Raw genomic sequence first — 72,089 nt, forward strand, 5'->3', positions numbered from 1 at the left:
ACAACTTTTTTTAGTAAAATCTATTAACTATTTTTATTTAGTACCAGGAAGAGTAAGTACTCAAACTTAAAAAAAAATGGTACTTTACAAAATTGCTGTAAAACAAGTTGTGGATTAGGCTGTCTTGCTAGTAAATCTAAAATTGATTCTATTATTTTTACATCTGTAGAGACTCAAAGTATTTATCAGAGCACTATTACATAATTTCAGAATTCTTAGCCTCAGGGGTTTCAATGGCAGCGGCAGGAGACTGTTATCTGTGTGCTGGTATTTCAGTGTCCTGGGACTCGGGCTGACTAGTCCTCCATCCACGTTTTCTGTGAGGAAGCAGGTAACTTAAGCTAGTTCTTTTGTTAACCTTGTTCTGAAGATGACATTGAATTCAATTGAATAAACTGTCTGAGGCCTCTTTTCCCAGAATGTCCCAGCACTCAGTTCTCAGTGCTGGATATTGGCTAAATGCCCACCTGTACCCCTGGTTATGGGGTGTGTTCACACCCTGGGCAGGTTTTGCTCTGCAGGAAAACATACTGAAGTTTGAGGCACAACTCTAGCAGTCTCAGCTTTGGGAAGGTGGGGTCCTGTTTGCCCTGGTCATCCTTGTATCTTGAAAGCCTAAGAGACCAATAAAGTTTGTTGAAGGAAAGAATGAATGAGTAAAGGAACTCAACTCACTACTGGTCTCTGGGAAATTCCAAACAGATTATAGAGACACAAATGGTTTTTATTGACTTGTATTCTCCTTTGTTCTGCCAGACAGCAATTTAAAATATATACTCTGTTTTGCTTAATGTGGAAGCTCTTGAAGGAAGGAGATCCTATCTTTAAAAGTACTATATTCTGCATTGAGTGACTTGTGAAATAGTTCTAAGAGAATATGATACAAGGTTTTCAGTGGATAAGCTAAATGTCAGGATTGGTCAGACCACACTGTGAGGTTTTCCACCCTATGAGCTTTATGTAACTTATGGTACATTATCGATATCAACTTAGAAGCTCATAAAGTACCTTTTATTAAAATCGCATTTTCAAAGAAACCAAGTTATGGGACATAAAAAGCATTGTAAATAAATGATAAATGTGTGAGATACACAACGAAAAAACTGATTAGAACAGATATCTCTTACTTAAACTTGAAGCTTTAAATACTTCATTGCTTTTTATTACATAATACTTTTGTAGTATTTGCTTTGGCCAATGTTACCTGAAAATAAATCTATGACTATTTCCTAAAGTCTAGAGCTCACCTAAATTTCTGAATAAAAAGGGATACATTGTTGTTTGGTGGTAGTTATTTTAATTACAAAGATGACACATTTTTGGCATTTTCCCCAATGGGTATGGACCCTCACCCATGCTTCTAACTGAACCCTTTGGCTAGAGAAGGCAGAGGGGCTTAGAGAAACCCGCTGTCTCCTGGGTACTGTGTATATGGCCTATGCCTGCGCCAACCCCTGTACTTCGGGGGTTGAGAGATGCAGGGATTCTAGGGTCTAGTGGCAGGATCTATGGTCTAATTCACTGTGTCCAATTCCACTTTTCCTGGAACATTGGGAACTATATTTTGGGTCATATGAGAATAAAGAAACCACCATTTATGAAAGAACCCAGAGAAGAAACAATACCCAGAGGTTTTCAACTTCTCAACTGTGTGTGTGGCTGGCTGCATATTCCACTGACTTGGGGGGCTTTAAAAAAATGATATGTTGGCCCTGCCCCTGACTGGCTGAATCACAATTTGTATTCACTGAAAAATGCATTGTTATAAAAAGAACTTTTTAAAACAGGTGTATCTCAAATAATCATAATGGGGATGATGCAGTTTGCTAATGAAAGGGGCCAGGCTTTCATTCATTTGTTTCCTGGTGATGCAAAGGTCAGGGCAGCAACTTTTATCTGTTTGTTCACCAATGTGCTCCTAGTCACAAAACAGAGCCTGATACACAGTAGATACTAAATAAATACTTACTGAACAAATAAGTGGCAAAGTATAAAGACCTGTTTCCTCCCCATGGTATGGATGTGCATTCCAGGCTCTTCCTTCAAAAGTTCAGCAGACTTCTCCCCAACCACTCCGCTAATCAACTGCCCTCTGTGTGACAGGCCATGTCCTGAAGTCTTTCGGTGCTGAATGCTATGTTATTATGTTGTTTTTTATTTTGGAAGGAGTAGATAGTGAGTGATGTATGTTTTATCTGACACAAATGAAAAGAACAGTGTTAAAAAAAGGGGTTTGTGAATAACCCATAAATTGAATAGATAAATTAGCCACAGAATAGAAATCCTCACATTTTTGTTTATCTCTTATGCCCCCATCCAAAAAATAAACAGATGATTCAAAATGTTGTGGCCACAATCTTCTTGATACAAGAATGAAGAATGATCTTGGACAAAGTAGGTTCCCTGTGAAGATACACATACACGATATATAAAAATCACATTTAATATATGGCACTTATCTAATTAAAAAATTCTAGAACACTGACTAAACAATATGATTTTCCAGGGACCCACTTTTCAGATACAGGAAAAATGTGCCATCTGACAGAGTCCAATGGACATATGTTGGCTGATGTGCCCCCAATAGAAAGAAATGCATGATGTTTTAAGAACTGATTGAACATTATTAATGACCAATGCTTTAGACATGAATAATATTATAATACTGTAATCTCTGGATCTACAAAAATTATTTTATAACTTACAATAGGTATACCATATAAATATATTTCACTTATTTGTGATTTGTTAGGAATAATTTTAGCAGGTACTACACAAAAATTGAAAAGTATTAGAAGTAACAAATTTATGTATTCATGAGTCTTTTATATAGTTTGTACATAAGGCACTAGAGATAGCTTTTATTTACCATTAAACTAAAAAAATTTTTTTCTAAATGGAGGAAATAAGACTTAAAAAAAATGATCAGGAGTATGTGAGTCATTTCAGGGATAGTTTATTGTCTATATTAATTGAAGAATGGGAACCTGAACCTTAAGACAATTTTAAGTGATGAATTTTCATTGGAATTAGGGACATATTTATTTATAATGCCTCTAGGAAAAAATGCAAGCATAGCCATGTATTGGATACTACTAAAATGAATAAATAAAAGGAAACATACATTACATACACATAAACCAAACTATTCTCTACTGACATTCTGGGAAGACTACAATATTCCAGTGTTGAGAGTCTCTGTCTTAAACCCACTTACTACCCTCCACACCTGACGAAGCCTCGCATGCGTCTGACTGCATTTTCCTGGGCCCCTGGCTCCTTCAGGTAAGTGTCTGGGACAGACGTCTACGACTGCAGCAGCCAGGATGGAGCCCCAGTGCACTGCTTGTCTGGGCCTGCCAGGAAGGCTCCTGCCAACAGGGTGTTCAGGAGGCTTGAAGCAGATGACATTTACATGGACTTAAAAAGTGGGTATTTGAGGGAGGGTCACAGATGAAAATGCTACAGGAGTTGTGACACTACCTTTTGCGTCCATCACTGACTGTGAGAAGTAAACAACAGTGAGCATGATGCTGTCATTCTCAACAATCAGATATTTGGAAGGCTTTAAATGGATCAGTGGAGAGAACTGACAGGCTTTCCCCTCCCATAGCCACCGAGCAGGGGCCAGGACAGAGCCCAGGGCTCCTTACTGGGCCTTACACTGCTCTTCAACTCAATAGACATTTATTGAGCACCCACTGTGTGCAAGGCTGTGCTGACAACTTGGTACAGCAGAGGGAGTAGTCACAGACACGGTGCTCACATCCAGTGCATTCTGCATTGAAATGGGTCAAGTTCTTGCATAATACTTGGACTTGGAGGAAGAAAGGCATCATATGAATCTGAACAGATATGAAAGGTAAAACAAATGCCAACATCTGAGGATTTCTAAGGCCACACATACACAAAATTCTCCTGGAATAGGCTTGATGGTGGCAATCAGAATGCCACTAACAGCACAGCGGACATAACAATAACACTGACAGGCATGTCAATTATCAGTGCGCCCCAGAGCATAGGTTTGTGACTTATGTTTTTAGACAGTCTATGCAAGAAATCCCTGAAGTTTGAGGAATTTTGACAGTTCACTAATCTGACTTTAAAGGACTCTCTTCCTCTGTAACTGTTTATTGAGTGTATTAGTTTCCTATCGCTGCTGTAACAAATTACCACAAACCTAGCAACTTTGAACAGCACACATTTATTATTTTAGAGTTCCAGAGGTCAGAAGCCCAAAATGAGTTTCTAAAATCAAGCTGTCAGCAGGGCCTGTCCCTCCTGGAGGCTTTAGAGAGAATGTGTTTCCTTGCTTCTTCCATCTAGAGGCTGTCCACATTCCTCGGATTGTAGTTACATGCCCACTACAACCTTTGCTTCCATTGCCACTTACCCTCCTTGAACTCTGACCCTCTTGCTTTCCTCTTATAAGGACCCCTGTGATTACACTGGACCCCCCTGGATAATGCAGGACAATCTCCCCATTTCAACATCCTTAGCTTAATTGCATCTACAAAGTCTCCTTTGCCACAAAAGGTAACATCTTTACAGGTTCTGGGGATTAGAAAGTGGGCACCTTTGAGGAACCATTATTCAGCCTGCAACTTCCAGCATTTCTTTTTTTGGGGAAGGTGTGGTAGGAAAATTCTGATAGACTACTATGCTCTGAATGACGGAAGGCAGCACTCTGATAAATATATCACAGAACTGCTGACAACTGCTTCCAGAAACCATTTATTCAGGTTTTGCTATCGTTTTAGAGACTCTGATATTCTTTTAATATTCTATTCTGACTTTATTTTGATCTAAAAATATGAAAAATTCAGGTATGATTCTCTTAGATGAAGCTTATCTATATCTAGAGTCTGTATCAAATTTGATTTTTACAAGTTTAATTTTAAATTAAGAACAAATGATGGCTAAAGGAATCCTACAATGATTTCTTAAAAAGTAAGTCTACCATCCTATTCTCCCATCCTGTTTCTTTGGTTGTCCTCCCGTTTTTCTTCCTGTCATCTGTTCCCTGTTTCCCCTCCCTTCCTCCTGTCTATGAACCGCACACTCTACAACTACCTGCCCATGGATTTCTCTCATCCTTCAACCTCTGAGGCTTTGTTCATGTTTTTGCTTTCAGTTCTCCCCTTTATGAGCTGGTGCCCCCAAACCACCCAGTTTCTCTGGCCCAGACTTTGTCACCTCAATAGCTTTTTTGCTTCTCTGAGGGTATTTCCCCACAACTCCACTGAACAGCTTCCAGACCGTAGCCGCCCTGTGCCTTCCGCAAACCAGCAGCCCCACTTTTTGCCTGTTCCTGTCACAAGTGCCATCATTCTTCCAGTCTCCCGTGACTCTACCCAGAAACGGTAGGTTCCCAAAGGCTGTCCCTGTGTCTCTCAATACTTACTACGTGAGGGCAGGGCTCTGGTCTGTTTTGACACTGCTGTATCTAGTAAGAGCAAGATGACTAGAAATAGCTCTTTGAAGATAAATATTGAGAACTCTCTTATCTAAATTAATCCACTTCAGCATTTTGCAAAATGCTATGGATTTCTGTCATTTTGGGAAGCTTGTAAACTTCTAAGGACACTTTCTAAAAGATATCAGAATAAAAGATGTGAAGTCACTACCTTGTATTTTCTATCCATTACAGTAGTTTCACTTGCAGTTCAGGGATCTGCTGAGACCCTGCTGGCTGCCAAAGTACTAAAATTACCATGGCAAGGTGGCAACTGGGTCTGTCTGTCCAGAAACTCAATGTTCTATAAACGTGTATGTTTGCATTCCTTTTGTGTTATGTTTAGAGAAAGATAAACAACTGTGAAATGGAAAAGAAACTATACAGGATGGCATGTCTGAGAAGTTCACACATCTGAGAAGTTCACCTTCATAGCATTTCATGAATACGGTTTCCCCCTGCACAGCAGAACCTGATTACTGAGCAGGCTGGACTGGAGCCGGGGCAGGAAGAACACAACTTCATACTTCCTCCACCGAGGACTGGTTTCTCCTTGCTTTGTGGATGAACTCTTGGGCAGACTCAATAGCTTTTCTCATCATTCTTAAGGAAATTAAACCTGCAATCTAATAATTGAGTGAGTCTAATGCAATGCAAGAGTCAGAACCCCAGACTTGCACGCACTGGAAGCTTCGCCCCTTTGTGGCTCGGCCAGCTTCAGCTGTGGTGGTCTGCGGTGGGATGGCAGAGGGCTGTGTGTGTGTGTGATGGTACGTGTGTGCGTGAGAGAGACTGGCTCCTCCTCTTTTCTCTCAATTTCCCCACTGCTGCAAACACCTGTTTCTGGCCCCTTGGAGGCCGGGCCTGGGAGAGGGAGAATCCGTGAAGGCCTGCGTTGTGGTCTGCCATCAAGACCCTCTGATCGTGGGTGTAAGTCTCGGCTGTTCCTCTCAAAGAGAACTTTAGGAGCTCCTCACAGACCCAAGAAGGGACTGACTGCGGTGGTCCCTCTGAAGCCACACAATGACTAAAGACACATACTCAGACATTTGTGGCCAGGTGCTCTTGGGGCCGCTGGACACGTACTTGGTGCTGTGCCTCTGCGGGCTGCTCGGCGCACCAACTGGCTTTCATCTGCTGGCGCCCCAAGTCTCCGGGCTGCCGGTGGGTGGGGTCAGTGGGAGCAGGGGAAATGGTAGGTCTTGTCCTGGAATGTCCTGATGGGAGTCCAGATGCTCTTGTTACGTGTCTTGTCACGGATGACCTGGTATCACTAAGCTACTTCTTCAAGGCTGCCTTTGAAGGCAATTAACTCTACTCCAGGGAACACAGGTCAACCCCCTGGAAGCCTCTTTCCTGCCTAGACACTGCACAGCACCCCAGTAACTCCCAGACAAGCCCCCAGTAGAACACTGCAGCCCCGGCGCTTGGAGGGCGAGGGCTGGCAGCCTCCCTCGGGCCTGCTTGTGAGCACCTTTCCGCGCAGGGCACTACTGTGCTCTTCTCAGCTGTGCAGCCTTGGCCTGACCTCTGAGAATGGACTCCTGTTTACCATCCTGCCAGACTCTACACAAAATAAAGGAACTAACCCAAGTAGCAGTTTATAAATCTACCTGTAAAGCACTGGGTAACTTCATTTTATCTAACAAGATAACTAATGAAGGAGGCACTGGTTAACTTAATTGATATAATTACCTTTGAAAGAAACCTTTTTAGTTAATGTTAGCAACAGCATCTGAAATAATTTATCTTATGAATTCATTGTATAAAAACAAGTGACTGAATACTAGAAATTCAGGAAAAAACAAAATTATGGGAAAAGCATGGGAACCAGTGTTGACTGGCCACCAACCACGTGATCCCTGTGACTATGCATGGCACTGTCCACATAGCCATCCCCTGACCTCTGCATGAATGAGCAACCTTCCGGCATGGAATATGGTGGACTATTCTGGTGGAACATAGGAGACAACGGCAATTTCTCAAGTGCCTTCATTCCTGGACGGGAGTCTCATGGAGCTGTTGCTGTTATGAGTCTGTTAGCTACATCTGGCCAAAGGGCCAGAGACCTCTCATGTTGTGGAGATCCCCCAGGTTGGCCTGCCTCCTTGACCAGGGTGGTTCTAGATAACAGGATCACTCCCGGCTTTATGTTGGCCAGCTAAGGGTGCAACTGCCTGCTGGCCAATATATTGCGTTGAATATGGATCAACACCAGTAATGAGGTACAAAATCAGTCTCCCACGTACCAGAATGAGGGCTTCAAAAGCCCTTGTTGAAAACATATTAAAAATTTCAAGATGGTGAATGCTCAGCAGAGCATTAAGTCCAGCTCAGAGGCCCTGTAAGGAGTGGAACCTGTGTGGCTGCACAGGCTCCACAACCACAATGCCAGCTCTGAGCTTGAGGCCTCTTTTTTTGGCTGGATCTGGATCCTATGGCCTTTGGTCAGTTCTGCAAAGCCTCTTGAGCTATGTGAGGACTGGCCTCTTAATCCTTGTAGTTGACATGGATGAGATGCTGATGGAACAAATGGATGAGGCACCCTTGAATTCAGGGAGGTGAACTGAGAGGTAAAGGCCAACTTGTCCAGGGCTTATCCTCCCAGGTTGGCCTTCCAGAGATGGAGGTAGCCTCCTGTGGACAGCATCACTCAGATCTGGACTCTACCCATGGAAACTGGCTGTGGCCGAATGCTTAAGGCAGCACAGTCAGACCTGACAGCACACTGAGTGGCAGATCAGGGCAGGAAGTCACTGGTACACACATCTGATGGCTGCAACTACAAGGCTTGGGTCTAAGACCCTAAGCATGCCAGGGGAGGACCTGGTACTTATCCTACTAAGGCTTGGATACAGGACTAATGTAGGGCTGAGGATCCCCCCCTGAACTCTCATGTCAGCTCTGCTCCATCTGTCAGCCACCCCAGGCGGTGATGGGGAATGGGGAAACTGCACTGGTAACTACCCTATCTCTAAGTTTTCCTCCCACAGGTACTACTCGGGTCTGGCACGTGTGCTGCTAGAACCCTGGAGCCCTGAAGAAGGGCTCATAAAGTGTGGACACTTAAGCTGAGAATTAAGGATGAGAAGTTTGCCAAAGAGACAAATATTGTGTGTGTGTATGCGTGTGTGTGTGTGTGTGTGAGTGGATAGGAGAAGACTATAGGCAAGAAGAATATCAGGTGTAAAAGCGGGAAAATAAAATAAAAATCAGGAAACTGTTGGGAATTTGATATGGTAGGAATAAAGGGTATGTGTGGGACAGTCAAAGCAGATGAGGCTCAGAAGATGAGAAGGGACCAGATCATAGAGGGCCTCCATTTTATTAAGGAGTTTGGACTTTCTACTTTGTGTATAATGGTAAGACAATGAAGGACTTTGAGGGGAATGTGACACAATCAGATTTAAAGATCTGGATTGTTGGCAGAGGTAAGAGGATGTAAGACTGGGGGCAGGTGGTGCAATGGTCTAGAGGAAGATGGTGAGAGGAACCCTGTCAAGCTGAATGACTGCACACGGGGTTATGCCAGAGAGACCCTGAAGCCACAGGCTGGGGGAGCCACCAGGCAGTGGTGGCCTGGCTACTTGATTTATTTTTCAGCAGGGAGCTGCTCAGGAGGGTCACCCTCCCAGGAACATCTGAGCTGGGTTTTGCACAAGAGTAATATAAAGTTCTGTCATGTTTAAGCCATTGAGATTTTGGGATTTATCTTGTAAGTATTTCTTCAGCCTTTAGCCTATACTGATATATAGAAGTAAGGAAATCAGTGGTAGTACCATTAATCCAATACAGTGAAGACAGAAAGGAACAAACTCAGAAGATGATGATAAATTTGGTTTATGTACTGAATTTAAGAAGCTAGTGGCATAGCAAAATGGAACTTATTGAGAAACTGTTTTCCACAAGGCTTTTGAGTTTCTGCACATCTTGAGAGCGAGGCACTAACAGCCCTGTGTTCTGAACTATCTTTTCAGGGATATATGTATAGCAAACCACCTTTGAAAGAAACATGAACAACTTTTGAAGAAAAAGATAGTGTCTCCCTCTGGGGCAAAAAGCAGGTATGCTTGCTGTCTACTATAAGAGATGTGAGTCTTCTAAGCTCAGGGTTCTTCCCCTATAAGGCAACCCATAGCATGTGCGTTTCATCTGGGCTTCTTCATTTTGCCTGGTGGGAGTTAGAGCTCTAAGAACCAGCACAAGAATGCTGCCTTCCAGGGACCGCCAGGGACTCACTGCTGTGAGTAATGAGCTGGTCTTCAATCTCTGACCCAGGAGTTTCATGTCTTTTATTAGCATCTGTGAAACTCTGGCAGGCTGACTTGTGAACCTGGAAGGAGATAACATCTCAGATTCTTCACAGTTCTGGCCAGAGCTGTGCAGAGATGGTTAGAGATTTAGGTTTGGAACTCAGGACTGAGGTCCCTCGGGGTGCAGGTGGGTTGGAGTCATGGAGCTGATGAGGTTAGCTAGGGCTGGAGGAGCGGTCAAGCTGAGTGAGGCGAGGAAGCAGAGATCCTGAGACACCCTGCCTGCTGAGAGAGAGAGAGGAAGAGGAGCGTACAAGGCAGAGCAAGACAGGGCATCTGAGAAATAAGAACTCCAGCTTCAGACAGTAGTTAGGAATGTTAATTACTGTGGAAGTCAATCACTCTGTTTTCCACAGATATTTTGTTGTTTTAAACTTATCCTGAGTTAGAAATGTTTTAAGGAGCAATGATTGAAAAGACTGAGAATATGGTGCTCTTTTTTTGTGGAATAGCAAAAACTGGTTTATTCATATAGAAGTGTCAGTGAATGAATGTTGGAACATTCTTTGGGCAGGAAAATAGTGACATTTCGTCTATCTAGAAAGACTGAAGAATGAATTATTGTGGATGGCAAAAATTGTCCAGATGTTTGACCCACTTTTACATATTTTTCTATGGAGCATTAAACAAAATGCACTGAACATAATTTCACTAATTTCTTGATAATTCAAGGTCATCTTTACAAACATGACTTTTTTTTTTTTTGTGTGAGGGCATCTCTCCTATTTATTGATCAAATGGTTGTTAACAACAATAAAATTCTGTATAGGGGACTCAATGCTCAATGGATAATCATTAATCCACCCCAAGCCTAATTTTCGTCAGTCTCCAATCTTCTGAAGCATAATGAACAAGTTCTTACATGGAGAACAAATTCTTACATAGTGAATAAGTTACATGGTGAACAGTACAAGGGCATTCATCACAGAAACTTTCGGTTTTGATCATGCATTATGAACTATAAACAATCAGTCCAAATATGAATATTCATTTGATTTTTATACTTGATTTATATGTGGATACCACATTTCTCTTTATTATTATTATTTTTAATAAAATGCTGAAGTGGTAGGTAGATGCAAGATAAAGGTAGAAAACATAATTTAGTGTTGTAAGAGAGCAATTGTAGATGATCAGGTGTGTGCCTGTAGACTACGTGCTAATCCGAGCTAGACAAGGGCAATAAAACATCCACGGATGCAGCAGATTTCTCTCAGAACAAGGGGGGAGAGGTTGACCCCAATTTCTCCTCTGTTGGTAAGTGTTCAATATCATTTGTCATCTAGGAAATGCAAATCAAAATCACATTGATCCCCAATTTCTCACCTGATGGTCCCCCTGCAACTGTGCCTGTCTTAGGTTGTTCCTCCCTTGAGGAATCTTACCCGTCCCTGGCTAACCAGTCATCTTCCGGGGCCATACAGGGAAATGTAAAGTTGGTAAGTGAGAGAGAAGCCTTATTGTTTGAAAAGGTTAGTTTTTTACTTCTTTGCATATTTATGCCCTGTGGCTTCTATGCCCAGCATTTGTCTTGAGGTGTCTTTACCACTTGGAAGAATTATGATATACAGTAAATTCGATATGAGGCACGAATTCTATTTAAGGGTTGTACTTAGGAAGGAAGAAGAAAAGCTATAGAAGTAGCAGGCGGAATAAAACATGGGAAGATTGATTATTTCTTTTGACATATCTTCTGGTAGAGTAACATAAGCATGTATAGGTTTTAAACTACTAATTACATTGCGCACACACATTAACATAATAAGAGTACAGTTACATAACCAAAGCATACCTATAATTACCAGCCATCTCCAGTGAAACCAAGAAGACCAGTTAGGCACCTTAGGCATTTGTGAAAACTTATCTATGATATGGTGGATATTGTCCAACTGAACTTGAACAGTCTGAGAGAAATCAGACAAATTAGAACAGCCCATTCCTGGGGACTGTTCACATCCCATATGTTCTTTTAACAGTAAATAGTCTGTAGTTGTAAGATTTTAGAGTGCTACAATTTGCACTTCTCCTAATTCTTGGTTGAGTTCCAACAGTATAGATCCAGTCAAATTTGTTATTTTACTGTATGCACAGGCCAGATTAGATATCTCCTTCTTCATTCCCATGGCAAGTCCAGGAACCAGTGGGATGAGTGCATCTACACCTGTAGCAGCGCGTGGATCTTTGTTGGGGTTTTTTGATGATCATCTTCTGGCATGAGTCTTCCAGAGAGTGCTGATGTTGGAAGTTCTTTTTCATATCGTATCTTAGTTCATTTTCGGGGTAGCCAACTTAGGCTTTGATCCTCTGTATAACCAGGTCCCCCCTATAAACCCCTTTACAGTCACTGTCCATCAGCATAGCAAAATGTTGTAGAATCACTACTTGTCTCCTCTGTGTTCAAACATGACTTTTTTATGACAGCTTTATGAAGACATAATCTATAATAAAATTCCCCCTTTTAAAGTGTACAGTTTAGTGGTTTTTAGTGTATTTTCAGAGTTGTGCAATTATTACTATTTAATTTTAGGACATTACTTAAAATATTAATTCTGCACCCATTAGCAGCATTCCCAGTTATAACATGACCTTTATAACTGGCTTCTTTTACATAGTACAGTTTTCAAGGTTCATCCATGACAGAATATAGTACCTCATTCTTTTTATTGCCAAATAATACTTCACTGCTTGGATATACTACATTTAGTTTATCCATTCATCAGTCAATAGACAGTTCATTTGTTTCCATTTTTTGGCTTTTATGAATAATGTTGTTATGGACATTCATGTACAAGTTTTTGTATGGACATGTTTTCATTTCTCTTGTGTATGAATTGCAGGGTCATAACTGGGTTTAACATTTTAAGAAACGGTCCAACTATTTTCCACAGTGGTTATACCATTTCACAATCCCCATCAGCATTGGATGAGCTTTCCAGTACTTCCTCATCCTCATCAACTCTTGCTATTCTCTCTTTGATTTTAGCCATCTTAGTGGGTATGATACAGTATAATAATGTGATTTTGATTTGCATTTCCTAGATGACAAATGATATTGAACACTTACCATGTGCTTATTGGTAATTTGTTTAAATTCTTTGGAGAAATGTCTATTCAAATCCTCTGCCCATTTTTAAATTGTGTTGTAATTTTATTGTTGAGTGTGAGTTCTTTGTATACTCTGGATATACATGGTTTGAAAATATTTTCTCCCACTCTCTGGTTTGTCTTTTCACCTTCTTGATGGTATCCTTTGAAGCGCACTTAAAATTTTTTGTTAAATCCAATTTATTTTCCCATTTGTCATTTGTGCTTTTGGTATCATCCCAAAGAAACCATTTTTCTAACCCATGGTCACAGTTATACTCTTACATTTTCTTAAAGGAGTTTTAAAGTTTTAGCTCTTACATTTAGGTTTATGATTTAAATCCAAATGAGCAAATCCATTTTGACCTAATATTTGTATATGATATGAAGTGGTGTCCAACTTCATTCTTTTGCATGTGGATATCCAGTTGTCCCAGCACCATTTGTTGAAAACATTGTTCTTTCCCTATTGAAGTCTGGAAAACTTGTTAAAATCAACTGGCTATGGATGTATGAGTTTATTTCCAGACTCTCAATTCTAGTCCATTGATCTCTACATCTATCCTTATCCAATACCACAGTTTTGATTACTGTTAGCTCTGTAGTAAGTTTTGAAATTTTAAGTGTGTGTCCTATAACTTTTTTCTTCTTTTTCAAGATTGTTTAACTTTTCAGGTTCTCCTGCAATTCCATATAAACTGTAGGATTGGCTTTTTCATTTCTGCAAAAGATTGTTGGGATTTTGACTGGTATTATATTGAATATGTAGATCACTTTTGAAGAATATTACCTTCTGCCCAATATTAAGTCTTCAAACATGAACATGCTATGTCTATTTATTTAGGTCTTTAATCTCTTTCATCAGAGTTTTATAGTTTTCAGTGTGTTAAGTTTTGCAACCCTTTGGTTACATTTATACTTCAGTATTTTTTTCCCTTGATGCTATTATAAATGAATTGTTCTCTTAATTTCCTTTCAGATCATTCATTGCTAGATCACAGAAATATGATTTTTGTATACTATTAATTTTTTTGCCTGAAAACTTGCCGAACTCCTTAGTTCTAATAATCTTTTTGTAGATTCCTTAAAGTTTCTGTATACAAGAGCACATGTTCTGCAATTAGAGATAGTTTTACTTTCCCTTTCCAATCTGGATGCCTTGCCTGTCTTTGCCCTTTCCCTTCCTTTTTTCCTTCATTGCATGACTACAGCTTCTGGTACAATGTTGAATAGATGTGGCAAGAGTGCACATTTCTGTCATATTTCTGATCTTAGGGGGATATAGTCAATTTTTTTTGCATTAAGTATGACATTAGCTGTGGGGTTTTCCTAAGTGCTTATTATAGGGCTAAGGAACTCCCCTTCTATTCCTAGTATTGTTGACTGTTTTAATTATGAATGTGTATTGAATTTTGTCAAATGCTGTCTCTGCATCTGTTGAGATGATCTTGTGGTTTTGTCCTTTATTCTATTAATATGGTATGTTACACTGAGTGATTTTCAGTTTTTACAACCTTGCATCCTGGGATAAATCCCATTTGGTCTTGATATATAATCCTTTTTATATGTTGCTGGATTCAACTTTCTAGTATTTGTTGTGGATTTTTGCATCTGTTTTTAAGGGCTGTTGGGGTGTGGTTTTCTTCTGATGTCTTTGGTTTGGTATCAAGATAAACTAGTCTCATACAATGAATAGGGAAGTGTCCTCTCTTCTCTGTTTTGAAGAGTTTATGGTTTGGTATGATTTTTCTTTAAGTGTTTGTTAGAATTCACTAGTGAAGCCATCTGGGTCTCGGGTTTCCTTGCGGTAAATTTTTAAAAATTAATAATACAATTTCTCTATTTGTTGTAGGTCTGTTTAGGTTTTCTTTCTTCTTGAGTCAGTTTTGGTAATATGTGCCTTTTAAGAATTTGTTCATCTAATCTAGTTTACTTAATTTGGTGGTATAGAGTTGTTCATAATATTCCCACAGTAATCCTTTTTGTTACTATAATGTTGGTAGTGATAGCCTCTCTTTCATTCCTAATTTTAGTAATTTGAGTCTTCTTTCTTTTTTTTCTTGGTCAGTCTAGCTTAGGGTTTGTCAATTTTGTTGATCTTTGCAAAGAACCAACTTGTGGTTTCATTGATTCTATTGTTTTCTGTTCTCTTTTCCATTTATTTCTGCTCTCACCTTTATTATTTTCTTCTTTCTGTTTGCTTTGGGCTTATTTACTCTTCAGCTAGTTTCTTAGGGTGGAAGTTTATCGATTAAAGAGCCCTCTTCTTTTTAAATATAGATGCATCCCATAAATCTGTGTAGTTACATTTTTGTTATCATTCATCTCAAATCACTAATTTCTCTGTAATTTCTTCTTTGACCTATTTATATAGGAGTGTGTTTAATTTCTACATCTTTGTGAATTTCTCAAAGTTCCTTCTGTTGTTGATTTCTAATTTAAGTGTATTATGGTTTAGAGAACACACTTTACATGGCTTTAATATTTTAAATTCATTAATGCTTTATGGTCTAACATCATCTATCCTTCAGAATGTTCCATGCACACTTAAGAAATGAGTATTGTGTTGCTGGGTGGAATGTTCTATAGATGTGCACGGCTAGTTAGTTCCTAATGTAGTTCACATCTATTTTTTTTGTTGATCTGCTGCCTAACTGTTCTATATGTAATTGAAAGTGGGGTTTTGAAGTCTCCAACCATTGTTTTTGAACTGTCTATTTCTCCCTTCAGTTCTGTCAGTTTTTGCTTCATGTATTTTGGGGCCCTGTTGTTAAATTCACATGTGTTTATAGTCTTCCTGATGACTAATTTTTGTCATCATAAAATACACATTTTTTACCTCCTGGAATTATTTCTGTCTTAAATTGTATTTGTCTGATAGTAGTGTAGCCACTTCAGCTCTCCTTTGGTTACTGTTTGTGTGTCATATCTTTTTCTGTCCTGTTACTTTCCACTCACTTGTGTCTTTGAATCTCAGTTATGTCCCTTGTAGATCATATAGTTGGATTATGTTTTTTTTAAGTCCATTTGGCTTCCTTGCCTTTTGATTGCACTGTTTAAACCATTTAATCTGATGTAATGACTGACCAGTTAGTATTTCCTTGTGCTATTTCATCCTTTGTTTTACATGTCTTATGTCTTTTTGTGCCTGTGTTCCTGTTAGTGCTTTATTTTGCATTAAATGGATACATTTTAGTGTATCATTTTGATTTCCTCTTGTTTCTTCTACTATTTTTAAAAAAGTTATTTTCTTAGTGGTTGTTCTGGGGATTATAACTAAAATCGTCATGTAACACAGTCTAGTACAGACTAATACTGTTTAATTTCAAAAGTATATAAACTTTTTCAATAATATAATTCTGTTCCCTAACTCTCCTTTGTATTATTATTGTCCTATAATTTGCACCTTCATACATTAGAAGCCTATCAACAGTTTTATAATGATTGCTTTATGCAGTTGACGATTAAATGATAAAAGAATAACAAAGAAACATACATTTGTACTGTCTTTTATATACATATGTACCATCTTTATTGCTGTTCATTATTTCTTCATGTGGATTTAAGTTACTGTCTAGTGTCTTATTTCAGCCTGAAGAACTCCCTTAATATTTCTTGAAAGGCAGGTCTGCTAGTAACAAGTTCTCAGAGTTTTTGTTTATCTGGGGATGTCTTCTCAATTTTTTGATGTCAAAAAACTATAAAAAGTAGATTTTTTGAGTTTTACATTCTCAGCAAAATTGAGGGGAAGGTACAGGGACTTCCTGCACATCTACCCTGCCACCACACAAGCAGAGCCTCCCCCATTAACAACTTTCCCCACCACAGCATTACATTTGTTACAACTGATGAATTTACTTTGACACATCATCACCCAAAGTCCACAGTTTACATAATGGTTTACTTTTGGTGTCATATATTTTATGGATTCAGACAAATGTATGATGACATGTATCCATCATTATTATATCATATAGAGTGTTTTCCAAAAATCCCTAAAAATCCCTAAAATGCCCTAAAATCCACTGTGCTTCCTACTCACTCCTCCCCTCCAGCCCGTGGTAACCAGTTTTTTTACTCCAGTCTCCATAGTTTTGCCTTTTCCAGAATGTCACAGTTAGAATCATACAGTATGTAGCCTTTTCAGATTGGTTTTTCACTTAGTAATAATCACTTAAGATTCCTCCATGTCTATTCATGGCTTCACAGCTCATTTCTTTTTAGCACTGAATAGTATTCCATTATCTTGATGCACCACAGTTTATATAACCATTCGCCACCCCAAGGAGTGTGATTACTGTGTCATATGGTAACAGTATGTTTAGTTTTTGAAATAAGCTGCCAAACTGTTTCCCAGAGTTGCTGTACCAGTTGCATTCCCCCCAGCAATGAATGAGAATTCTTGTTGCTCCACATCGTCTTCAGCATTTGCTGTTGTTGGAGTTTTGGATTTGGCCATTTCTGTTAGGTTGTAGTGGTGTCTCCTTGTTTAGTTTCCATTTCCCTGATGACATATGATGTGGAGCATCTCTTCAGATGTTTGTTTGCCATCTGTATGTCTTCCTTGGTGAGGTATCTATTAAGGTCTTTAGCCCATGTTTTAATTGGACTATTTTCATATTGTTGAATTTTAAGAGTTCTTTGTATATTTTGGATAACAGTTCTTTATCAGATGTGTCTTTTGCAAATCTTTCTCCCAGCCTGTGGCTTGTTTTCTCATTTTCTTGATACTGCCTTTTATAGGGCAGAAATGTTTAACTCCAAAGAAGTCCAGCTTATCAATTCTTTCTTTCATGGATTGTGCCTTTGTTGTTGTATTAAAAAGTTATCACCAAACTAAGGTCAAATACATTTTTTCATGTTATAGGGAAGTTTTATAGTTTTGCATTTTATGTTTAGATCTGGATCCATTTTGAGTTTGTTCTGTGAAGGGCGTAAAGCCTATATGTAGATTCATCTTTTGCATGTGGGTGCTCGGTTGTTTCAGTACCATTTGCAAATAGGGCTATACTTTCTCCATTATATTTTACTGCCTTTGTTCTTTCTGTCAGCATCAGTTAACCATATTCACATGGGTTTATTTCTGGGCTCTCTATTCTGCTCCACTGAACTATTAGTCTATTCTGTCATCAGTACCACATTATTTTGATTATTGTAGCTTTTTAAGTCTTGAAGTTGGGAAGTGTCAACTTTGTTCTCAGCCTTCAATATTTTGCTGGCTCTTCTCGGTTTTTGGTCTGTCCCCTTTAGAGTCAGTTTGTGGATATTGGGAATTGGGATTACACTGACTCTATAGATCAAGTTGGGAAGAACTGACATTTTGACAATATTGAGTCTTCCTATCCATTAACATGAATGTTTCCCCATTTATTTAGTTCTTTGAGTTCATTTATGAGAGTTTTGTAGTTTTCCTCATGTAGCTCTTGTACCTATTTTGTTAGATTTATATCTAAGTGTTACATTTTTGGGGTGCTAACGTAAATGGTGTTATGTTTTTAATTTCAAATTCTACTTGTTAATTGCTGGCATAGATGAAAGTGATCGACTTTTCTTGCTAACCTTGAATCCTGCAACCTTACTCTAAACACATTAGATTCAGATTTTATACATAGATGATCATTGGCCTCCATGGTGTTTGATGAGAAGTGAGCTGTTTATCTTATTGAGGAGTCCCTTGTACATGATGAGTTATTTTTGTCTTGCTCCTCTCAAGATTCTTTTTGTCTCTACTGACAGTTTGGCTATGATGTGTGCAGTTGTGGATCTCTTCAGTTTAACCTACAGCATTCACTGAGGTTCTTAGATGTAAATACTAACATTTTTTACCAAAGTAAAGAAGTTTTCAGTCACGGTTTCTTTGAACGTTTTTTCTGCTCTTTCTTTCCTCTCCTGAGATTTCCATTATTTGTCTGTTGGTATCCTTATAGTGTCTCACATGTCTCTGAGGCTCTGCTCATTTTTCTTCAAATTCATTTTTCTTTCTGATCCTGAATGGATAATCTCAATTGACTCAACTTCAATTTCATGGATTCTTTTTTCTACCAGCTGAAATCTGCTATGGAATCCCTGTAGTGAATTTTTAATTTTGGTTATTATACTTTTCAACACCAGAGTTTCTATGTGGTTCTTTTTTGTGATTTCTATATCTTGATCACTATTTAGAGAGACATTATTCTCATACTTTAATTCTTTAGACACGGTTTCCTTTAGTTCTCTGAATATATTTATAATAGCTGACTAATATCTTTGTTAAGCTCAAGAACAGTTTCTGTTGACTGCTTTTTTCTTCTGCATGGTCCATACTTTCTATTTTTTTTGCATGTTTTACTTTTTTTTTTTTTTTGGCTGACAATTGGACATTAAAGAATAAAAATTGTAACTCTGGCCATCAGATTCTTGCTCTGTTCCCCCAACCTGGGTTTTTGTTGCTTTTGCTGTTTGTCTGCTTAATGATCTTCCTGAAAAAATTCTGTAAAGTCTGTATTCTCTGTTGCATGCTGCCACTTCAGTCTCTGCTCAAGCAGCTTGGTGGTCAGCTGACTACACGATTTCCTTAAATGTCCTGAACCACTAAGTTTTTCAGCCTTTGCTGAGGGGCTCCATGTGTCCTGGGACATGCCTTCAGTACTTCAGCAGTTCACAACTCTGACTTAGCTTTGAATTACTGTTTGTGCGGATCTTCAAGGTCGGCCAGAGGTGAGAGATTATGGCCTTTTCAGTTCTCTCCTGGGCATGCACAGAGCCCTACAAAGCATTCTACGTATAGATTCCTAGGAATATGTTGAAGCTTTTCAAAGCCCCTTATGAACATCTCATTCCCCAGATTTCCCTTTCAAATTTTAGCCAACATCCTGTTTGCTCCAACTGGTATTTCTGCCTCAGGCAGTTCTGATGTTAAACAACTGCTACTGAATATTTTCTTCTCTTTTTTTTCAAAATGCCCTGGTGTTAGGACTTTCCTCACTGAGCCAGCTCTGAGTCAGGTCAAAAAAGATAAGCCCTGCAAATCAACTTTTCAAGGGAGCTGCCAGGTAGGTCAAATAGTGACAATTTTCTTGGGATGTGGCTTTTTGGGGAGATCTAAGCCTGATTTGCTTGCTTCAGTGGCTGATAGGCTGCTGGTTTTCTAGTTACTGCAGTCCTGAGCCTGCTGGTTTTCAAGGCTGCTGAGCTGGGAAGAATGAGATGGTAACAGGGCAAGTTAAAGTGCCATTAAGCTCACTGTTCTAAGATTCAGTCATTTTTCTTGACTAACTGCTCTTCATTGTTGCAAGCCTTTGGTTTATTTCCTGAGTTCTGAAATTGTTGGTTTTGACACTTTTTGTGTGTGTTCTCATTGCTTTTATGGAGAAACAGATTTTCAGAGGTCCTTACTCCATAATTCTAGAAGTGCTTCCTCATAAACATTAATTTCTATACTAAGCTGTAATACAATGATGTATTCAGGACTTGCTGAGGAATATTCAATTTTGTTCCAGACTGCTGTCTGTCCTCTTTGAGTTATTTATTTTTTTGTCCTGCCTTTTTTATGCCTTTCTTACAAATGTTAGCCTATGGGTTTTTGCACAGCAGTCTCTCTCTTCTTGTTAATATGCTACATCTACTATCCTGCAGAATTAATAATCAAATAGCCAAACTGGTTAGCAGTCTGCTGGAATAGCTTTGGATGGTCCACTGCAAAGTGGGTGCTCTCTGAGACACTGTGACCGCTCAGAAGTCATTTTGGCTTTTTCTCTCTTATGTTCTAAAAGTGAAGTTTCCAGATATCTGAATTTAGAGGAAGTGGGTTGGTAATATTCAAATCATGGGAAATAATAATCCCATAATACTCCTTGCTGAGTCAGATTGTATCTATAGTAGTATACCTAATTCTGGGGAACATGTTTTAAGATGACTCTGAACAAATAGGAGTTTTAAGGTAACAGTAACCAGGATGGAAAGTAAAGAAGTTCTGAAACTATGTCCTATGAAGAATAATTAGGAAGAGTGGTGATACTTCATTGAGAGAAAGAAAAACTTATTGAAGTATAGGATAGAACTGATGTGATAATAAAATTATTCTGTCTCCGTGATTATGACCAAAAGGGCTAGGTTGTAGTGTGACAGATTTTGGCTCAGTATAAAAGAAATTTCTAATGATGAGAAATGTTCAATGATGTAATTGACTAAGCATTTAACACAGCCTGGACTTGGGGAGACAAAACGAAGTAAGCAGAGTTGCTATTCTAGAGCAGCCCATAAAGTGAAAACCCTGTCCTTAGTGATTAAACACAGACTGACGGATCACCTGTTAAGGATACCGTACTGGACAGAACACTGGAGTATATGACTGCTAAGGTCCACCTAAAACTATCATTTTAAGGGTCTGAGACAGAGGTTGAACTTCATTGGTACCCTACTGGCAGATGATTTTAGAGCAAGTTAAAATATTCAGTGTGAATCTAGAGTCCCCAAGGAGTGTAACATATTTTTGAATTCTTTGTCTACCAAGATGAAGATGAGTTAACTTTACCTCAGGGTTTTAGTGACACCTACTGGCAAATATGGATATCAATACAGTCTAAAATGTTAGAAGATAATATGCACAACTACTATCACAAATAAAAATGTTTAATGTTTGCAAAAAAACTTTAAGATTTATAAACACTATAAATGCATATAGTCATAAAACTTTATTAATCTCGATTTCTATTTTCAAAAAGGATTTTAAATTGTGTAAACATTTTTTAAGCTATTTTTATCCTGAAATTTCAAACTCTTCAATATCTTGATGGTATTATTTATAATCAAACCTATAATGCCATTACTGTATCTTTTAACTCACATATATGTTATTCTATTTTCATTATTTATGAAAAACAGAGAAGTGTCATCTAAACTATCAACTTACTACATTTTAGTTTGTATGTTGATATCACTAAAACACAAAGATAAATACACTCCAATTCAAAGGGAGAATTATAGACACCAACCCAATACCATTAAAAGCACTTTTTCACAATAATGACATCTGATTTTTAACATTCTTGTTCAGGTTTCTCAGTGCAACATCAAGCTTGGAAATGGTTGGTTCTGGTCAGAACTAGGATAGACAACACTAGACCTGGTTAGACCTGGGAAGAGACCTGGATAGGCCTAGTTAGACCTAGGAACTATGGCTAAGAAACAACAGGTGTCAACTGGTCTGTGGGGAAATTAAACCCATGTTTGGGCTTCTTCAGAATGCCTTTATGCTAAATAAATTGAGATACATGGCCATGGCCATTGAGCTATAGAATACATATGAAAACTTTCTGTGATTTACCTATAAACCAGAGAAAAGCAGAATGTGTAAAATTTTCCATAGTCAATAAAGCATATGAAAATTAAGATTAAAGATGAATAATTACATGGTTGATAGGTTTAATCAACATGATAAGAAAAGTTTTCTAGGATAGAAGAAGTGGAATGGGTACCATTAACATTTTGATGGTCATGGTACCATAATATTTTGATATGATATATAAAATGTCATTTCTCCCATTCCCATTATAATAGGATTATAATCTCCAAATATTTTTTTCTATGTTGGTCCTCTACCTTTCCATGTTTTAAAAATAAAACACAAGACCTGATAAGCCAGCTCATTTTACTAATTAAAAAGTCAAACTACCTAATATGTGGTGAAGACTATATCCTTGCAGATGAACACTCACACCAGGTGGATTGGTCCTGTGCTTTCCATCACCAACTTGTGCTGCTCTGACTGACTTCCCAGGCCATACCTACATCTCTCCCCCCAACAGAAATCAGGATGGCTTAAATGCCATGATGCCAACACTGGAGAAAATGACTTCAGACTCTCCAATCTAATCTAGTGGTATGGGAATTCCTGTCAGGGATGATGATGTCTATAAATTACATATCATCCCTTTTATTACTACTTAGCTTCTGTTAGCTTAGCACCAGGTGAAACAATAGAAAGGCATAGAATTCATAAAGTATTAGCAAATATGGGCAAAGCCAATTTAAAGTTTCCATTCAATAGTTTTTTCTCCAGATAACATGTAACCTATTTCTTTGTTTTCTCACAGGGACAGTGTCCCAATCTCCTATTTTGTTTCTCTGTAGGATGAAAAGGATGGCAGTTAAGGTTAACCAGTTTCAGCATGTCATTTATGGGTTTCCATATATTTAATAAGTTTAAGTAGTCTATGCAATTATGGAGCAGAGGTCTGGATGTTTAGCAAAGTATCTGCAAAGTGTTTAATGGGCTGGATTATACAAAGGGGAATTAGAAATATAGTACGTAGGTAACCTCAAATCCACTTAGAAAATATTCTTAAAATTATAGGTATTTAAAAATCAGTAATAATAATAATAATCCACAACAACCTCAGTTTAAAAAACTTCTTGATCTTTTTGCTAAAATTAATTATCTTGTAAATTTTAGGATAATCATAAAGACTGTTTAATAAGATGGAACTAACCTAACAAAGGATAACAGGTGTGACTCCATTTTTTAAGATGCTGGTAAAGCAATAATTTGTTTAAAGTTATTCTTTGTACCTCACAAAGGCTTAAGGTTGTTTAGAAGGAAGTACAGCAGGTGAGAAGGAACAAAATTTGAGTTCTAGCTTTTATCACATTACTTAGAAGGCTTGTCACCTATGGCAAATCACTTCCAATCCCTGGGCTGTGGTTTCCTCATTTACACCCCTCTTCACTTAGCCCCACCGCCAGGCTGTCAGCTAGGGATCTGTCTCCTCCGGCATGGTACCCAACACACAGCAGGCACTCAGTTAATGTTTGCTGACTGACTGAACTAATGACTGACTGAAAATGAAAATAAAAATATTGTCATGCATACCTTGGAAAGGTTGCTATGAGGTTTAAAATTATAAAGTAACATACGGGAAAATGGTTGGAGAACCAAAAAATGCTATACTGATAAACAGAGCAGTTCTTTTTACAAATGTAGAAAGACATTCTTTCTTGATTTTTAAAACATGGAAATATTTTTGGTACCTAACTAAAAAGAAATTAAGGTAAATGTGTTAATAATTGCAAGTTATTTCAAACTACTACAGCTTATATATCTACAAATATTCTGAGAAAAATAGGCTATATCTACCTAAGCCTCAGAAGATTTCAATGATTGCTTAAGATTAACATGACTTGAGAGATAAAATATCTGTGATTTTCAATAGAGTAGGTAAATTACACAAATTCAGATTAAAAAGTCAATGTGAATTTCCTGTAACACAGTCATAATATATAATACCTTACCATATTTTAAAATGATATTTATGTGTACTAACATTGAAAAGTCTAAGATTTACTGTTAGGTAGAAAATGCACATAATATATTTATATTTATATAAAGAAACATCAACCCATCAACCCAGATATTGCTAAGTGTTCTATATGTATATTAAAAAAACTTGAAAAAGGCCCAGAAATACACAACTTATCGATAATAGTGGTTATCTTTGAGGAGGGGAGTGGAATGCGTAAAGACAAGTTATGGACTTCAGTTTTATTGATACTGCTTGAAAAATTTTTAATTGAAGTATAACTGATATAATATGTTAGTTTCAGGCCTGAATATTTTCAATAACAGGAATGCAAAAAAATAGATGAGAGTACATTACTAATTCTCAGAATCCCTTGAGCCTTACTTGAATTTTGATGATGAAAGGGGTAACTATTTAATCTCACACAAATGAGGGAGTAATTCCTGGTCCTGGCAATGAGGGATCTCTACAGCTCTCAGTGACACACATCTAGGTAGGTATTCTTTCAGAGAGTAACTGAGACAGTTTTCCTGTGAAGAAGAAAATCTCAATGGCTGACAAAACCAATAGCTAACAATAAGTATCATACTTACTAAAAGAAGAACTAATCCTTTAAATTATGAAGAGTAAGGAAAAATATATTTGTTAGTTATACTGAGTTGTAATGGGAAGCCTGGAATTAATAATTCTCATTAGAGTTACACAGTAGCTTCTAGATATTCTACTATTAAATAAATGAATTAAATAGGTTTCATTTTTTAATTGTATTATGTCAACATATTTGATTTGCCCAGTCTGTAAGACTAAATCTAACATAATTTCCATCACCTTAGGGGACTCACCCGTCATTACCTGATTGCTTGCAATGCTGATTGCCTGTTGACTGGTTTCATGGCTCTCAAGGACCCCTCTGCTGTGACATTTCTTCTCTCCCAAAGGATTTCCTCATTTCTGTGGGTTCCTCTTCTCCTTCTTCCATAAGCTTCCTTTCTTGGGAAGACACGTTCCCCATGTTCCTTCCGTCAGATGGGGTTCCTTGCAGGAAGTCCCTGCCTGGAACTGGCCTCTGTGACTGTGATACACCTTGTTCCTGGAAGTCATCATCCATGAATGGCTCTCTTATTGCTCCAGGACCACTGAGCCTGTCCCCGGGTTTCAGAGATGGGTGCTTGTCCTCATTCTGCTCATACATAGTCAGTCTCTTCTCCACCACCTCACGAATCAACACTGAAAAATTACATGTACAGAAATCACTGATTTTTCGTATTTTAGTAGTTATAATGCTGATTTACAGAGAGTATAAAATATTTACCAGGCCTCATCCCTTCCCTAGATCATAACCTTTTCTACAAAGTCAGCACACTTAACTTCTGTGTCACTTAATACATTGAATATGAATTATATTCAATGCCTGTTTTAATATCATTTATAAAGTCATGACAGAAGATATTCTGATCAAATTATAGAAGAATCAAAAATAATATTGAGAGTAAAAATTTGTACCTTTTTAATATAATTGATGAAATGAAAATTTAAGAACTAAAACTGTAAAATTAACATTTTCTATTTATTCTTTATACTGAAATATTTCAGAGATGACTTATAAATAAAATAAAAGAACTTACTGTCAAGCACTGTTCTTCCCATCATGTTGTATTCCATGGTTTTATCAACTTCATTCATTAGCCATGGAAGGAATCCTATCTCAATGTCTGTAATACAAAAAGTTAGTTTCTAAGTGATTTTTCTGAATCATTATAGATAGGAAGAATATGTGCTTTTCCCTTCATGTTAGAGACTCACCAACAATTTTTTCTTAATACAAAATGTCAAACAGACTCATACAGGACTACTTTTGCCATATCCTCTGTATATGTTCTGGTCCATTTCCTTTTTATTGCAGTAGGAATAGTATTTTCAAGACTATGAGGCCTTCCTTGGAGTCAAAGCCTTTAGAGCTGACTTTATAGATGCAATCCAAGATGGATCAAGTAAGCATGTGGTAGGGAGGAGTGGATGGTGTGGGGATGTGGCTCTGGGAGCAGAACTGTATCCAAATGTAATGCAAATCTGGGATGGAATGATGCTAAGTAAAAAGAATGTCCCCACCTGAAGACTAGGGCCTTGTAACAGCTGATCAAAATTAGAGGATAAAGGTCAGAGAGCATCTGGAAGACCATCTAGAAATGGGTCATAAACTAGGGGTTTCTATTAGTTATAAATTTGTTCAAATCAAAATGGAAATCTTCTCTAATGTGTGAACCTTTAAAAGATATGATCCATTTCAATATACACTTTAACACTTCAAATGACTTTTTGGGGGGGGTCAAAGTTATTTTTCAATGAGTGGCAACAGGGAATGTGATAGAATATTATATTCACTACTATTTTTAATCTGAGGCATGAAACTCATTTGCAAGCTGATCTGTAACTGACTTTTTCTCCAGTTCCTAAGAGGAAAAAGGTTGCCAGCCTGTGTGGCCAGCAGCAGGAAGCCTAGCTAGACTCCAGGAAGGGGGCCAGGCAGCAGGGAAAGAGTGCGACCTGGAGTCAGAATCCAGTCAGTCCGAGGCCCAAACACTTCCCTGCATTTCATGAGTAAGATGTGTTTACAAAAGTCCCTGATGTGTGTTCCCTGACGTGCTCATCAACAAGGCATATAACCTCTCAGCTCCAGTTTCTACTTCTTAAAAATGGTAATTGATCTGCCCTACCTACCCAACAGGATTATTGGGAGGGTCAGATAGTATCATGTATGGAAAACGGGAAAATTGGAAAGCACAATATAAAATGTACTGTAATCTGACCTCTATGTATTGAATTGAATACGTAATGAGTGAAAATTAACATTACTAACGTCTGCCCCAAAATACTATTAGCCATTTGAAATAGGACTTGTATACAAAACAATGTGGACTAAAATGTTTTTGAACTTGAGGAAGGAGGGTGGCAGTGAGAAAATGGCAACTTTTACCTTTCATTTGGCCAGACAGGCTACTGAGAGGTGGCCCTAAGGGGACACGAACAGAAGCTAACAGGTAAGGGGCCTACAAAGGCAGACATCAGGCCTCCTTTTTATCTCCAACACCTAATACAGTTGCTGGGGTGGTGGCAACAGCTAATTAAATGAGTACATGACCTCAGGACTGCTCCCAGAGGGTTTCGGATTAGAGGAGGAAGTCAGCAGAGAAAAAGTTAGTAACAACTACTTACATATATAAATTACATGTACTGTTTCATACATAGTGACATTTAATTCCTAAATAATCCTCATTTCACATGTGAGGAAACTGAAGGTCATAAAGCTAGTTAATGATGAAACTGGAACCCAAACTCAAGTTTTGACATCAAGTCCCTATGTGTTTCTACTATCCAATGCTGTTTCTCAATAGAGACAAACTAATATTCTAAAATCAAGATCTTTATAATACACCTCTCATTATAATACACCTCAATTACAACACTATAATTGTGTTTGTTTCAGATAGAAAAATTCCAATTCAAAATAAAAATGGGCATGAGATAAATCTGAACTATTTACAGGATGCTTATCGTAACAGAGTTAATCTAACAAAAACTTCCACTAACCTCTTTCAATGGGATCATAAAAGTAGCCACCATCCCTGAGACTGCCAAAAACAGAGGGGAGAAGGTCGGCCAGGTAACGCTGTGCAAATGCTCGGGCGGCAATTTTCTCTGCAGTCTCCTTGTGCTTGTGGGCCACTTGCCATTGCTGTTGCCTACGACGTTCCTGTCCAGAGAAAAGCACCATCATAAATGCTTAGTTATTACATTCTCCCTGAATACTCCATCTGGTGAGTGGAAGAATCTGGGCTTATATTTGTATCAAAACATGGGTGGTAAGGTATCTATAAACAATTGGCATTTTTCAATAAGATTTTAATGAATTTCAACAATTAGCAGGTACTGATTCAGAAAAGGGACAGAGCTTAAGTAAATTTCATCTCCTGATCCATTTTCAAATAAAATAATCTCAAGTTATACATGCTTGACTGCATGGTTGGTATCAAAGAATAATAACAGTTACATGTACTTTAAATTGGTATTCTCATAAGGTATTGCTGGTATGAAAAATTATTGTTGCTTAGACATCTTCAGTTAAGAACTTGGGCCAATGAATTATCTCATCTGTAATGATTCTTTGAACTCATGAAGTTCTGAAAATTATAAAACCCGTTTTTTGTTGTTGTTTCTTGTAGACCATATATCAATAAAGCTAATGAACCATTTTCTTTACTTTCATGTGCAAGTGGGGGCATTAATATATTTTCTAAGTCAGTCTATTTTCAAAGTTTAAGCAAATATAAATCTAGATGATTTGTATTCCCTATTTTCTCACAATATATTTCCTAATAGTAAATGAACAAATAAATACTCTTTGATAAAGATTTCTTATCAACAAAACTAATTGTGTCAATGTTCATTTATATTTGTAAACAGCCTTACATTTGCAAAATCTTTACCATAACAACTATTCTCTTTACACAATTATGCATTTTGGAGGAAAACTGAAAGTCCATTTGATTAGGCATTGGGTAGAATATCCCAACCACTAAGGTAGTCTGTGTAGTAATCTAGACTCCATGGGAAATTATTTGAACCCTCTTAAATATTCGGCCCTCCTTTATGGTCTGTCCACTTAGAATACGGCATAGGGTGGCAGTTATTGCCAGACCCAGAAAGACTCTTAAAGAGTACTGAGCCCAGGGTTTCCTAACTGGAGCCTATTGACATATTTTAAAAACTGGATTCTAAAACTTTTCTTATTAAAGGTTCTAAAAACCTATAATCGAAAAAAAAATTCTATAAAGATCCAAGAAATTCTGGGGTGTAAAGAAGGTCCTGATCACTAAGGAAAAGATCTCGAATTCCATCCAGACCCTCTGCTTCTTATCCCTCTCCAATTCCCAGTATACCACACCTTTTCCAGTTACCTTTTCTGCCACTGACTTATGGCACGTTGATGCATTTCTTTCTCTAAGACTCTTGGTAGTTAAGAATGCCTTTCAATTGGGACATATGTAATTAAAATTATTACATTAAGGAAGTTTTGGGAACTCTACTTAGGTACATTTACATAAGGTGGAATTTTAAAAAGGAGGTTTGGTCCATGAAAGATCTATAGATGAGGAGAGACCTGAGAACCAAATATATATGGGTCTTTTCCAACGTATTTCCAAAGATCTTGACCTCTACAATGTACCACATGTGACTTTGAACATAATCTGTCAAACAGCAAAAGACTAAGAAAGAAATCTAGAATTCTATACTTTTTCCTCTCGGTGTCGTCTCTCTTGCTCTTCAAGTCGTTGAACTTCAGCAAGTTCAACGTTGCGTAGCTCTTCATATGCATGCTGACTGGCCTTCAGGTTAGCCAACTCTTCTTCTTCCGTTACTTCCAGAAGCGACTGCTCAATGGTCTTTCCCACCAGAACTTCTAACATTGGTTTAACTTCAAGATCAAAGTCAAAGAGCTTAAACACACAAAACAAAGCAAATTAGAATTTTTAATCATGAACCAAATGTTCAATGAGAAAATATCCAGAAGAGTAGCAATAACATGAAACTATTTATTGAGTGTCTTCTGTGTCCCAGACACTGTGCTGGTGCTTTATTTACAGTCTCCAGTCCTCAAAACAGAATAGCCTTTTGTTTATAGGCAAAATTGTTTGTGTCAGAGTTATAAAAAGACCTATGCAGGTATCAAAATGAACTCTGACACTCAACAATTTTAAGATCCAACTAACCCAAAGGCAATATCCTTATCTTTTTTATTTTCTCTACTTACTGCTTGATTTTTACTGTTTGTTTCTAATAGCAGTTTGAAGAAGTGAGGAAAAAGAAAAATGGTATTTTGGTGATTCACCTCTAGGCTTTAGAGGCAAATATGCCCTGCTGTGTAGTTTATGAAGACTTACTTTATTTCCCAATTTCAACGACAGTTCTCTTAAATTCCTTCAAGTCTCAAATCTCACCTAAGTTGTAACGCATATAAGCATTGCCTTCTCTTCTTCAATTTCATAAACTGGCCTATTGATTCATTCCACACTGATAAGAAGTATAATTATTTTAGGATTTTTTTCTAACAGATTATCTTCATAACAGTTATGTAGTCTACAGTGAACTAACAGTAAAACTTTTTATACCAGAGATGTTATTTTTCCTTATTTGGTACAAATCTACCATGTAGTTTTTCATACACTAAGCAAGTAATGCAAACACAAAATTCAAATCAGTAAATATTCTAAAAATATTTCTAATGATTTTTATTTCTGATAAGCAAAGAGGATAAATCAGAACATGATATTTTAAAACATTTCTTGGTACTTCAGAATAATTACAGATAAATTTTGAGAGAAATCCAGTAAGTAGAATCTTTCTGATTGTGAATTAATTTTACTCATATTTCACTTACAACTAACCTTAACTTAGTTATTTATGAAGTTGGAGGGGCATTCAAATAATGTACCATACCTCTCCTTCTAGTATTTGGGTGGCCACATCTTTACCAGTTTTGGCAGGAATAAAGAGTGGTGTTGGTGGTTTGTCCAAAAATGCATCTGTTTGGCATTCCATATCAACTTCTATTACACGGTCAGCAATTTCTTCAAGATATAATTCTAAGAGAATATCATTTACACGGAGTTTGAAATTCTGGTGCATTTAAAGCATACATGTGTATTTGAAACTTCAGCTTCATTAAAACAGAATTAAATCAATCAGAAAATAAATCTTAGAATGAAGGTGCTCAAATGTGGGATGCAATTCACATACTGTATAAAGCATTTTTATATATTTGGAAGACCAAAGAATCAGTCAGGCTACAACATTTGTTGAATGTCAGGAAAGCACTATGTTTTGTTTTGAAAATGGAACAAAAGAACAATATGAAACCACAGAAGTACATAACAGGAGATGGAAAGTTAATAATCTATCCATATAACTAAGGGCCTAGCCAAGTTACAGCCTCTTTAGGCCTCCGTTTATCTGTAACAGGGATCATAATTAATGGTCACATGGAATCTTTGTAGTAACAAAGGAGAAATATAGGTAAAGGACCTAGTATAGTTCCTGAGATATAGGAAATACTCAACAAAAGGTGGCTGCTATTGTATCACTTAATATACTGCTGGCATAAGTAAACACTAAAATCTAGCTGTTACACAATTACAATATTCTGGCTAATTGTGGACATACACTCATTCACGAGGTGGCCTCAAGGTAGGGGGAAAATACAGAATGGTTCTCTTCCTTTTCCTCTACTACCTAGAAATGACTGATGAAGCCACTCACCATCTTGGCCGGGTACGAGGTAAATCTTGAGTGGTTACATTGGTCCAAGGAAAACACCAAGAATTGTGTGATTATCAAGACTCTTGTCAACCACATAGCTAGACCCTATAGGTCCAGGAAGCCTTCATAGCTGAGAACAGACAAGTAGGAAAAGCCTGGCACTGGCCTAGGGAGCTTGTGTGGCCCTGGGGACATTTCCTACCATGTGACTGGGGAAGCACTGGATTGCATAACAGATACATAAATAATACAAAGGCCAAATAAAGATGAACTGACTTAGAAAACTGAGCCACCATGCCACAGTCACATACCTGTCTGCACGTCCACATGCTTTCTGCCTTCCACGGGTTCAGGCGTTTGTGGTCCGAGTTGTTCTTGGGCTCGTTTTCTGGCAAGAACCTTCCTCCTAGCCTGCTGCTGTCTCTGAATCTCTAGAGGATCGGGCTGCCCAGGCTGAGTGACAGAAAATGCTTTTAAAATTTAGGAAATGTTTCTCCAGGTACATTGAGCTACCATTCCAAAAATGATTCCTGGATAGTCTAAAAGCATCTGTCACATAGTGATTATCAGTGACTTGATGACTACAATTTTATTTGAACTTTGGCAATTATAAAATTATCTGACAAAGCATAAAAGTAGCTTCAGAGTATGACTGTTAACTGGAATAAATGGGTTCAGAATCCTCTCTGATGGTTCTTGGTGTCAATTTCTTTGGGTTTATCCGGCTTGGGTTCGGCAGACTTTTTGGATCTGTAGGTTTAAGCCTTTTGCCAAATTTGTGGAATTTTCAGGAGCTATTTCTTTGAGTATTTTTTCAGTCCTGGCTTTTTCTCCTCTCCTTCTGAGACTCGGGTAACATGAACATCAGATACTTTGTAATTGTTTCTCAGCTCTGTGAGGCATGTGTGTGTGTGTGTGTCTGGCAGGATATGGTGGTGGGGGTGGCACACTATTTTATAACTGTCGTTCAGACCAGGCAATTTCCATTGATTTGTCTTTGAATTCGGTGATTGTTTCCTATGTTATCGCCAATGAGTCTCTACTGTGAGCTTTTTTTTTGGTTATTGTCTTTTACAGTTCTATATTTTCCAGGATTTTTTTTTCTAAGATTTTCTATTTTTTCATGTTTCAAGAATGTTCATAATGATTCACTTTTTATTGAGGCATTTTTTATGATTGCTGCTTTAAAAATCTTTGTAAGGTAAATTCCTACATCTGAATAATTTTGGTGGTGTTGTCTCTTAACTGATTTTTCTCATTCAAGCTGTGATTGCCCTGGTTCTCAGTACGATCGACTTTGTATTGTTTTCTAGACATTTTGGGTATTATGTTGAGACTCTGGATCTTATTTAGTCTTTTCAGTAAGAAGTTACCTTTTTTGTTTTAGCATGCAGACAGATGCAAGCTCAGCACCCTGCTGGGCCTGATGGACACCACCCCAGTGAAAGCAGAGGGTGAACTTGTATCACCTTACTGGTGCCTAGCAGGGAGGTGCCTTGAGGTCCTTGCTCTGCTCTGCTCTGCTCACAGTAGTGCTGGAGTCCAGGGGAGCAGACCTCTGACTAGAAATGCCTTCTACCATCTTGTTCCTCCTTGTTGCTGTCAGATAGTGTTGAACATTCAGCTCCCTTTTGGCTCCGCTGACACCAATCCAGCAAAAGTAGGGCACCAACTTGTACTGTCTCTTATCACCTCACTCCTCCTAGATGAGAGTGGAAGTCCAGATTCCTGCTCCATCCTAACTGACACCACCTCGGGGGGTAAATCAGAGCACTGATTAGTACTGCAGTGTTGCTGCCAGGTGAGGACAGAGCCCTGCTTCCCACCTCAGTCCATACTGATATCATGGGGTGGAGCCAGGGCAGTTTTCCATCGGTGCTTGGCTGGAAGAGGGGTAGTATAAAACACTGCTGCTCTGCCAAGCTGCCCCTTTCTCAGTCTTTTGGATAGATGTAGCAGGCTTTTCTTAGGGTGTTCCTGTTGGTGGTTCATGCCAGATTGAAGGCTTCTCCAGTGCTCTGAATGCGGTATGCGTGAGGCAAAAGAAACTCCAGGGAACTCACTCAAGTCCTCAGGTCCCTAGTCAGACCACTTTATTCTTTCTACTTTTAAAGTCTTCTTATGTTTGTTGTGCTATGCCCAGGGTTTTTTGTTGTAAAAGGGAGTAATGGGAAGGAATTGGTGAATTCCTGTTGGTCTGGAAGTAGAAGTCTCAGTGTAGACTTTTAAGGCAAGGTGTTGAATAATTGACTTAAGACTAAAAAAAAAACTGTATCAAATGTCACAATATGAACTTTTAAAAAAATAACTGAAAAGATAGTGAGTGTCCTTTCTACTTTTGTTCTAGGCAAGGTAGTGTTCCTTGTTACTGTCACAATAAAATGCTGAAACACATGCTGTATCACATATTTGAGCTGTTGTTTCCAAATGCTGTCTCTGAACTGGCTATACCAGAATTGCCTAAAGAAGCTGATTAACCATGCTAATAAATGCTAATCATATTAATAAGCTAATAGTGCTAATAAAATAATTCCTGTTTAACCCTTGGTGGTTCTAATGTAGTAGATCTAGGATATGACTGAAGCAAACATATTTTGAATGAGTTTTCTAGGTGGTTTTGATGTTTACTGCTTTGGAATGTCTAAAATTCCAGTTGGTGTTAGGCACTTAAACATCATATAGTGTTTGCAGATTAACTAGGTATCATTTTTGTGCCAAGATATCACGACTCTTAATATCATGCCACATTTTACTCATCTCTGGATCCTAGGTACCCAGCAAAGGGCCTAAAATTCAATAAATATTTGTTGAGTGAATTAGAGTAAAGAAGTATAACCAGAATTTCTGATTAAATAATTATAATAGTATTAGAGTTTGACATAATTTAAATACATCTAAATATATAAGACCAGTGCTACTCAAAGTGTGGTCTTCAGACTAGTGCTGTCTGTGAACTGTTTGAGCTGGTCTGTAATAGTTCAATTACAAATTAATTATTGAGAGCAAAAGCTTAGAAACTTTTAGAGCAGTTTTCCAGAGTTATGTTAATCTAATAAAAAACTGGGGCTTGTATTTTTTTAATCATTGTTTTTAATTATGGTCAAACACACAACATAAAATTTATCATTGCAATCATTTTTAAGTGTTCAGTTCAGTGGTATTAAATAACCATTTGTAAGTGTGCAATCAGTGGCATTACATACACTCACACTGCTGTGCAACCTCATCACCCTCCAACTCCAGGACTCTTCATTTTGGAAAACTGAAACTGCAGCCATTAAACAATAACTCCTTATTCCCCCATCCCCACAGCTCCTGGCAACCACATTTGGGTCTGAACTTTGCATGTCTTTTTTAAATTTTTCATTTTTTTAGTAACGCATTTATAAAACATTTTATAAATGTTTTAGTCTGCAACAGATTAGAAATTAGATGAAACAAACAAACTTGTCCTTCACCACAGGTGCTTGAAAAGCTCTGAGTTAGACTATTCAAATTACACTTACCAGCAGTACTGTTTGTAAAGCGTAAGTGTTGCCTCGGATCACCCTTCTGTCATACATTATGTTTCCATAATGCATAGGCTCTTCAGCTCTGTAAAGTAACAAATTGTAAATAACTATTACAATAGCATATTGGTATCTATGACGTCAAGTCATTCTTAATGGCATTTAGACTAAGATGAAAATATTTTAAGAAAATTGATTTTTGTTTAGCGCAGTCCATAAAATAAGAAGACAAATGGTTACTATTTATAGAATGCTTATTATATGCCAGGTCCACACATGATTTTATTTATTGCTCACAATAAGCTTCAAGCTGGGAACTACAATTCCCATTTGACAGAAGAATAAGTAGACTCAGAAACGCATCTGCCCAAGGTCTCCTAATTAGTAAGTGGCAGAGTGAGATTTATGCTGTAAATCTGTTACACTAGCTAACAAAATGGCTCATCCAAAAAGGAGCCTGTCCTAAAGGGTTGACAAAAATTTGATTCAAGGATTGAAAAGTTATAATACAATCAGCCTTAAAAAATAAAGTAAGTAAAATTTCTCATTGTTCTTTAACCTCAAAGATTTTAAAAAATAATACTGTTTTAAATTATTAAAATTAATAAAATTCTAATTTCATTCATCAGTATGCTCAATAATGAAAAATACATAGTTATTTTCATTCAAAGTTCTTTAAAAGCTATCTTATTTATGCTTATCAAACCAAATATCAACCAACACCAATACAATACTCGATCTGAAATGATCTTGAGAGGAGTGGTAAGTTGCTTATTCATCATATACTGAAACGACTACCTGATCTCATGTTACTTAAAACCCAGGCGAGCTGCACTGGTTATCTTACTTTGCCTCAGGGCCATGTCCAGTTCAGCTGGCCATTCCTTCACTGAAGCATTCGCGTTTGCAGGCCTCTGTGATTCCACTGTATTCTTCTGACTGTTCTTCTGAACCTTGGTGGCTGCTTTCTCAGCCTGTGTTTGTTAGCTTCTCGCTGTACTGGAAGATATTCTCATGGCCCAGCTTTTCTTAATTGACCTTACCCATTCATTCTCAAGGCTTCAACTTACGATCCATATACCTCAAATTCCCAATTTTATTTCATCTTTAGGTCAGAACTCTCCTCTTGAGTTCCAGGCATGTAAATCTAATTGATATGCTTATGACATCTAAGATGTCTCAAAGGCAACCTCAAAATTGATGATCATTTTCCCACTCTAACTTGCTACTAATTTTTAATGAAATATCAGGTACTACCATTAATCACCCAATTGGCTTAATCTAGAAACCTGGGAGTCATCCATGATTCTTCCCTCTTCCCTAGTCCCTACATCCAGTAAGTCCTACTGGTTCTACCCTGCATTTTTTTCACATGTATCCATGGCTCACTGCCAGCACTATCTTTTCCCTGCACTATTACAAAAGGCTTTTAATCTCTTAGCTCTCTGGAACAACATTTCTCCCTCAATCTGTTCTGAATATTGTAGGCTTTTAGGATGGAAAATCCAAACATAACGCTTACTTGATTAAAGTTTCCTTGTGCTAATTAATGTAATAATGAGGAAAATGTTTGGTTTTGTTCTTATACTATCAAAAGTCAAAAAGAAAAAACTATCTGTAATACCAATTGCTGGTGAGGGTGTGGGACAAAGGATAAGCTTAAACATTCCTGGAGGAAAAGCATATTGTTCCATCTGTTCATATTAAAAGTGTACAAGACCTAACAACCCCACCCTGAATATCTGCCTCATGGAAATAAAAAGGTCAGTAAAGTTGTTTATTGAAACCTCCTTCTTTGTGGTAAAAACTTGAAGCAAACTGAGTATCTAATAGTGGAAAATTTTAACAACTTATGGTACATCCATATCACAGGATATGCTGCTATTAAAATTATATGGATTTCCACAAAGAATTAGTGAAAAAAGGAAGATGTTGAGAATTGTGTATGTTACCAGTGCTATGAAGTAGACAAAGCCCTTATGTGTGTATATCTGTATGTATATATTTATACATTTTTACATAAACATGAGTGTGGGAAAAAAATACAGAAGCATTCATGCAAGGTCATTAACATGGTTTACCTTGGGGGCAGGAGAGGACAGGTTTGCAAGGAAAGGCAGTGGGGGACTAAGAATGTACCCAAGCATGAATGACAGGAGTCCATTTATGTAAATTAAATATGTATGTGTATGTATACAAAGAGAAATTAGGAAAAAAAGGAATTAGAGCTTGTGATAAAGAGGAAAAAGCCAATTACAGATTAATACATGTAGTATGATTCTATTTTGGAAATAAACCTACATAAAAGTACATATGCTCATGTATGTGTATAAAGCAAAAAGGTGTAGAAAAATAATAAAAACTTGTTAAATTTGGTTACAGCAGGGAAGTGGGAGTAGAGACAGGTGGGCAGGAAATAATTAACTTTGCCTTTATTCATTCTGATTTTTTATTTTTCATTTGCTTTAACAAGCTTATATTACTTTTATAACCTGAAAATCACCAGTAAGGATAATTATAAACTGAAAAATCAAATACACACCCTCCTACCAATGGCTTGAATCAAGGGATTACTTTAATTATAAGCAAGGTCCTGCAACTTGCTTATCAACTAACTATAAAAACAAGCGTTCTTAATGAGCCAACATTGATTCTTATTTCATCTATTGGTCTGATTTTTGTAGTAGTGATTTGTAAGCAACTACATAAAGGCACCAGAAAGTGTTTCTGAAAGGAGTCCCTTTTTAAATTGAACTTTTATAATATAAATAATCCCTCTTTTAATTTTCCATTTTTGGTTTTCTTAAAGTGATAGGTCTAAAAAGACAGTCAGAACAAGACAACTATGAATTTAGACTCAGTGTTTGAAATAAGCATCAAGATTTACACTGTTAATATTCAACCATCAGTTCAACAACTGTGTTGAGTGCTGTGTGTTAGGAATGGTGCTGGGTGGACAAAAGACAAGGATTTCTGCTTCCATGGAGCCTGTACTCTTGGGAAGTTTTGGTTCCAAAATTTGAGGCGTATGTAAAGAACTTCAAGACAGCCATAATGCCTATGGTCCTTTCTAGATATGGGTATTTAAATATTTGAAAATACTTATTAACATAAAAATACAATTTGGGGTTCAGCATGGAAGGATAACCTGATTCTTGACCAAAGACGTGTAGACAGAGCTTTACTTGGCTCTCACTTTGGACACGCTATGTGTGTGATACCTTTGTACCTCAGTTTCCTCATTTGCAAAATGGAGTTATAAAAACAACTTCACAGCACTGTCCATTAAGAAAAATGTAAATGTCCCTAGAAAGGTACTTGGCACACAGTTGGTCAACAATAAACATTAGCTGACTCCAACCTCGTGAAGGATGTCGGTTCCCTGTACATCCTATCTATCAAGTCAGCAACTCTTCAACACTAAATGTTAACTAAGGAGGCCACCCGTGCCCCTTCCTGCTTCATTCCTCCACACCACGGGGGATTCTTTAGGGAAGACATTTTTGTCGGCAGTGTGTGGAGCAGGGAAAGCAGCACACACGGCCTCTGCCAGGGCGAAGGGGCCAGGACCCGCGCCTCGGGCTGGGAGGCAGGTGGAGTGCACACAGGGGCTGCTTTGCTCACTCACGGTTGCATCGGGTTGTCCCGGTAACGGCGGCGCTGGCAGGGCAAGGCCCGGGGCCGGCTGGTGTAGGTGTAGGTGTAGGTGCCCATAGCCGGGGAGGTGCGGTCGGTCAACGTGGAAGTCACGTCGGATGTCGGACCGCTTCGCTTTTGGTGGAGCTTGGCTTTGAGGCAGGTGGGCGCTAAGGTGTCGTGGGAACCGGAAACGTGTAGGTGGTGCCAAGGGCAGGGATTCCGCGACGCAAGGAGAGGCGGAAAGCAGCGAGGCGGGCGGGATGGGAGGTTGCCGGGGCAGGAGGTGGGCGCTACGCGGGTCTTGCTCCTGGGAGCGTGGAGCTCGCCCGCTGCGCCAGCGCCGGTTGCCCAGCAACCCAGAGTTCCGTCGGGGGGCGGGACCTCCGAGCACTTCCGGCGGGCGGGTGTCACTGCAAGGCTGGAGCGCCGAGGAACTTCCGGCCTTTGGCCCCGCCCGCCCGGCCCTCCCGGGCCGGCGCTGCGGCGCGTTAGGCGCCGTCTCGCCAAGGTGGTGGGCGTGGCGGCCTCCGCGGAGGCCCTTTGGGGCGAGGCAGCGGTCCCCGTCCTCACTCTGCGGTGCGCCCTTGCGGGGCTGGTGTCGGCGCCATTCTCCCAGGCCCACGTGCTCCCGCTCCTTAGGGGTCCGCGGGTCCTCCTTCGGTGGCTGTCGCCGCGCTGCTTCCCCGGGCTGCCCGCCTGCGGTGGGCTCCCAGCTCTGTCAGCGTGCCAGCGCCGGGCAGGGGCTTCCGGGCCTCCCAGCAGCTCCCCCTGTGCCGGCCCAGGGGCGCTGCCGCCGCGCTCGCTCCGAGCCCGCCTTCCTTCCCCGCCTTCTCTGCCTGACGCTCCGCGTCTAGAGCCTCAGGGGACTCTTGCGCGCACTGAGCGACAAGGGCAGCGCCACAGACATGTCATTTTGGGAAAGGAGTGGGCGCTTTGTGGAGTGTTTGATTTTAGGCCCTGAAGGAGAGAGCATTAGGGGGTCGGTCTGGGTTTAGATGCTTTGGGTTTTGTATTAGAAATGTTAAAAATCTTGTAGTTTGTGCAAACATTTCTAAGTGATCGATTATTTGCATTTGCATTTATTCCTTCAGTTCAGCCAAGAGCTGTCTCCGATTTGAATCCAGGTTCTGCAATAACTTCCCCCAAGTTAATGCTTTTGTGCTTAAACTACTTTGCATATTTCAGGGTTTGTCATGAGGATTAAAAGCATTAGTAAATGTAAACTACTTAGAACTGTGTCGTCTTGCCTGAAGGTTTCAGCCCTGGGCAAATTCACTATGTATTGAGTGAGACCGGAGAAATTACAGTGGAATATTCTTGGGATGAAAGGGTTTATAGCTGGCTTTATTCTTCCAGCGGAAGGTTGAGCACTAGAATCATGTCTGCATCCAGCAGTCTGCACGTCCATAATCCACCTACATTCCTGCCTTCTCCCAGGGCAATGGGCAGAGCTCTTTACGTAGTGACTCAGTAATAGCTTATTGCCTAGGGGTGGGGAAGCATTAGCCTAACGATAGGCCAATTACATCATCAAGTAGTTTAGGGTCAGGTGAGCATCTGGGCTTTAGGAACTTCCATTTCCCCCCCCCAGTCTCCTAAATGATAAACCATTGTTTTAAAATCTAGACCCCTCCTGTGCTTTGAAGATTATGGTCTAAAGCAGCATTGTATAAATACCACTAAGATAAAGGTGTATGGTAAATGCTAGAGCTAAAAACACTGCATGAAGATTTTCCATCTGATCATTTAATTTTGAGGCAATTCTTGAAAGGCTAGAGGAGAAAGTGACATTTAAATTGACTTTGATGCATGACAGTGTTTTGACTGGTGAGGATCTTGGCTGAAGAGCATTTAGAATGGCTTGATCAATGGCCAAAAGCCCAACGTGTACTTAGAGAATTCTAAGTGAATAAAATAAATATATATGTTAGAAATTATGAGAATTAAGGAGAAAAATTAGAGCAGAGAAAAAGGCTAGCAAGTGTCAGAGGTGGAGGGGAACCTAGAAATTTTAGATTGGTTAGGGAAGCCTTCACTGAGGAGGTGACATTTGAGTATAAAGATGTGAAGGTGGTGAAGCAGTGAAACTTGACACTGACATTCCAGGAAGCAGTCAGTGCAAAGTTGTAAGACAGGTACAAACCAGGTGTGTTGAAGGATAAAAGTAAGGAGGCTAGGGTGGGTGGAGCAGAATGAACAAAGAGGAGAGCCTTAGGAGATGAAATCAGAGAGATGAGGAGTTCAGATTATTGTGCTCATAGGTCAGTGTAAAGACTAACGTACTCTGAGGTTAAAAACTCCAGATGGTTTTGAATAGAAGCTTGACACAATATGATTTCTAAAAAAAGTATTTCTAGTCTACGGGCTGCATTGAGAATTTACTGAAGTGAGGCAAAGGAAGAAATGTGGAGACCAAATAGAAACCGTAAGCCTGGCTAAGAGAGTGACTCGGACCGAGAACTAGGCAGTGGAGGGGTGAGAAGTGGCCAGAGAAATACTGGATCTACTTTGAAGATAGAAACAGATGGATTAGAAGTGAGGCACTAGAGAAAGAAAGGAGTCAAACATCATTCTGAGGTTTTTGATGAAATGTTGGACCTTGTATAGAAAAAGTTGCAGAGAGGCTCTGGCTGATGTTATCTTTCTCCAGAAGATTTAAATTTACTCCAGCTGCCAGAGTAGGAGAAGAAGATGACCTTTAATAAGGATTTAGACTTTGGGATGGCTGGTTGCTTTCTGTTTTGCCCTCTTCTCAGAGCATAGGCCTTTAGGATTCTCAACAGAAAGCATGGGCTGTTTAATGGGTTCCTTAGATGTGTTCCTTAGATCTTTGAGGGATCTTGAACTCCAGTTTTTGTATTCCCATCTCTGAGATTTTTGAAAGGTCTACTTAGCTTTTTAGCCACTTAGTAGCAGCTTGATTCCTTGATTTCTAGTGCCCTTGCAGCTTAGCATTCCACAAATGCCTTAAGGATAAAGGCCAAGCAAATTGTCAGGCTTACTTCTCTGTGATTCCCCTTTGGGGTCTTGTCTTTTCAAGTCCTGTCTGCAATTCTTAGCTCTGAATTTTATCTCCCCAAGATCTGAAAGACTCCAGATAGGGCTAGGTCACTGTTTTCTGCTTGCCCTTAGTGCCTTGCTCGGAAACTCAACCAACGCCCTGGAGGAAAAGCAATGGAGAATCTCTGTATCACCAGGTGTTCTCCTTCTCCCTGGCAACCTAGCCCCTCGTGTCCTCACTGGTTGCATTGCTCTCTACTACCTGCAAACAGCCTGTGTGGTTTTACTCTTGTTTTTATTTTTCTTTTCAGCTTTTACAGTTATTCCTGTAAGAGGGTTGCTCTGATTCAAGCTACTCTGTCATAGTTAGAAGCTACACCGAGAATGGAGTTTCCGTTTACTGATACAGAGAACATGGGGAGGAGCAGATTGTGGGGAATGTTAGAAGCTCAGTTTGGGCCACATTAAGTTTGAGAGGCATGTTAGTCATTCACATGGAGATGCGGAGTGGACAGGTGGATACAGTCTAGGGCTTCAGGGGTGGATAGAGAGACAGATTTTTGAGTCAATGGCATAAAGATGGTACTTAAAACTATGAGACTTGGTGTGATAACTAAGGGAGTTTGAAGAGAAGAGAGTTGAACCCTTGAGCTTAGTTAGAGGTTAGAAAGATGAGGAATAACCAATGAAGGAGACTGAAACAGAAAGACCAGAGAAATGGAAGAAAATGCAGAAAGTCTGGTCACCAGGAATCAAGTGATAAAAGTGTTTTAAGGAGAAGGGAGTAATCAACGATGGTGAGTACTACTCATGGACCAAGCAAGATGTGAACATTTGATCTAGCCACATAGAGGTCACTGATGATCTAGAAAAGGGTGCCCCGTGGAGTTTTGGAGGAGAAAGATCAGTTATGGACTCAGAAGAGAATGGGAGGACAGAGATTTATGACTCATCACAAAGGAAAAGAAAGAAAAAGGGTGGTAGCTAGAGGGAAATTGGGTGAAGAGAAGACTTTGTGTTTCTTAATGGGAGAATGTATGTGTATGTGTCTGTTTCTAGGAGTGATTCAGTGGAGAGGGCAGAATTGATGATGCAGGAGAGAGGGAAGGATTGATGGGGCAATGCAGCAAGGAGGGGTGGGCTCCTATGCGCAAGAAGGGGGGTTGGCCTTGCCCGAAAGCAGAGCAGCTCCTCTGTAGTAGTAGGAGGAAAGGTAAATAGAAATTTGACCAGGTGCAGGTAGAGTGAAATAATTTTTAAATTCCTTAATAATTAATGGATGTTTCTGATATATCAGACAATATGCTAAGCACTTTGCATACATGATTTCATTACTTCTTACAGTGACCCTGTGAGGTAGGTTCTTAGATTAATTCTATTTTAACTTACAAGGGAACTGAAGCTTACCAAAGTCATACGGCAAGTGTCAAAACCAAAATCTGAACCCTTATTCTCCTGATTTTAGAATCTGTGTACTGAAGTATTAGCTCATGGTGCTCATTATCTTCCCACTCCTACACCTCTTTTGCTGTTTCTCTTTCCTCTCTCTCTGCCTCTGTCCTCTCTTTCTCTCCCATTCTCCAAATCCTAAATAATCACCAAATCCTGCCCATTTTACCTTCTAAATGTTTCTTGATTCTGAGTCCTCTTCTTTGCATCCTTCTATTTTTACCAGCCTTTGACCTGACGCATACTGCCAAGTTGATCTGTGCAACCCCAGGATGGTCTAACTGAAGGGCAACTCTGATCATGCCAGCTCCCTTCCCAGGTATTTCTAGAACCACTTTGCCCTATGACTTCAAGCTCCTTAAACATGCTGTAAGCCTTTCACTATCTAGTTACCGTCCATTTTTCCAGTCTCAAGTTTGTTAGTTTCTTCCTGAATTGTTTTTTCCCAGTAAAGCTGAACCCTTGCAGTTTCACTGCACAAACTATCATGTTCTCTACCTCTGTGTCTATGATCTATGCTTTCCCCTCACCCCATTTCTTGGCTGTTTTTCTGCTCGTCTTTTAAGCCACAGCTCCTGTTGTTTACTCCAGAACACATTTCTGATGCCTCTAACTTGGGCTTCCATCGTCTTCAACCATATTTCCATCTTTTACTTACCATATAGCATTTATAATGACCTGTTAACATGTTTGCCTTTACAACTAGACCGCGAGTCCCTTGAGCATAGGGATTGTGTCCTATTCATGTTTGTAGCCCTACCACATAGCTTAATGTTTGGCTATAATCATTTGTTGAGTGAATGACCAGCACAGGTGTACATTTTATCCAAGAAAAAGAAAAGGGAGCATCTTTTCCTTTTATAGTATGAAAGAAGTAAGTGAGTGGCTGTGATTTCTGAAGTATTTCTAAGCATAGCTAAAAGAATGCAAGAGAAAACTTGCAACAGTTCTTTATTCAACAAACATCAAGCACCTTCCTTCTACCAGGTACTTTAGTAAGAGCTACGTGTGATGGAGCTTTCATTCTAGTGAAGGGAGGCTGATAATAGGCAAATAAAAGAGAAAGAAGAAAACTTCAGGGAACAGTAGAGCAGCAGTGCAAACCCAGCAGGTGTTCTGATGGGGAGCGCCTGAGCTGGCTGCCCAGAGTAGCTGCAGAAGAGGCCTTAGGAGGTAATCTTCAACTGGAGATCTGAAGGACATAAGAAGGAACAAAGCACATCATGTTCTGGGGGAACAGCACAGGCAACTGGCAGAGGGGGTCCCCAAGGCAGGAGTAAGGCTGCCACGTTCTAAGCAACAGAAGGGAGGCCAGTGTGGGTAGGACCTGGAGAGCAAGGGGAGAGGGTCCGGAAGTGAGTTTTTAAGGAGAGTTAGGGGTCCAATCATGGAGCATCTTGTAGGATGGGGAGGAATTTGGATTATGGAGAGCCGCTCATAGGTTTTAAGGTGGGGGGAATTATACTATCTGAGGAATGCCTTGCAAAGATAGATCGCTGTGTGAAAAATGGGTTGTAAGAGGTGAAGAGTAAGAAACTAGTCAGGAAGGTGTTGCAGCTTGGCGAGGGGATGTGGTCTGAGTCCGGGTGGTTGTAGGGAAGATGGAGAGGAATGCCTGTGGGATATTTTGGAGAATGAGTTTGGACAACTTACTGGCTGATTAGATGGCAGCAGAGGAGTAGAGGAATGAAGGTGACCAGGAAGTTTTTGGCTGGAGCAAAAATGCCATGGTAATTCTGTCAGATACAGAGCGGCAGTGGACTGGGTGGAAGAAGTAGCAAATCCAGGACTCGGGTTGCACAGGTTAAGTTTGAGATGCAATTGGACATCAAATGGATGTGTCAGGTTGGCAGGTCAGAGATGGTAGTCTGGAGTTCAGTGGGAAGGTGCTGGGACTGACACCCAAGTGGAATGATTTGAGGAGAGATTTAGTTATTAGAAGTGGAGTCTGTAACCTTAGATTATTCTTTCCGGAAGTTTTGCTGTTGTTTTAACAACTTGGTGAAGTGCATAAGGCCTTTGGACAAGTCTCTCAACTGAAAGTGGGTGGTAGTAGCACACGAATTAAGTTTTTACCACAAGGTGTCACTAATTCTTTGTTAGCTTTCAGTGAGGAAAGTGACTACAGCCCAACTGAATCTTGCACTAAGGAAATACTATTACTGTAAAAATCATATTACAAAATAGACCAGTCAGAAGGAAGGTATCTACACCGTGGAAGGGTTTCCTTTCCAGAGCCGGTTGCCGGCGCATCTGAGGTGCGTGCATGGATGCAAAGTATCCCAGGAGCAGCAGGCAGGAGTCTGCAGACCAGGGCTGTGGACCCAGAGCACAGGATCTGGAGACTGGAGTTCAACCCCAGTTTTGACTCCCTAGCAGTGTGGCCTCAAGCACCATTTAAATGATTCTTTGGCTGATTGACAAAGACAACATTTTTTTGTTGTTATTTTAAAATAGCAGAGATAGCAGATGCTCCTGTACCCACCTCACCCAATTATTTGAACAAATGAGAAAAAATAATGTGCTTAACAGTGTTTAGAAAATCATGAAGTGCTCTGTAAATATAAACATTATTTATAAAAATCATTTATGCCCAACTTTATAGTAATATAGGTATTACATAAGGCAGTTATATTAGTAGACTCTTGGTTGCAAATGGTGTAAGCCCAATTTGAACTTGCTGGCAAAAAGGGAATGTGTTAAAGTTTATAAGGATAGTTCAGTGACTCCAGAGATGGTGGGAGCAGGGGGCTGGGGTGCGGGTTGGGAGAGGGGGTTTGGGGGAAGTGGAGCTTCTAGAATCACTGGAATCAGGGATTTGAATGACAGCAATGTGTGCACCCCCTTCTTTCCTCTTTGCTACTGTCTGATGTCTTTGTTCTCTTTGACTCCAACTTACTTTCACCACCTAAGAGGAAACATTTGATATTATGAAGGTTATAGGGCTTCCACATGACAACATCTTACAGGTCGAGAAGATGAGAAGCCAGAGCTGGAGAAGTAAACGCTGTAGAATTACCTTGATTTTGGTGAAGAGAATATGAATTTCAAATTTATGAAAGCCACTATCATTTATACTGATCTTCAAATTTAAAAAAATAAAATGTTCTGGAGTGTCTAATATCCATGGGTCTGCATGTCTTTATTTCTTAAAAATATGACAGTGTTGCATTATAATCCATTTCTTCAATAACTTGACATTGTAAAAGGGTAAGATAAAAGGGTAGATGAAAAAAAGGGCTTCTGTCGTGAGTGGCACACGTGGGGCGGCTCGTATGCTCTTCGTGCGGAGTCGACATCAAGAGATTTCGGAAGCATAATTTTTTGGTACTTGGGCAGCTAGTGATCGTTGGTCCTGGCGCAAAAAAAAAAAAAAAAAAAAAAGGGTAGATGTACCTAACTTAAATCAAAGATTTAAAAGAATGAAAATTTACCAAAATAAAAAGGTTTAATTTCTTTGCAACAGAAATTTTCATTTAAAACATTTCACAATGGAATTCTTTTTAAAGACATTCTGATCTGAAGTACATGTTCATTTAAAAACCTATGTTTACATAACTCTTCAGGAGCGTATGTATCACAATATTATGAGGTGGTCTTGCTGTTATATATTTACCTTTTTAGAATCCCAACAAAGATGCTAATTGTTTTAACAAAAAAAAGTTAATTAGAACCATTACTAATGTTTTTTCTGCATATGCATTAATTAATCACATCATATTAGTTATTTGTGAGATTTTATCTGAAAATAAATTCTCCTAACCTGTATTCCCTTAGTAGGAAGCAGAAGCAAGTTTTTGTAAAGGTTCTTATATCGAATGGAATTTCTCTTCTGAGCCCTGTGGTTATATTGAAATCAGGAGCTGGAGACACTGACAGTTAAGTCCCCTGCCTGCTGAAAGGGCAACATCTCAAAAATAGGAATGGAGACCATAGCCTTCCCTGGGAGGCCGTGTTTCACTCCTCTTCATACAGCTGAAGTGTGGTGTCTGAAAATACTAATAACAATTGTAGAATTGAGCTTTATTGTGTATATGCCTCAGCATATGTGAGCATTATGTATTTAGATCTTTTTGATAGGAAACTAATATACAGGATATAACTGGGGCTTCTAAAGTGTGTTCAAGGATACTTCCCCAAATTAATAATGTCCTCATCCTTGAGATTTGTTTAAAAAGACAGGGTCAGGGACTCCTGGTTTAAAACAGCACTGACCGAAGTAGGGCTTTCTTCCCCCTCTTAACTACCCAAGGCAGCAAGGATAAGATCTGTCCCATTTCTGTCTAGAAGGACATGGCAGGCTTAAACAAGGGCAGGGGACAGGAATTGTGCAAAGCAGCCTGTGTTCTTGCTTGAGAAGGGGATTTAAATGCACTCAGCAGACATCCAAAGGCAATTATGATGAAGTATGGCAATTGTGCCACACTTGGCAAACACCAGCTATGGATTTATTTCCCTTAGTGGAAGATAAGAGGAGAAAGAGGAAGAGAATAAATCAATGAAAAAATGCTGCCAAACAGAAGAAAGGGACATGCACTTAACCAGTCAGAGGAAGATAAATCTCTAGAAGGGAAGCTGTTGGGCATCCCTAAAGACATGCACCACCCATGGGTAGGAGCAGAAAGTCAGAAAGGGAAGAATTCTGGAGAGTGAAAAACACAATTTGATGTCATTGAAAGGCAGTGATATTGGGGCAGAGATGTTTTTGGAGTGTCAGGGATTGTGCAAGGGGCTGAGAAGATAATGATGAATGAATTGCCGTGGTTCTTGCCTTAATGAGTCTGGGGCAGCCCGACAAGGGAGCAGGCCCTTCCGATACCATGTGATGTGTGATAAGAGGGCCGGACGGGGCACGCTAGAAGCTCCAGTACACCCAGTCCATCCTGGGGAGTCATGGCAAGCCTCCTGTGTGAAAGAACACTGAGGCTCAGACCATATGAAATTGCTGGAGTTTGCCAGATGGAATGATGGGGACAGTGTTCTGGGGAAAAGAATCACCTGTGTGAAGCCCTGGAGGTGAGACAATGCCTGAAATTTTGAGGAACTGAGAGTTCCATGTGTCTGAATCAGAGTACTAGGCAGGGAGTGTCAAGAAATAAAGGATTAATTAAAAGGATGTTAAAGATGTAGTGGCACAATTCAAATCCACATTCCAGAGGATGTTGTTGAATGTCCAATGATTTAAAGAAATGTTCCCAGAATCCATAGGAAAGAATTAAAAATCTTGACCCAGCATGGAAGATGATAGATACATGGGAGAGGGGCTAACAATTCAAGCTAAGATTTGTATTCCTATGGGCAAATAGAGGCAACTACGAAAGACTTAATTCATCAAGTGCTTCCAGAATTGAAAAGTACTTGAATACACACATCAGAAGGGTTCCCGACATTCCAAGAAAAAGTAATGGCAACATGTTTATATTACCAGGATATAGGAAACAGATTTTATAAGCATTCAGGCAAAAAGAAGCAAGAATAAAAATCCCACTGGCCTTAGGCTTTCTTGCAACACCCAAGATCAAAAGATAAACATCTAATAGAGTTTTTAGGAGAAAATGTTGGGAAAAACCTCATACCCAAATGGCATATGCTTTCAGATTTGCAAGGCCTTGCACTATAGACCATCCTGTCCCTTCAATAATGAAAATTTGAAAACTTCTGCTACCTGAAAGAGCAGTCAAAATGAAAAGCTCAGGGGAATGGGGAGATTCTAAGACCAACTTTATTCACTCCGGACCAATATGCAGCTCTTTGATCCACCTTGGTATGTTCTGGTATGTTCTGTGGTTGGAGGGTGAAGCTTGGCCTGAGGAACTTCCCTGAGCTGCTCTCCGGAGGCTGCTCCCATTTCCCAGAAAATGTATTTCTTGTGCCACATGCTACAGCATGTTTCAGGAGAAATGTCATGTTGGATGAGCACTTAGAACTGACTTGGTTCTGTTGTATGTTAATATTGGCTTCACTATTTACCTGGTTGAGATACGATGTCCAGAAGAATTAAGCACTCCCTCTTTCTCGAAATGAGGGCTTAACTAATAGTACAGCATATCAGCCATTCCTATCTTCAGGAGACTCGTATATTTTATGCATCTTTAAAATTCTAATGTTTACCTGATTTGTGATACTTTTAACTGGGCAAGACTAGTAAACCATGTATCAGCAGCCACTGAGTTATGAAGCTTCACTTTACCTAATCTTCCTCCTGGGATTTGTCAATGTCCCGTTATTACCTATAGTTTGGAATCAGTATATTCATTATGTACATATGATGCTATTGTCAGAAATGCAGCTTATCTGGTTTTCTATTTCTTAGAGAAAATCTCAGGATCAGATAAATGATTTTGTATTTTCTTTTGATCTAAGAAGTTAATGACTCACTTCATTAAGAGATGTATTTTAAAAGCATAGGAAAAAAGACTAAAAATCATAAAATTTCTACTCACTACTGCTGTACAGCTGGCTCCCCCCAAAATGAGTGGCTTAAACAATAACCATTTTCTTATGCCCTCAGGTTCTGTGGGTCAGGAATTGGACAGGATTCAGTGAGGGCAGTTTGTCTTTAGAGACCTCAGCTAGTAAGGCTCAAAGTAGGGATGACTTGATGGCTGCGGACTGGAAACTTCTGGAAGCTCTTTCTCTCCCTTATCTGGTGCCTGGGCTGTGATGACTTGAATACTAGGACCACTGAGCAGAGTGGTTGCCACTTGCCCAGACACAAGGAAAGGGGACATAGATCTTATTTTCACTGGGGGGTGTGTCCAAAGAATTTGTGGCCATATTTTTTAACCTACCTAATAATACATTTCTAACCTTGGTTTTCTTTGGCTCGTAGGTTTTGGGATGGTGCTGTGGGCTAAAATAGTGCTCCCTGCAAATTCATATATTGAAGTCCTAACCCTCAGTACCTCAGAATGTGACCTTTTGGGAACTAGGTCTTTGGAGTTGTATTTAGTTAAATCAGAATGAGGTCATACTGGAGAGAGGTGGGCCCCTCATCCAGTCTGACTGATGTCCTTTTAAGAAGGGGAAAATAGGGACACAGACCTGCACACAGGGAGATCACATGAAGACAAAAATTAATGTGTGATTCTGCCAGACAACGGGTGCCCAAGACCACCAGTGAACCGCCAGAGGCTGGGAGAGCAGGCAGGGTACAGTGTCCCTCCAGCCTCAGAGAGGCTGACTGACCAACACCTTTATGCTGGATTTCTAGCCCTCACAACTGTGAGACAGTAAATTTCTGTTGTCTAAGCCACACATTTTTGTGGTATTTTGTTACCACCGTCCTAGAAAACTAATACAGTTGGTGTTTAGTATCTTCATTCTTTTCAATATTTTTCTTGTTTTTGATAAGGAACATGTGTTTCTTTAAAAATGAGGGAAAATAAGTTATTTAATGTAATAATTTTAATTTCTATGCTCCATAAAACATGGAAATGTGCAAAAATCTTACTGTGCTTGTGTCTGGGTAATGTGACTATGGGCAGCTTTTTAAATTCATTCTTTTATTTTTATTTATTTATTTATTTATTTATTTATTTATTTATTTATTTATTTATTTATTTTGATATTGTTAGTGTACAATTACTTGAACAACATTATGGTTACTAGACTCCCCCTATTATCAAGTTCCCCCCACATACCCCATTACAGTCACTGTCCTTCAGCATAGTAAGATGCTATAGAATCATTACTTGTCTTCTCTGTATATGCTGCCTTTCCAGTGTCCCCCCCATCCCCACTACATTATGTGTGCTAATCATAATGACCCTTTTCCCCCCTTATCCCTTCCTTCCCACCCATCCTTCCCAGTCCCTTTCCCTTTGGTAACCAAGTTCATACTTGGGTTCTGTGAGTCTGCTGCTGTTTTGTTCCTTCCGTTTTTTCTTTGTTCTTATACTCCACAGATGAGTGAAATCATTTGATACTTGCCTTTCTCCACCTGGCTTATTTCACTGAGTATAATACCCTCTAGCTTCATCCTTAAATTCATGCTTCATCTCTATACTTAATATACTTTCTATAATGAGTGTGTGTTACTTTGATTATGGTAGGAAAGCCTGGAAGAAGCAGGTGCCCTGGGTCCTTTTCTGCTGCTCAGTGGCTCTGCGCCTGTTTCCCAATCTGAATGCAGGGGAAACATTATTCAGTACTCCTATGGACACAAATGAACAAATACACGTGAAGCCACTAACCTGGTGCCTTATATCTGTGCCTAATAAACAGTACTCCACCTCCACCCTCCACAATTTGTTTGACATCCTCTGTGACTGATTTTGGAAGTGGGTGGGAGATTGCCATTCTTTAAGAGCTCATCCATGTTTATTAGTGGGGACTAAGGGCATAAAGCACTAGTGGCTTATGCTGTGAACCAAAGGCAGCCTGAGCTAAGGGCCTCTCACCCAGACTGCGATCTCTTTCGGCTCTGACCATCCTCTCCCCCTCATTGGGCTAAGGGAAAGTTAACTTATGGATACTTTTAACTGGGGTCTAGTGAGATTTATTTATATGGTTTGCAGTCATTTCCTTGAATAGGTAAGTTAGTCATAGCTGTGTTGAGGCAGGAAAAGCTTCCAGAAATACTCCCCCTGGCGACTGTGCCTACGCACCGAGCCTGCGACTCACACAAGAACACATGTAAGAATGCTTTTACAGAACCTAACTCTGAAAGTCTGTGGATGGAGGAGGAGAAACAAGATTTGCCATGTATGAAGCCAGAAGGTAGACTGTGGAAATTTTTTCCAGATTTTACAACTCCTATATGAAAGAAACTTGGTAGAGATTTCTCCAGATTTGACAATAATCTTAAAAATGTACACAACATTAACAGTAATGAGTTGAGAAGCTGAAATGTTATTCTAAACTATTAATGTTGAAGAGAACTCCAAATTCTAATCAAGTAAGCTAAAAAAAAGCCACAACGGACCTTTTATTCTCTTCTCAGAAAATATTACAAATTCTTTATTTACAGGAAGAAGTGAGTAAAAAGGTTATGCAGCCAAAAACTGAAGAAAAAAGGAGCATTAGTGAAATTACAGGAGGTTGTTAATGAAAATATTATGTAATTTTGAGGGGCGGTTTTGTTTGTTGTCAAACAAACCACAGTTTACATAAATGTAAATTATCATTACATTTATAGTTTATTTAATGTCAGCTTCATTAAATTTATAATTTGTGGTTTTGTTTCTTCTGTATAAATTTTGTGTTCATTCTTAAATTTGTATTTGTAAGTTTGCATTCTTTTTCTTACATAAGGCCTTCGACATTATATAAGCATCAGGACCCTGAAAACCTGGTACTGACTTGAAGGCGCACAAGTTTCAGATCAATCCTTGTTCTTCCACTAAGTTGTTATTTGACTCTGATGCTAATATTTAGGACTGTAACTTCTCTGTTTTTCCATTTCCTACAGAAGAACTCGGAATCAGAGAATTATTTACGGATCATTTCCTTTTGATCTACAAAGTTTCAGTGGTTCTTTCTAGTAAGAGTTTAAGGATGCATGCTGTTTGCTTAGAGTAAAACCATGACTCAGAGTGTGAGAAACTGGCTCTCAGCTTCCTAGGAAGTTTTCAATATAAAAACATGTGGTGTACTGTTGAATGAAAAGTAAAATTTAAAACCAGTGGATGGAAATTTCTTGTAATTTGATATAAAACCCCCCGAACTCTTCCTATTCTTGAAAATAAGAGTTGTTTTGTCAAAGGTTCTGAGACTTGCATGCATTTTTTGAAATGAAGTTGGCAGATTGTGGTAAGGCCCAGAGTCTGTGGTTTCATTTCTTGGGGCAGCCCCTCCACTACCCTCCTTCTACACCACTGTGCCTGGGTGTCTGGTGGTTTAAAAACACAGGAAACAATGGATTTGGGTAATATAACTACTTTTGCATATATGCAGTTTTACTTTAAAGCCAGAAGATTTTTTTGTCTTTGTCTCTTATCAAAGATAAGCCTCACCCATTTTTCTGGAACTACTGTGGTTTCAAAATATTTCAAGCCTGTGAAATATAGCAGATTTATTACAGAAAGAACGTAAACATTCTAGTATCCAGCCTAGACTATTTGCCCCTTATCCCCCATGCTGGGATAGAGAAGAAGGGTGTGTTTTCAGAATATGGTAGATTTATGTTCCAATGTTGACTTCCTCTCTCATTAGTTGTGTGACCTTGGGAAAGTTACTTAATTTTATTACCTATAAAAAATGGATATTAATATTTACCTCATGAAGTTATGAGAATTAAATGAGATAGCAGTACATTTAAAAAACCTCCCCATCCATTTATAACACCTAGTACAAAGAAGGAGCTAAGTAAATATTTGAAGTAAAAGAGGATAAAACCTTAGATCTCTCAAGGAGTTTGGAATCTGGAATATAGCAGAAAAGAAGGATCTCAGGGAGAGCACTGAATCATAGCACTTTTGAAATTAATGAATATTGAAGGAAGTGGCGGAAAGATGAGTGATTGCAGTTTGGGAATTCTAGGTCAGAGAAGATTTTATATAAAGTTGAGGTTTTTATATGTAAGCAGACAAATTATGTGCAGGGAACCAATGTCATATTTTCCTGGTTGAATGAAAGAGTACATGTTCATTTATTTGTTTTTTTGTTCATTAACTCAACAAACATGATACGAACATTTAAGATGTGTACGGAAGTATTTAAGGCTCTGGAATACAAGGAAAAATGCAACCCATTTTTGCCCTCAAAGAGGTTATAGTCTATGGGGGCAGAGAAGCATGAAAAAAAATAAGGATAATAAAATATGGGGCACAGAACAGGGCAGGTCAGTTTTACATTAGAGTGGAGGTGGGCTCAATGAGCACTTGATGGAACAGAGAAGTTGTCTGCACAGCAGCAGAGGTAGTGGGGTGTGGGCTGTGTCCATAGTCCAGGTAGATGAACTAGAATGTGCAAAGGCACAGGTGTGGACCAGCTTTGCATGTGTGTGTGAGCTGAAAGTAGGTAAGGGTGTGGGGTGTAGGTGGCACTGAGCTGGAGAAGTAGGCAGGGTCAGGTGATGGAGGTCCTGGCCTGCCACACTTCGTTGGCAAGGCTAGGAGGGGCCACATCCAGGAGCAATGGCAAGGCTGTGGAGGGGACTCCAAGAGCAAATAGACATCCTCTAGTGGGTCAGCAAGAAAGTGGTATTTGAGGGTTTTGGTAAACATGATGAAGTGGGGTTTGGAAGATGAGGCTTCAAATCACTGTATGCTGCATACCTGCAAGAGGAAGTCAATCGAGGCAAAGTTATTAAATGAGAGCATTTGATGTTATGGGCTTGGACCAGAAGATTGCAGTTTGAATTTTGCCTTTCTGTTATCTAACTCTAATCTCTAGTAATGGCTAGACATTTTGAAAAACTACTATCTCTGCTGTGGTGAGGGACAGGCACGAGTGCTCACAAACTACACTTGAAACCTGATTTAACAACTTGTTTAAAAACTGATGTAACACGAGGAATTTTACACATGCAAATGAACACCTGTGAGCATTGTTAGGCAAGAACTGCTAGATTTAGCAACACCAGTTTAGCAGTTTGAGAAGGGATCTCTTTTGGGGCTAAATGACCAGTTTTACAGACTGTTTTGCTGCTTGGATGTGCTACAATGATCACTGAATAGACAAATAATCCCTACCTTTAATGGAGTTGTTGAACTTTACAATTAAAAATCCTGAAAGAAATGAATTTAGATGATATTCCTTTCAATGTGCTCTGAGGCCTGTGGATGTTTGCTGTCTCTTAAAGATTTAGATTTAAACATCTAAGTCTTAAAATCTATAAAATATATAAAAGTTTTCTTAGGAATTCAGTGCATGAAACTCAAGCATCATACTGCCACAAATTCACCAGGAACCAAACTACACCTTTTTTCATTTCCAATCACAATGAAAATATCATCAATTTTTGCTACAGATGTGTATTTAAAACTAATTAGGGTCATGAATGAAATGACCAAATGGCTTCCCTATCATCCTACAGTGAGAACCACCCACTCCCCAACTTGACATATTTCTGGTTAACTTAAGACTTTAATATATATGTATTTTAACTTCTGCTTGGGCCATAATTGCATCTTTGAAACTAGTCAAATTTTATGTATATCTAAATGCCTCTTTATACTTGCCAGTACATTTAACATGACAAAATAATTTGCCAAAACATTTTATCCTTTTAAAAAGCTTACTGGTGGTCAACATCACCAGTCCATGGCTAAAAGCTCTTTTCTAAGTATTGCATATAGCATATATAGTATTGAAGAAGAAGCATACCTACTGTTATAGTGGAATAGGCTCCTAACAGACCAACCTTATCACAAATTGCAATTATAAACTCTACACAAACCACAAAAAACAACTATCTAAGGTATACAAAGAATGAACAAAAGCAAGCAGAGGGTAATTGAATCTTGGAGAAGGGTGTAGTTTTATGGTATTTGTTTTGGCTTGAGGACAGGCCATGGTTGCAAAGTGTATGTGTATGGGTAAAACTCCAATAGAAAGCCTGACATATTACTGACCTGCGGAATCATGACCATGACAGACTGCAGGATCTCTCTGAGAATGAGTGACCTAAATTCTGTGTTTGAACTCTGCCTGTTTCTAGCTGACCCAAATATCACATATGCACAAGGCAGACTCAAAGCATCTTGCAGCTAAGGTTTGGTGTAGTGAACTGAGATTTGCATTGCCACCTACTACAAGTGAGACAGAGTTTGCAATTTGCATTTAACAAAGTCAATGGCCTCTTAAAAAAGTAATTCCAACAATGGGATTAATACAAAAGAATTCAGAGTCTTGACTACAGAACAGTCACAATGTCCAGAATACAACCCAAAAATATTCAAAATATGAAGAATCGGGAAAATGTGACCTATTTTGAAGACAATCAAAAGAGATCAGCCTGAGATGACTGAAATGCTGAAATTATCAGGAAAGATTTTTAAAATAGCTATTATACTCAGTGGGGTAAAAAGAGAGAAGTGTTCCTAATAAATAAAAGACAGGAAATCTCATAAGAGAAACTGAAAATATATGAAAATAAAGGGGAAACTTTAGGACTAAAAAATGTAATATATGAAATAAAATACTAAATAGGCTTTAGTATCAAAATGGAGACAACAGAGGAAAGAAACAGTGAACTTGAAGGTAGTGCAATAGAAATTATCCAATTCAATCCAATTTTCCAAAAAGAAGGAAGAGAAGGAAGAGGACAAAGAAGAGGAAGAGGAGGAGGAAGAGAAGAATAAAAATAAGGAGAAGAAAGAGTGAAACACATTCTAGAGAGCTTCAGGGATGAGGGATGTGTGGGGCAATATCAAAAAGGCTGACATAGTTGAAAGTCCAGAAAGCAAGGAAAAAGAGAATGGGATGGAAAATATTTGAAGAAACAATGGCTAAGAACTTCCCAAATTTAATGAAATATTTAAGTTTACTGATTTTAAATTTAATAACTTCAGTGAATCCCAGACAGGATGAATATAAAGAAAAACACATTTAGACATGTTATAGCCAAACAGCTGAAAAACAAGAGAAAATCTTGAAAGCAGCCAGAGAAAAATACCATGTATATGTAGGGAACAATGATTTGAATAACAGTGGGCTTCTTATTGGAAACTATGGAACCCAGGTAACAGTGGAATAAAATCTTTGAAGTGTTTAAAGAAAAATTGTCAACTTAGAATTCTGTATCTAGCAAAAATAGCCTGCAATAACTGAAGCAAGATGAAGACATTTTAAGATAAAAGAAAACTAAGAGAAATTGTCACCAGGAAGACCTATACAAGAAAGAAATAAAACCAATTTTACATATATTTTTTAAAAAATATAATAGAAGATAATTGAAAACTTCACAACTCTCTTTTGTCTTTATGCTGGGCTGCTGAGGCTTGTGGGGTGGAGATAGGAGTAATGTGAAACTGTCTTTCCTTACTCTCTTCAATGTATCTTTCCTTATTTCTGGCCCCATCCTGCTATAATCCCTCATTTGGAGTCCTTAGCTCTCGTGAGGTATTTTTGTGAATGGATAGTTATTCTAATTGAATTTCTGTGAGGGAACACATGTTGGCAACTCCTATTCCACCATGTTGCTAATGTCATTCCTCTCTAAAAGTTTGTTTAATATTATAAAATTAATGTAATTAAACATACAGAAAAAAGGAAAAAAAATCATATGATCATTTTAATATAAAAAGTGGGAAAAAATCACAAAATTCAATATCCATTCCTGAGAAAAATTCTTACCAAACTAAGAATATAAGGGTACTTCTTCAAAATTAAAAAGAGCATCTATGAAAAATCTCAGCCAACATCATACTTTAATGGTGAAATATTAAATTATTTTCTACTAGAATCAGGAAGAAGGCAAATATGCTCATTTTTGCCACTTCATTGAACACTGAATTGGAGGTCCTAGCCATTGCAATAAAGGAAGAAAAAGAAACAAAATGACAAATACTAGAAAGGAGAAGCAAAACTGTCTTTACTTGCAGTATAAAATAATAGAAAAAAATATTTTGGTCTCTGTCCCCATTTCTTGGCACAGAGCTCCTAAAACCTTTACAACTTCCTAAGTAATAACAGCACTAAGATTGCCTTTTGTTGTAATATTTGGTCTTTGACTCCAGTTCCTGACACAAGGCTCTTAAAACCTTTGTAATCTTCTGGATGAAAGGAGTATCTTTTGCTCAAATTAGGCAACTCTCAGTGGGCTTCTGGATGATTTCTGGAAGTTCCTGGAGAGGGCTTCTCTCCCTATGAAGAGATGAGAAGGGCTAGAAATGAAGGTAATGATCATTTATGCCTTCATGATGAAGCCTCCATAAAATCCCCAATGTATGGGGTTCAGAGTGCTTCCACGTTGGTGAACACATCCATGTACTGGGAAGGTGATGCACTACAGTTCCACAGGGACAGAAGCTCCTTGCTTGGGACCCTCCTACACCTCGTCCTATATATCCCTTCATCTGGTTATTCATCTGAATCCTTTATCCTATCTTTTAATAAACTGGTAAACATAAGTAAATGTTTCCCTGAGTTCTGTGAGCCATTAGAGCAAATAATCAAATCTAAGGGGAAGGGGGTCATGGGAATGTGGAGATCCACTACTGGTGACCGATATCTGAAGTGGGGGCAGTCTTGTGGGACTGAGCCCTTAACCTGTGGGATTAATCTGGTGCTATTCAGGTAGATGATGTCAGAATTGAGTTACATTGTAGGACATCCAGCTGGTGTCACAGGGAATTGCTCGTTGTGGGGAAAAACCCCCAACACATTTGGTGTCAGAAATGTTGTGAGTGTGTTAGTAGTGTGCGAGCAAAGTAGAAACACAGGAGGAAAACTGAGTTTTTTCTAAACAGCAACTAATATGGTTGTTTGCACAGAAAATCTTGAGGATCTACAGAACAACTAAGTAATACATGATTATACAAAGTCATAGTATTTCAGACTAAAACTTAAAGGAATAACTCTGTTATAATATTCTATCAGCAAACAATTGTGAAATGAAATGAAAAAACAATTCCACTTTCAAAATTTACTCTAAAGTTCCAAAATCAAGATAGTATACCATAAACAAAAGGACAGGTAGATAGATCAATAAAACAGAACAGAGGGTCCAAAAGAGATCTATGCATGTATAATCAATGGATTTTTGATAAAAGCACCAGGGCAATTCAGTGCAGAAAGGAAAATCTTTACATTTATTTGAAATTTGCTAAGAAACTAGATCTTAAAAGTTCTCATCATAAGAAAAAAATTTTCTAACTATGTAGGTCATGGATGTTAACTAGATTTGTTGTACTGATCACTTCACAATATATATAAATATTGAATTGTTATGTTGTGCACCTGAAACAAATATAATGTTGTACGTCAAATATATATCAGTTAAAAACAGAAGAGTTCTTTTCACATGGAAAAAGAAAGTACATTGAATTTTATTTCATATCCACACAGAAATTAACTTGTAATGGGTCATAATCCTAAACATAAAATCTCAAACTATAAATCTTGTAACAGAAAACAGAAAAAAAATCTTTTGAAACTGGGTGGAGAAAGTTTATTAAACAGAAGACAAAAAGCACAAAGAAAAGAAATACTAGAATGGACTTCATCAAAAACAAAAAACATTTGCTTCCCAAAAGACATATGTAAGAAAACAAAAATACCACAGATTGGGAGAAAATATTTCCAAGATGTATATTTGTCAAAGGGTTTATATCTAAAATTATAAAGTACTCTTAAAACTCAATACTTAAAAGAAAGAGAACAAATTTTTAAAATATTGGCATATTTATATTTCAATAAAATGTCATAATAAATAAATGGGCATAAGATTGTATATTTCACAAATAACCATTAAACACATGAAAATATGCTTAATATCATTAGCCATTGGAAAATGCAAATTAAAACCACAGTAAGATACTACTACATATCCACTGGAATGGATTAAATAAAAAACAAGGAAAAAATATCTGACAATAACAAGTATTAGCAATGGTGTTCCATATTTTCACAGTGGTGATATTTTCATAGGTATATATATATGATATATATATATGTATATATATGTATATATATATATATATGATATATATATATATATCAGGCAAAGATTCATCAAAATGTACATTTTAATGGATGCAGTTTATTGTATATAAATTATACCTCAATGAAGCTGATTTTAAAAAGAGCCTATGGTCAAACAGTATCAGTTATTATCCCAATGAAGGAACAAAGATGTCAAGAGGCTTAGTACTTGCTAAAGATGATGTTCACGCAGTAAGTACAGCTAGGATCAGAGTTTAGTTCTCAGCCCAGCCAATCTTCTCTTCCAGTTAAACCATACTGCCGGTCTAACAGGATGCTGGAATGAAGAAGAAGAAGAAACAAGAAGGGAAATACATGTCCTGAGAACTGAGCTGTGGTAATCCAGACCCTTAGTCTTGTCCTGACCAGTGACATCAAAACACTTCCCCACAGTACTGGAGACACGTCTTGCTTTTAACTGTGAAAAATTTTAATCTTTTAAAATAGCTTCCTCATTTTCCTTTCTCTTCCCTAATTTTAACAGTCAATTTGAAATATATAGATATATTTTGAAATAGAAAATTTGAGTGTTTTATGCTATATACCTTTAAGGGACGTGAGTAAGAACTTTGGGTACATCACTTCCTATCAATTTCTGAGATTACAAGTGAGTATTCTTTGGGAAGTACTTAAATTTTGTAGATAGGTTAAAAGTATGTAAAGAATTTAGGAAGAATCAGGAAATGCAGAGAATGTGTTGAGTTAATGCTTTTGAGAAGTAGCATGTAAATTTGTCAATATTTATTTTCAGCTTATTTGTAAGATTTCTATTTCTGATATACTTGACATTTATTTTCTTCATATTTTTCTTGGGCTTAAAAATAGGTTCATTGAAATCTGACATTTTCTTAAGCGGGAATTTTATCACCTTGAAATTAGTGATGTGCTAAATTGTTGTCATATTATGATTGATGTTAATGTTAAGATTCCACTGTAAGAAAAAGTGAAAGATAATTCAAGGGAAGAGCTCTTAAACATGAGTTCACTAGCCTTTATTATTTAAATCAAGTTAAATCATGTCCTCTTTTAGCATTTCTAGTACTTAACTGTGTACATTAAGGGATTAAGTGGCATAGGTTATATTTCTGAAGAGCATTTATGTTCAAGTAGCAAAAAATCATTGTTTGAGAAATTTAAACATTTCCTCTGAGAATCTGAATCTGAATTTACATTGGGTAGTTGGGTTTATGAGACACAAATAATACAACAAATGAGCTTAAGGGAAATAACTTAAATTTTACGTTCACAAAGGAAACTAGCATTTATTGAACTCCAGTTGTGCTTTGGCCTATTAGCTAAGGAACTTCAGCATATTATCTCATTTAGTTCTATCAATGCTATGGAGTAGGTAGTATTGTTAATCCCATTTTACAAATGGAAAAATGCAGGCACAGAGGTTAAATAATGTGTTCAAAGTTAGATGGCAAATGGCACCTGTCTGTGGAGTCAGCACCCTTTGCCCCTGCCCCACCCATCCTCCTGGGACTGGGGTCTTCACTGTTCCCTGCATATGCCAGCCTCATGCATCCTGTTCTGTCCTCCCAGAGCTCACTCCCTACCCTTCCCACTGATCATACATTGTCCACCCTGCACTGTGTGGGCGCTTTGTCCCTCCTTATTCCCACTGCTGCTGGCCTGCCTGATTTCCTACTGATCAATCATAATCACTTCCTAAGGTTTGGATAAAAACCTCAGAACCAGCTGTTCTGCCTAAAATAACTGCTCTTCCACACCATTCTATGTAATCCTGGCAGTTAATCACCTTAAATACACTTCATCAAAAGTGTTGGGTGGCTCCCACTGTTCTACTTTGAATCTTAGCTCTGAGAAATTCAAGACCCTCCCAAATCTCTCTCTGATCCACTTTTCCAGCTCTATCCAGATGGTGAAACACTAGCCCCAGACAGGTAGTTCTCAGGTCATTTGAATGTGCTGGGCATGGAATAACTACTTAATATTAGCTATCATTATTTTATATTTAATATTTGAAGAGGTAATATAGTTACATAGTTCAAAAACCAAAAATACAGAAAGATATTATTGAAATGTTATTATTCTTTGGACCCTTCATCTCAGTCTCATTCCTTATGCCCAATGTGTTAAACTACTATTAATTTCTTTTCTTTAAGATAAATTAGAGCATACTATACTGACCTACACATTGCTTTTTTCTACTTAATGTATCTTGGAGAGGCTTTTTTGCATCAATAGTTAAAGAGCTTGCTCATTTCTTTTTTACAGCTGCATAGAAAATTTTACGGTTTATGGACATGTCATAATTTAATTAACCAAAATTAAATTATTCCCTACTGATGCCCATTTATGTCATTTCTAGTCTTCTGCTATTATATGCTAAAACAAATTACTCATTCACATTAATTTTGCATATGTGAGAACATATTTGTAAAGTACATTCCTAGACGGAGAACTGCTTAGAGAAATGATCCATGCATTTGTAATTTTAATAGATTATTGCCAAACTGTCTTACGTAGGGATGATACCAACTCCCATTTCCAACAGAAATGAATGAATCACTAGTTCCCCACAGTCTCAGCAGCACATTGTGTTACTAAACTTTTCCATTTTGGGCTATCTTATGGTCATAGATAGTGCCTTAGTATAATTTTATTTGCCTTTTAAAAACACAAGTAAGTTGGAGCATTTTTCAAAAGTTAAACTGTTCAGATTCTTTGTGCATATTAAAATTGAGTTTTGTTCTTTGCCTTATTAATTTATAGTGACTATATATGCTATGGAAATTAGGCCTTTTTCTGTTAGATGAGATGCAAACACTCTCCCAAGTTTGTCATTTATCTTTTGATTTTGTTTATGGTGTTTTTTTTATTCATGCAGATGTTTTTGACTTTGACATTTTGAACTTTCCGTTTTCTTTCATGCCTTCTGGGTTTTAAGTCATGTCATAAAGGCCCTTCCTACCCATTATATGAATTTTCCTTTATGTCTCCGAAAACTTTGATTCTTTAACTTCCCACATTTAAACCTTTGATCCACCTAGAATTTATCCTGGCATATACTATGAGATATTTTTTTCCAGATGGCCACCCATTTATGCCAACACCAATTATTACATTATCCTTATATTCCCCACTGCTTTGAAATGCCACCTTTATATTACTAAGACCTATATGCATTTGCCTCTATTCTTGAGCTTTCTGTTTGTTGGTTTCCTGTCTTACCTGCTCCAGGACCTACCTGTTCACACATTGAGTATGGCTTAAAGGCAAGCAGGACTAGTTTCCTCTCATGCTCCTCTTTTCCAGAGTTCTCTTTCCTATCAGTGTTTACTGATTTTTAAAATATGGTCTTCAGATTCACTCTTTAGTCCCAGTAAGTGAAAGAAAGAACCAAAACACCCTCAAAAAACTCCTGTTGGTTCTTTTACTGTGATCACCTTAAGTTTATAAGTTAACTTAAGAAAACTTGACATATTTATGATTTTGAATCTAACTCTTAAAGAGAGTTTATTTTCTTCTCAGAGATGATACGGTCCAATCATATTAATTAATGCCCACCTGGAACCTCTCATGATTGTTTTGGGTGTCTGTTTGGGCTGAAATCTTTCATTACTGACTTGGGGATTTCATATAGGAAGCTCCTGTAAATTTGGAGAATGTCCTAAAGTTAACTGGGCCATGGAACAGTCATTCATTTCTACTCTGGCATTTTCGGTGCTCATCTCTCATTTGGAACTTGCTTTTGCCTTCAAGGGTGAATTTCTTCTCTACCAGACTGTAAATTCCTAATATAAGTACAGTATCTCTTATGTTGGGAAAGGTCAATTCATATTTGTTATTAATGTATTTTACTTAAAACTCTTCTTGTATAATTATACAACTCACATAGTGTGCATATGAATGATTGAAATACTCCAAAAAATATCCACATCTACTGTATCTTTACATTATCCCTAATCATATTCAACATTTTCAGTTGTCTCATTATACTAACCAGCTAATCTGTGCTTTATCCTGTTTTCTGTAATTAGAGCAATGAAATTAGTATGTGTTGTACCATATCCACAGTCTTTTATTTGTTTTTTGTGTCAAGAGGTAATAGTTCCTATTGGCTGTCCATGTTCCCTTCTTCCCTTCAAAAAAAAAAATCTGATTTTTTTGTTGGGGTAAGCAAGGTGTCTTTGAAACCCGTATTTTCTAGACTCCTCTGCAGTAAGAGTGGCTGTGTGTCTAAGTTCTGGTGCTGGATGTAGGGAGGAGTTACGGAGCGTGGAATTTGCAGGGCAAGGCTGGAGCAGGAGGACCACACTCACAGAAAGCATGGTGGACTAAAGCTAGAAACAGTGAGTAAGACTAGCTACCTAACTTACAGGGGACAGTGAAATGAAAACATGGGTCCTTGTTCAACAGTTATTAATAACTAAAAAATGCCAACAGCAGAGCATTTTCCCTGCACTGTGCTCTGTGGGACTGCACTGGTCGCACAGCCATAAAACTGGCCCTGGGTGTGAAGAATCCTGGGCCAGAGGATGTCACGGAGCCACCATGCCAGCTGGACTGCCTGTCTGTTTTTGTTTCAAAAGAGAGCACAGCACCCTTCTTGTTTAAGCCCTTGTTCTCTGGGTTTCCAGTTACGTACATTCCACAACAGAGGCCTTCTTAGGATTGTCCTCATTTTACAGATGGAGAAACTGATGCTTAGATAAGTTCAGTACCCAGGCCATGGTGGCATATGGGGTGTGCACACCGGCCCTGTGAGTTTGGGTCTTCTGCTCTTTTTTGTGCCAACACGTCTTTCTTTCCTGCAGAGATGTTATCATCTGCGTTTCCTTTTTCTGGGAAGATTTTGCATTCTGCAGGTTCTCCGGTCTCACAATGGCCACTTTATGACAGGAGGAGGGTGGCACTTCATTCCACTGGCTTTTTCCCATTCACCCTTAATCTGCATTCTGGTGTGGACAGGATGCAGGGGCTCAGTCCACATTTAAAATAATGCCAAAAAGGGACTCACTTCCATTTCTAGCAAAACGTTTATAGTTTGATTCCTCAGTAATTCTCCTTTGGCAGGTGAAGAGTTAAGATCTTACAGAACTCAAAAAAGAAACTCAAAATATGTGCAATCCCGTCTGATGTGGGTTTCTGTCTCCTTGACCCTTCAGGGGGAAGGCAGGTACTGGTAGTCCTTCCAGCGAGATCACAATCAGGAAAATTCAGGTGGAATTTATTCTTTCAGTGGCACATTAGGATAAACAGTGTTTATTACTCTCTGGGTGTTCTCATCTATGGCCTTGGGAAGCGCTGTGCCCATTAACTATAATTTGTTTTATTAGCACTACAATCCATGGATGACACTTCTGCTCAGGGACCCCAGTGTAACCTGTGTGTTGGTTTTGCTGGGTTTGAGCCCTGAGGTGGCTGCAGTTTTTGCTCAGTTCCAGCATGAACACCCAACCTTGGTTAATATCTACAAGTCAACATTTCTGGACCAAGTCCTGGGTGGTGCTGCAGTGGGAATGGGCACTGTGTGTCAATCAAAGGTAATTACAGGGTATCATATGGGATGCTGGCAATAGCATGTGGCAACCCACCCCTCCTCTTCTTTGTAGTAGAGAAAATTTCCCCAAAAGGAAGAAATCCCAGTCTGTTCAGTCAGATTCCAGGACAGCGAGTGCTGGATGTTCGCCAATGGGCACATAAACTGCATATGTGTCCCCTAGTAAGAAGGCCAGGGTTCTCCTAAGCTGGCCCCACACAGGTAATGAATGGGTGCTAACTCAGAGGATCTCAGGATGTGACTTTAAAGAGGTAAAATGAGGACTTTAGAGTAAGCCCTAATCCAGGGCTGGTGTCCCTATAAGAAAGGGGCATTTGGGGCAGACATACCTAGAGGGAAGACGATGTGCAGTGACACAGAGAGATGGTTACGTACAAGCCAGGGACAAAGGCCTGGAAAGGATTCTTCCCTCAAAAGGAACCAACCGTGCCAACACCTTGATTTCAGTTCCAGCCTCTAGATGGGTGAGGCAATTTGGTGTTTAAGCTACTTGTTTGTGATACTTTGTTATGGCAGCCCTAGCAGACTAACACACGTGGCAACCAGGCTGGGCAGTCCTAGTGGACCACGTGCAGAGAAGTGGAACTATGACACTACAGTATTTGAAATAGTCACCATACTTTTCTCTTCACTGTTCAAAGACATTAACAGAAATGACATTTGCTTGACTGCAAGAAGCTCATAAATGCATGTTGGCAAGATGTACCACTTACAGGTAATAGAGAACTTTCGGTCTCCTACTTTTTTAAAATAAGGAAATTTGGTGTAGTGTTCATGATCTGAGTTGGATCACACAGAAGTCAGGTCAGGGGTCAAGTGGAATAGATTGGAGCCTTCCTAGCTTATGGTCATAGTCATCTCTTGATGAAAAATATTTGATTCTTAATAAGAAGTTGCTAAAAACATGATGGAGAATTTTTTTTTTCAGTTCTGCAATACTTAGCATGCTGCTTGGCATGTGGTAGATTCTAAAAATTGTGACTATTACTTTTAATGTCCAACTCTGGAAAAAGATTACTTTTCTTCAGTTAGCAGTTAGAGGGTGAGTGCGTACCTCCTGAAATGTATACATTTTTGGTGCACTTAATAAAGTACATTTTATGATATTATGAGGTCCTGAGCAATTGGAGTTACACATTTAACTTGGCACCACCTTATTAATAAATTACTTCTGAAAAGAATAATAGGTCTTCACCATCTGGTGGCTAGCTAATATAAAAGCATTTCTGTACCTCATGAAAAACATGTACAGTGTTTTATGAAAGAAGTAAAATAAGGAAAATAGAAGTCCAGTATCTCTAAGTTATTAGATAAACATCTTAATCATTGAGCATTAAATCATCTCTAAGATACTGGATAAATATCTTCATTGAGCATTAAAGTTCTAATATATGACATTTTACCATTATGTTTGCTAGTAATAAAGCAAACCAAGCATCATAAAAATAAGGTTTGTACAAGTACTGAAAGATTTAATTCACTAAAGCAGAAAACATTATATTTGCTGTATTACCCTATATTTGCATGCTGAATTTTCTAGCTTCTGAGTGCTTGCTGAAAAGATGGCTTCCATTTTCATGGCTTTGCAAACAACAGGAGAACAAGGATTGTCTATTCTTCTTAAACCCAAGATCCTTGGCCTGCCTATTAATCTAGAATAATGAATATATAGTAAAAAGTGCTTGTTGAATAAACCAATGTGTAAATGATCTTCTGATGGGTTTCTATGAACTGAGGGCGAGGAGACAACATATTAAGAAAGAAGGAACATTTCTACTTTGAAATAAGAAAGGCATTTATTGTAGTGAGATTATACTGAAGTTTTATATATGATCCCCAACGCATTTAAAGTGATTTTCTCCACACTATTGGAGAAGACATCATTGAACTACAAATTAACTCAAAGTGCTATAAATCAGTTAATATTGATGTAATGCATTTTCACTAATCTACCCAAATTTAAAATTAGATGATGAAAAGGACATATATAAATATTTTTCACAAATCTTGACAACGGCCTTTTCTTTTACTGGAGTTTATAATGCCTTTGATAACACCAAACCCCGAACTGTCTTCCTGGCAGCCTGCTTCTTTCTGTGGAGATTGGCTGTCATGAAGCTGCTTGCTAGAGTAAACTTCAAACAGGGACTTGAACATTTTCCCCTAAAAGGAATTTGCAGGAAATATGAAAACTGGTATGACATTTAAGGCAACATAAAAAAAAGAAAAAATTATTTTTAAAGACTAACCAACAGGAAGTGCCACAGGAGGCAGGGAACAGCGGCTCAGCTTACCGCAAGTTCACCAATTATACACGTATTGATGGAGACATCTTCCCACCAAACAAATGCTTTGTTTTACACACTTTATACATTTGCTACATGGGTACAAATTCAGGTACACACAGAAGCTGCCTGAATGCCACTGTGTAGCTGTCCCCTCTGAGGAGGGCTCTCCCCAACTTCTAATGCAGCTTATTCTCGACTTTTTTGAAAACAGAGTCTAAAAGCAGTCATGCGTTTACAGAGATACCACGGCTGTGTCAAGGTGTCAGGCCTGTCTTCCTAAATGTAGGATTCTTTCGCATACTGGAGTTGGTCAGCCTCAAAGACTGGCTGACTACATCTCCGCAACAGGTGGGCCCACTTAGTCTCCTGTTTTGACTCAGACATGGTCCTTAGCCGGTGCAGCTCTGATCTCCCTGTGACAGTCCCTTGCGCTGATGTTACCGCTGGAGTACAGCCAGTCCCGCTTTGTTTCCAGCTCTCCATCCCTGGCGAGAGTCTGGGTCCATCAAGTGGCTCTTGGCTGCATGTATTCCTTGAGCCGCCTCCGTGGCAAAAAGGCAGGAGGGGTGGCAGCCCAGTGTCCCGGCTGAGCATTCTGGCCCTCATGCTGCCCACCGTTTGGCTCCCGTAGGCAGCAAGTTCCGACGCCCGGCAGCGCATGGCCTCCTGGTAGGACGGCGGGCTCCCAGGGCCTCTCTGGCCAACTGGCTGGAACACGTCCTTGACGGAGAGTGCGCAGCATCTCGAGCTGAAGTCCAGAGCTCTTTGGCTGGGGATTACAGACAAGTCTTCCTGGACGATCCGCCCAGCAAGCTGGCTTTCTTTAGAACCTTTCTTCACTTGGTTTCTGGAATAGTCTTTGGATTTTGCAGACACAAAGCTGGGGGTTTTGGGGAGCACTTTTCTGTGAGAGGCAAAGGAGAACGACATGGAGTGTTTTTTTATTTCTCTGTTGGGCTTACTTTTGTCAGGCTTTGTGAAAGACTGATGTCTGGTGAAGAAATTTCTTTCGGGACTGGATGGGGAGGCTGTGGGTGAGCTGTCAGAGGAAGCATCCAGAGAGCCACCAGAGAGGGCTTTGGGGGCCCGTCCCCACCATTGCACCAAACCCTGGGGCGAGTTCTGCACCTTCAGGTCCTGTGGCCTCTGGAGTTTGTCTCCAACTACAGGAAACACCTCCTCTGCAAACGGGTCTTCAGCTTCGTCACCTTCAGAACGAGAGCCTGCTTGGGCCACAGTGATGTCATCCTCACTTCGAGTCAGTTTTGGGTTTGTTTTCTGGCTTTCGAGGCTCTCCTGTGAGGATGACATGCTGGGCTCAGAGTACCTCCTGTCTGGCTGGCTGAGGGAGTTTCGCATTTTGGCCACAGTGCTGACGATGGGCTCCCGGCATAACTCCCAGCTGGGCTGCGGGCCTCCGGACCCCAGGCCAGCGGCCGTCTCTGTGGGTGCCAGGCGCCGCCTGCTTGGAGAGCCGGCTGCACTGCTGGGTTCCACGTCAGGGTCATTGCTGTCGTAGGCTGAGTCATTCTGCAGGGTTGACACGTCTGGGGGAAGTTAAGGGACAGGTGAGCATCTGATTCCGTTTCCTTGAGCAATAAACACTAGTACAGTGCACTCTACTCATATCAAGTATGGTGATTGGGTGAAGCTCCGTTGGGGTGTCATAGGAAAGAAATTTGCCACATTAAAACTTTTTTCTTTCCAAATCTAGTTTGAGCTGGAGAAGAGGAGTAGGTGAAGGGAAATACAAGGCAGAGAGAATGAGAACAGAGACAAAAAGGGGATTTTGCTGGAAATTCATTGAACTTGAATTTAAAAATTGATCCTTTGGATGGCTCTTTTATTGAATCCATTTCCATTTTAATGGACCCATATTCCATCCTGTGGTAACAACCCCTAGCTAAAGTCATCTGAGTAAACCGCAGTCCTTCATGATTTAGACTAGGAAAGGGAGAAGTCCTGGGCTGCAGCTGAACCAGTGTCTGCAGTCCGAGGAGATGTTGCAGGAAAATTCAAGAGCCAAGTTTTCCATGACATCCCTGTGGGTTTGAGTCTCCTCGGACTTGGCGATTTGTGGAGGAAACTTTGGCTTCAAATACCAGGGTTATTTTATTGTCATGGACTGGCAGACGGGCATGAACTTTTCCCCACAACCATAATTAATCGAGAGGACCTTCTGTACCTGAACTATCTGTGTGTTCCAGGGAGTCATCAGAAGCAATACTGGAATGTGCTGGAATGTTCCCAAATATTTCAAAGCAGTTATCGATGAGGAATTCCACCAAAGTCTTAACCTGTATGGAAGAATAAGCAAGTTGTCAGCTTAAAGACATCTTTAATTTTTTTCAAAGGGGAGGGCATAAATGGGGACGTGAGGGAGTCAACTACTGGGGAAATGCCAAATGAGCTTAAGAGATATTTTTAAGTCTGAGACAAGCATACAGAAAGTTGCTAAGACTCATATGTATTACAGTTATTTTTGAGACATGAATGTTTTTACTTGAGAATCAAAAGAAAAATCTTTAAAGTAACTAAAATTTTCATTTAAGTAAGGAATTTCCCAAATTGATAGTTGGACTACATATGCACAAAAGAAAAAAATTGATGGGGCTTTTCTATTCTGGGAGACAGTGACGTAAAAACTGGAAGCACACATCCTCTGTCTGGTAGGATGACAAAGGACATAGGCCTGGGCTTGTTCAGTTTCATCAAACACACACATCTGAGAGAGTAGAACTATGTATGACAAAAGCATTCTGCATTTCATATTTTCACTATGATCTTGAGTCAGAGACACTCAGAGGCATTTCATCATTTGACTTTTTCAAACAATGAGATCCTATATTGGGAGTTTCTCAGAAATAGACCTGAACGAACCTTATTGTTCAAGTCTTTCTGGGCTTCGAATGACAGGCTTTGCTTGTTCTCCCAGGTCAGCATGTTGGGTCCAACACAGATAGCTAGATTGCTGGCGTCCATTTTGCTGATGTCAGAGTTCTTGCTGATCAGGTGGAGCACGGAGACCAGGTGCTTGAGCAGCAGGAGGTTAGGCCTGGGGAGCTTATCTGCAACCCTGGAATGAAGGGCAGGGAAGCTAGTTTTAGAGAAGGCTCATGGTCTATCTAGCTTCCATGCAGCAAGTTGGAAATTTCTGTCTAACCCAGCCTTCCTTTAAAATGAGGAAGGTGCACTTTCTCAAGTAACGTTGTGAAATGTTCATTCAGCCACTGCCATGGGCAACTGACTCGGAATGAAACTGGTTAACCACGAGATCTTGAAAAACTCAGAAACTGGTCTTTATAATTAGGACACCAATAACACAACCATTATTATTTATATAGATCTTAAATTATGAAGCATTAGCTCCTGCAATGAGCTCCATCATTTAATACATTTTGAAAATCATTTTGTTGAGTAATCGTTTAGCCATGTCAAATGCCCTTCTGTTTCTAACACTGCAAGACTGATGTTTTGGAATACAGTCATTTGCCTTTCTTCGAGCTGTGGGCATCAAAGACGACACATTTTTGTTATACTCTGAGAAATCTTTATGGAGAATAAACCCATTTATAAGGCTGTGTTCATAAATATGGTCAAGGAAGCACTTAAATGGCAACATTGGTACTAACAGTAATAAATTAGATTTCTAAAGCCTCATTTTCCCAAAAATGACATGGTAACTCTAATATAGGAATCATTTTCATTTCTCATAAGAAATTATTGTTATGAAAGAGCTTTGTCTTTAAGTAGAAACTTATTGTGATAATCTTAGAATTTTCAATTTGGTACTTTCAGTTTGCATTTTCAATTTAGTACATGATAGTAAAACAGTCTTAATTCTGATATCTTCAATTCAGTAGATGCTTCACTGAAAATATTTAGCCACGTGCAACAGTCATAATATATAGACAGACTTTCATGGGACTTGGCAGAAGTACTGATATTTATTAAGGTTAGGTGTTTAAGATTCTCTAGTCACTGACAGGTCACACTTTCATTATATATATAATTATTTTTGCTGTCATTGGAATTTGTTTTTATATAGTTTTCATTTTGATTAATCATAAGAATATGCAATATGCTATGGAATTTTATGATCAAAACAATCCCTTTGAGATTATTCTACTATGTGTCCAGGGATGTTTTATGGGAGAATTGTTGTCTTGCTTGATACTCTCTATACAGGTTAATGATAACCCCAAATTCTTCTACTTGGCTAGTGAATTGCTTTGAGGCTTCATCTATAACTTTGTTTCTATCCTTGAACTACGTACATTTTTAAGCTCCCCTACTTCTTGCGATTTCTAAGTACTGAAGTTCACTTTCACCTTTTGAAGAAATGCTTCTTTTCATTTGGCAAAACTACTTTTTAAAAATTCCCTAGGTACCTCCTGATTCTTAGCCTGGGAGTAGATGGAGAATTCCACTCTTGATTCCTCACACATCACAATTTTCATGAAACACTTTGACAGTTAAGTAAAGAATCAAATGCTGGGGGCCATGCAGGCCTGGGCCCTGGGAGTTAGTTTGCTGACTTACTGTTTCAGGGCCTCAATCCTGTCTTCCTCGTCCTGCTTCTCCAGGGCGCCCATCCACTCCTCAAACAGGTCACATGACAGTAGCTTCAGTGGGATACCTC

General features: G+C 38.9%; 2 protein-coding genes and 1 non-coding gene across 4 annotated transcripts in view; 1 reads left to right on the forward strand and 2 right to left on the reverse strand.

Annotated features, from left to right (window-relative positions):
* Nucleotides 1-21,446: 21,446 nt before the first annotated feature.
* Nucleotides 21,447-43,637, reverse strand: RSPH3 (radial spoke head 3). Its single transcript, XM_037025990.2, has 9 exons — nt 43,570-43,637; nt 38,580-39,440; nt 34,949-35,036; nt 31,754-31,895; nt 30,624-30,769; nt 29,420-29,623; nt 27,717-27,879; nt 25,754-25,840; nt 21,447-25,355 (listed from the first exon to the last, which is right to left on the reverse strand). The coding sequence occupies exons 1-9, from the start codon at nt 43,635-43,637 to the stop codon at nt 25,027-25,029; spliced, it is 2,088 nt and encodes a 695-aa protein (XP_036881885.2). The 3' UTR covers nt 21,447-25,026.
* A 2,634-nt stretch (nt 43,638-46,271) lies between these two features.
* Nucleotides 46,272-46,405, forward strand: LOC118974057 (U11 spliceosomal RNA). Its single transcript, XR_005063644.1, has one exon. It is a non-coding gene; the product is annotated as a U11 spliceosomal RNA (small nuclear RNA).
* A 20,524-nt stretch (nt 46,406-66,929) lies between these two features.
* Nucleotides 66,930-72,089, reverse strand: part of TAGAP (T cell activation RhoGTPase activating protein) — a 9,365-nt gene continuing 4,205 nt past the window's right edge. Inside the window, exons 7-11 of one of the 2 annotated variants that reach the window (XM_037023708.2) lie at nt 71,990-72,089; nt 70,328-70,523; nt 69,633-69,744; nt 68,576-68,994; nt 68,123-68,351 (exon numbers count right to left, since the gene is read on the reverse strand). The exon at nt 71,990-72,089 is cut by the window's right edge and continues 10 nt beyond it. In XM_037023708.2, the coding sequence (XP_036879603.2) occupies nt 68,271-68,351; nt 68,576-68,994; nt 69,633-69,744; nt 70,328-70,523; nt 71,990-72,089 (908 nt within the window). In that variant the 3' untranslated portion in view covers nt 68,123-68,270. Of the gene's footprint in view, nt 68,995-69,632; nt 69,745-70,327; nt 70,524-71,989 lie in introns of both variants that reach the window. The other variant, XM_017652938.3, reaches the window with a different exon arrangement.

The sequence above is a fragment of the Manis javanica genome, chromosome 13 (assembly GCF_040802235.1).
Source record: "Manis javanica isolate MJ-LG chromosome 13, MJ_LKY, whole genome shotgun sequence".
Lineage (NCBI taxonomy): Eukaryota > Metazoa > Chordata > Mammalia > Pholidota > Manidae > Manis > Manis javanica.

Bases quoted from the DNA above. Each gene is read 5' to 3' on its own strand.
- RSPH3 (XM_037025990.2), bottom strand. From the start codon at position 43,637: ATGTGTTCTGGAGTAAACAACAGGAGCTGTGGCTTAAAAGACGAGCAG. The intron at 27,880-29,419 runs GTATAGAATTCT...TTCTCTGGACAG, and splicing joins GACGACACCGAGAGGAAAAA to GAACGTCGTAGGCAACAGCA. The intron at 25,356-25,753 runs GTAAGTTCTTTT...GTAATTTTTCAG, and splicing joins GGGAAGAACAGTGCTTGACA to TGTTGATTCGTGAGGTGGTG.